Consider the following 72,089-nt stretch of genomic DNA (forward strand, 5'->3'; position numbering starts at 1 on the left):
GGGCTTACCACTGAATGTGCCTTGTGCTGAGGGCTTATCAAGAAATGTGCATGATCAAAAAGTGTGGGCTAATCCATGCTAACATGTGGTACATCTGCATCTGATCTCTCAAGACCAACGAGGCTCAAGTCATCATCATAAACCAGCACATACCCTATGGCAATGAATGGTCAAAGTAGGTTCTCTTTCCACTAATGGATGTCATCTAGAATCATGATTGGTGCATCATCAACTGTATGGTGTGGATAACTCTATGCTGGAGGTGGTCTAGTGCTCTATACTAGAGGCTTATCCACATACCAACAAGAGTGTTTACCCATGAGAACACTACAAAAGATACTAAGTGGCTTATGCTAAACGGTCAAAACCAAGTCATGTGAGAATATTTGTATGCCAAAGATCAATCCTGTAATGAAATGATGACAACTGGGTGTCCGGAGTAGCCAAGAGTCTATACAAGGCTAATGGATATGTGTGCAGGAACCAATGCCAAAAAATAGTCAACAATGTGTGATTTTACATGGGTGGAATATGTGTGCAACAACCTTGGATCCACATAGGAGAACTCTGCCAAGTGTCACACTTAAGTCTAAACTATTGAATGCCAAGAGATTGAACTAGTGTTAGATGTGTGAATGTGTAAAGGATGATAGATTCAAATGGATTGACACCGCTAGGAATTAATCAAGTGATATGGAAATGGCTTACTTAGCTTGGTTCCATTTAATATCCTCTATGTCTATGCTATGTCTACAACTAGACTACACATCAAAGTGTAAAATGCAGCAAAATAATTTTATCTTGATTCATTTTATGTACTCAAGTGAACTGCAATGGATCAAGAGGTGGTTTTGCTAATGAAGAGGGATTGAATAATTCTTACATGTGGAAGCATCAAAAAGAAAATCTAAGGTGCTCATCATGTAAATCATGATCTATGCTAATCATTTTGCCTTTTTGTATCACCTCAAAATTCCATCTAGATCAAAAGTTATGGCTCTCGAAGAATGGACAAACTTTGATCCCTAAAGGGCCCAAAAATGATGATGTGGATGGAGGATAATGAGGTAGTGTGACATGGCATTGACGTTCACATGCCATGTGGATGGAGGATGATGTGGTAGTGTGACATGGCATTGATGTTCACATGCTGCTTACAATAGTGTGCATGTGTGGCATTGTGTGCTTAGGTGGGACATGGTGACATGGCATGCTAATATGGCATTGCCATGTGTCATGATGACATGTAGGATGCTAGCTAGTTGATTGCTGACATGGCACTACCACGTGTTAGCTAACATGGCAATATGTGGGCATGTTGACATGGAGGATAAGATTAGGTGGTAGATGGGATGCCACATGTCAAGACCTTGACCAAGCCCAAGGGGTGAAGATAATGTGATTAGGCTGACGTAGCAAAGGTGGATATGATGGATAGGGTGCCATGTGGTAAATCTTGAACCACAACCTGGACTAACCAAAGCTAATTGAGCCTAACCATTGTTGGGTTCAATGTGCACCACATGGCAATTGAGGAAATTGCCAAGGGAATATTGGGCTATCCTGATGGTATATTTGTCAATGATGATGGAATATTTGGTCCATGGTTCCTCAAAGTCATCGCTTAGTGATGCTGCAATCGAGCCATTGATGGGAGTCATCGGCGCGACTGAGGCTCTTCGCTAGCGGTGTGTTGCTAGTCTATTGGAGAGCTTGTTTCCTCATTGGGGCTGGTGGCATTTGATATTGTGTAGCTTTTCTGTGTGATGTTGGCCAGGTCATCTTTGAGACTACTCATTGCATTATGGATAGCTCGTAGCTCATGTAGCTCTTTTCACATTGGAGAGCTTCGTGCCTCTTATGGCAGTGTGCTTGTTGGTCGAGGAGGCACTGCCTTAAAGTTGCATGTGGGTGTTGCCTTATAGTCATTGGGTGGGCAGCCTCACCCTTTGTCATTGGAATGGCTGCTTAGAGGTAGATTGCGGTGTTAATGTTGTTGCAAGAGTCATTGAAGCTTGGACTTTCCTGGGCTTAGGCATATGGTGGTCAAGTTGAATGCCATTGATGCTATGTTGTTGCTAGACGATTAGCCATAAGAGTTTCTTTGGACTGTTGGTCATAGCTTATTATAGAGAGTCGATGGCATTGGCATTGCTGTTGTGGGTCATTTGGCTGCCTTTTCTTTGGTTCTTGGCTCATTGTAGCAGCTTTTTGAAGTTGCTAGTGCTTGTTGCATGCCCTGATTTGCACATATTGTTGTTAGTATGCCACAACTATATGTGCTTATTGGTCACCTAGTTGTCTCTTGCTTAGAGTTTGCAGTTCATCTATATTAGCTGCTGCTATTGTAGAAGGTGCTACTGATGAGTAGAATCGGGTCATCATTTATAGTGGAGCATTTAGTCTGTGGGAAGTACCTTTGCTTTGGATTGCCACCTTGTAGAGGCTACAAGAGTTGTGTAGCTATGATGTCTTGCTGAGACAAAGTGGTCCAGGTCTTTGTACAAGGACCGCCGACTACTTCAACGATGGAGGAGAAGATGAGAGGCTATTTGCATGATCCTTAGCTTGCTGAAGAGTCAACAGCAAGAGCTTTAAGTCTTAAAGGCTCTGTCAAATGAGAGCTAGAGAAGAAATCCTAGACCGCTTTCTCTTTCTCTTGGAATCAACTCTCCAGTATACTTAGGTCTCAAAATAAATAAGCTCTCTCAAACATAATAAACATAATAACTTGAGCTCCATGAAGTGGAATGGAGAGCTTCATGAACCAAAATAGAGGTGACCAGTAGCTCTACAAGAAGAGCTAGAAGAGATGAAGATGCCTCACAAAGGAGGGCTTGTTGCCTTGATGCAACAAGAGCTTGCACTCTCTCTAACGGAAAACTCTCTTACAAAGATCGGAGAATTCCTCGCACAAGTAGGGCTTTTTGACTTAACATAAAGCAAGGGCTTGAGAGCACCTAGTGCTCTAATACCATGATGAAGTGGGGAGTGAGAAAGAGAGAGAGAGAAATCTCCCCAACTCTAAACTCATGAAATCTCTCAAAGAAACATACAAAACTTGAGAACACCATAACTTGAGCTCCATGAAGTGGAATGGAGAGCTTCATGAACCCAATTGGAGGTGAGAAGTAGCTCTACAAGAAGAGCTAGAAGAGATGAAGATGCCTCACAAAGGAGGGCTTGTTGCCTTGATAGAGAAAGGGCTTGAGTGCCTTGATGCAACAAGAGCTTGCACTCTCTCTAACGGAAAACTCTCTCACAAAGATTGAAGAATTCCTTGCACAAGTAGGGCTTGTTGCCTTAACATAAATCAAGGTGTTGAGAGCACCTAGTGCTATGATACCATGATGAAGTGGGGAGTGAGAAAGAGAGAGAGAGAGAGAGAGAGAGAGAGAGAGAGAGAGAGAGAGAGAGAGAGAGAAAGAGAGAGAGAGAGAGAGAGAGAGAGAGAGAGAGAGAGGAGTGCACATGATATAGCTACCTATACATTATTGTGTATTGAACATGAATATATACATAAGAACTTCTTAGGTTAGAGTTAGGGTTTGCCCCTAATGCCCTATCTATGGGTCTAATTTACACCATCCTCAATAGGGGTGTGTGTGTGTGTGTGTGTGTGTGTCGTAAAGTAGTGAGTTGACTACTATGAGATATGAGGTTTCCCTTTGCTATAAGTCGCTAGGACGGTTATCCCATTCATATTCATACCTGAGTAGTCTCCATTAAATCTTCCTTCATGTATACTAAATGGCTACTTGCCATTGTATCCCGCTGGAGTTATGCCACCTTCTATGAGAATTACGCTTGGAAATTGTGTTCCTGATCTCTCATGCCTTGCCTTTAGTATTTTGAATTCAGGAGCTAATGTCTACGATGATGGGACGGGAGGGTAAGGCATTGGATCCTTCTTTCTTGTGGTAGGAGGTAGGAGGTGTATACTGAATGGCTACTTGCCTTTATATCGCTGGAGTTATGCCATCTTCAATGAGAACTACGCTTGGGAGTTGTGTTTCTAATTTCTCACACATTGCCTTCAATGTTTTTAATTCAATAGCTACTGTCTACGATGATGGGATGGGAGGGTAAGGCATTGGATCCTCCTTCCTTGTGGTACGAGGTAGGAGGAAGCTTCCCTCGAGCATTGGGAGAAGGTACTGTATGTCTCCATTAATTTTCATGGCGTCCCCTCTATTCAAATCTACAGCAAATCTCCTCTTTTACAACTCAATCTCTGAAATCCCATTCAATTGATTACGTATCCAATTTAGTTCACGTGTCCCAAATCATAGAATGTGTGATAAGGTATACTGCGATTGTCTAATCATTAGTTAAACCTCTCTACTAATAGTGTATAATAGAGATGATCACATGTTACTCAAGATTAAGGTTTCCATCCTTCTCTTATATAAAACGAGTAGCCTGACCCATCAGCAACGGGTTAGAGACCCACTCCACTAGGTCTCAAAGGTGGGATCTTAAAATGTTAATAATTTGAAGAACATAAAATTTTAAGTTTCAAGAGCCCTCCATCTCTAAACTTCAATTTGCAAATTGCGAGTGTTGAGATTGTGCCATAAATTTAGTACCAATCTCATTATGGTGCTACTTAGGAAATAGAGGAATCAAAATTTTGTAGTAGTTATTGCGACCTTTATTCCTCTTAAATGCTTGGAAGATTAATGTGTTATGCATCATGGTTTAGTAGACTTTTGAATGCCTCAAATAGTAACCATGGGTTTCAAGCTTACTTTTCTATGCTATTGGTTGGAAGAAATTTATCATGCAAGACTAGAGCCATGATGTGCTACTTCTTACCTCTATCCTCTCACAATCATGCCATCTCTACTCAGTGCACTGCCCTTGAGGTGCCACGTGGTGCTCTGTGCTCCAGTATATAATATAATATATATACATATTCATATTTACATACTTATATATTGATATATAAGTAAACACACACACACACACATTTATTGATTTATAAATATATAAATATATATTCCATATATATCTATAAATACTGTCTCTCTCTCTCTCTCTCTCTCTCTCTCTCTCTCTCTCTCTCTCTACTCGCACACCGCACGCACACACACACACACATACATATAAATGTATTAATGTGAATATATGATATAATATCTTATACAATAGATTATATTATATTATATAAAATATATAATAAAATGTATATATTTAAATGTATGTATGTATAAAATATCCTCTCTGGACTGCAACCTAGCAGCTTACATGATGTGGGAATAGCCTTCTCATGAGCAGACGAGGGGTGGCATGAGTAGACTGGAGCCTTGATGTGGCACCCCTTACCTCTGTTCTTTTGTAGCCATGCCATCTCTGCTCTATGCACTGCCCTTGAGGTGCCATGTGGTGCTTTGTGCTCATGTATATAATATAATATAAATAACATATATTTATATTTATATTTACATACTTATATATTGATATATATGTAAAGATACACACATTTATAGATTTATAAATATATATTTATATATCTATAAATAGTCTCTCTCTCTCTCTCTCTCTCTCTCTCTCTCTCTCTCTCTCTCTCTCTCTCATGTATGTATTTATGTAGTATATTTTTTTTCTCAAAATGTAATATATAATATTATATAACTAATATATTTATTTATTTATATTTTATTGATATATACATATATAAATAAAATATTATATATATATGTATGTATACACACAATATATAATAATTTATAAATAATATATATATTTATTTACTAATATATATGTATATATTTATTTATTTATTTATTTATCTATAAAAATATCAATATTAATATTTGTTTATAAAAACCTCCCCCTCTCTTTCTCTCTCTCTGTCTTCTCTCTCTACCTCTCTATCTCTTTCTCCACTAGCCCCTTGGCCCCTCTCTCTCTCCCTCGCTACCTCTCTCTCTCTCTCTCTCTCTCTCTCTCTCTCTCTCTGCTTTGCCCCTACGCCCGCAAACTCTTCTCATGCACTGCCCAATGTTGCGATGCCATGTGGCAGTGTGACATGCCCTCATTGCCTCTGCTCTGTACGTTGCCCTCTGCCACTCGTGCGTGCTAATTTTGTGATGCCACATGTTGGTCCGTGCCAACTCATGTGAGCTCAGTTGGACACATAGTCTGGAGGAGGCTGCAGGAAGCCCTAGAGGTCATTCGCGATACGATCAGTTGGGTACAGACTGCAAGCTCATGCGGCACATGGTGCATCTTGGAGCGTGTCAAGCTGACACATGGCATGAGTGTAAGCGGAAGCCTTGAACTATTTAGGCTAAGCATCTGCACAGATTGCACCTACCTCTATAGTCTGTTCTCTCCTATAACGTGGTACCTCCCAGACCTATTCTCTGTAGTCTGTTTTCTCCTGGGATGTGGCACCTCCCAGACCTCTATTCTCTCTCAGTCACTACTCTGTGTACTGCCCATGAGGTGCCGCGTGGTGCTCTATCCTCGAGAGTTGCTCCTCTCGCTCCGAACCTCCCTCCCCCTCTGTCAAACCTCTACAATTCTTCCCCAGACCTCCAGAAATAGTCCACATGGGAGTATGGTATTTCTCTCCTTATTAAGAAAGAGTATAGATATAGATGATAATAATCCCATCTCGGCCAATGTTAGGCAATTATATTTGGGATCCCTAGGGATCTCATTTCATCTTCATATATATATATATATGAGCTAAATTTTGAATTATTCCATTCCCCATAGTATATGTAACTTCATAAATCATACCAGGAGGTCCATGGGGAAATTTGCGTAATGAGTCATATATCAAAGGTTCCACCTAATAATGTTTTCTATGAAATTATATCTATCGGATAGGAAGTCGGTAAGGGTAGTCGCATTGTATAATGCTATCTATATACTGACTATGGTGGTCATTTTAGTTTTTACCCTCTCATTGCATGTATTATTTCTATACCATAATGGTTCCAATTCAAAAGAAACATTAATTTTCTCCTTTTTATGATCAATAATCTAATGTCTTTGATCAATAATGCATAGGGAACATTAGGTAATGTTTTCATTTATGAATAATCCATTAAGGAACATTAGGTAGTTCCTTTATATACAGGCTTTCTTATTTAAAATTATAATTTTAAACTCCATGGGATTATGACTAATATCTTCAATATAAGGTTGATTCCCATGAAGGCCTTATAAAAGGCTCCTTTAATATATATATATATGAATTCTATGAAGGCAATTACATAGTTACCCATGGTATATCTATCCCAAGTATCACATTGAAGGGTTCATAATAGATTAACTTTACATTTTCGTAATCAAAGCTCATCTCAACAATGTTCTCTATGGGACATGAGCACCTTAATTTTGGGTGCTAACTATACCCTTTTCGATGGAAGGGTGTGTGCATGTGCTTGTATGTGTGCATGTGCATGTGCATGCGTGCGTGCATGCATGTGTGTGTGTGTGTGTGCACGTGCACGCATGCGTGTGTGTGTGTGTGTGTGTGTGTGTGTGTGTGTGTGTGTGTGTGTGTGTTTTGCTTATCAAACAACTATCCCACTACACTACTAGACCAATTTCCAATGTCAAAATAAATCAATTGCAAACATCTGCTCTTGCCCTTTTCAAACATTTAATGAGAGTAATCCATTGTTAACCACTCTCTTAATACTACCTAAGTGAGAATAATTCATATCATATCGTTCCTTCTAACCAAGTTACAAAGTGAAGTCAATTTTTATACTCACATTCATTTCAGAACATTCCAAAAAGTACAACAATAATGATGGCTAGTCTCCAATAGAATGTTCAATCATATTTACTAGTACTTGGAGATAATCTGTTGTAGTGTACGGCCAACACCGTCTTTCTACCTTAGAAATTTAAATGCAAATCTGATGGAGAGGTATGCCGACTCACCTGCATCCATCCACAAACATAGCATGTTAGAACATGTACTCTATGAATTGTGGGACTGCATGCTTCAATGCCGGTGCACAGTTGTGTTATCCGTGTCACTCGATCTCAATTAGCACAATCAAATCCTGGCATTTTACTATTCAATAGTAATCAGAGGTGGGCAATTAAAGATATGAAGAAATGTATATAAAATGTTAGTGAAATCCAAGTAATAAGTGGGAATCTCAAATAATCCATAAATATGGGAGTTCCAACCAAGTCCGAGGGAATTCCCAAGGTCGAAAAATCCAAATACAACCTTAGTATACTTACCATACATTGGCTAAAAATTAAATATTTACACTTACATCTCAAAGTATAAAGGAAATAACCGAGACAAAGATTAGAAAATTCAATTTACATTGGCCAGAGTACTAACCCAAGAAGCAACTTCAAACCATAAAGGAGATTGCAAAATGAAGCAACCTTAAACCATAGAGGAGATTGCCCAAGAGTATGCCAAATGTAGCAGAGTGTAAAAATTCCCAAGTATGAAATTTCTCAATGGGGATCTTCCTCCATTTTCTTGCCAAGTGTTCCAATACAATTAAACCGCCATGGTATATTGAGGGTAGATTAGTAGAGGGGGGAAAATATTTCTAGTATAATCAATATCAAGAACTCATTAACATTCAAAGGATCCTCCACTTTTGACAAAATTTCCCCTAAGTAATTCGTTGTGTAGATGCAAGAAATTCCCATAGAAGGCCCCTGCTAGAATATACTTCAAAATATAGGGAGGTAATGGTTTTAAGCCGATTGTATAATGTCTATTAATAGAAACTATCACATTCTAAAACAATGGATCCTACAAAATAGTGTTAAGTACGATGAAATGACCAATATACATCTCTTCTTCGTCTATAGATAAAGCCATGTTGCCATATCTTTAACATAGTTGTTGGGCATATATATCCTAAGCTTCTCTTAATACCTGATCAAATCTACCGCTTCATAGCGTATCCTATATTGGTAGAACAAGGAAGCTATGGTTACACAATACAAGAGTCGCTTCTATTCCCAAGATCAATAGCATAAGAGCCAACTGGTAGTCCTGGCACAGATTCTGCCTCATCAAACCCTGTTAATTCTTGGGCCATACAAGTGTAAGAATAGCGAATCATCCATGATTTCCTTCCAGACAATCATATCTATCATAGGCAAAGCTAAAGTACGTCGAAAAACTAATTGTATAAACTACACTGTTCTAAGAGGCATAACAAAATTATCAGTGGGCAATCTGCAGACGGAATAGTTACCGGAGCTAGTACCCACAGAGATCGAAGTCCATGCTATGCGCTAGAAGTGTTGTCGCCAGGAGAGTCGCTATTCTTCCGTGAATCTGCGTACTGGATACCGCAGGCTACGTGAATCTGCGTACTAGATATCACTTGGCTTGGTTGTGCTCTTTGTGCCAAGACCACCACCAAAGTTCTTATGACAGTGAGAGAGGTAGTGCTACGGAAGCACCAGCTCGTAGACACGACCGACTGGCAAGATCCCACAACATGTTATCACAGTCGGGGAACAAAAGACACAGGAATCAGAGTTTTCTCAATGTCACTGAGCTTCCTTCTTGAGGTCTCGTATATCATTTGCATAATTACAGCAAAGCGAGGCCGCACACATACACAAAAACATATACACACACACAGACAGACGCGAGGTAGCGAGTAGAGTTTTTTCCACACGACCTCCCAGCGCTACATCATGTCACTCAGACTTAGGGGGAGCTAGTGGAGCGTTTCGTGAGACTCAGGAAAAAGAATATGATAGAACGAGCTGCTACGGAAGCCTTGTTTCTCGCCTCAGATTACATGAGTTCATCTATTCGACTGACGAAACATTGTGAACTCAAATCAGTCGTCGAACTCCCTTGTGTCTATCGTGTTGGTATATATAATCTGCCGTTGGCTCTTAGTGGCCCTCGGTCCTATTAAAGCAGTGACTACGAAAAATGTTCGGAATATCAAGTTTGCACAGGTAATTGCAAGCAGTCTCAAGAAGGCGTCAAATACGTCTGTTTGGTTGAATTACGAGACCATGAGCAACATCGTACGTTTGGTCGAATTTGTCGTGAGAAAGAGCCATACACAGACTTCCACGTAGAAATTGAATGGCAGCCATTCGACACTGTACCGGTAGTTATACCTGGGGGCTCCATTGCTTCTCCAAAATCCCTTGTGGCCTTCTCTGATCAAACGCATCGCTCCTCCCCAAACGCAATCGTGAGCTTCTCATACGGGTTCCTGAGTAAGTTCTGGTTTTGCAACTATGCCACCGGCTCTCAAATAACAGACACATCTCCATTGCAGGAGACGAGTTGCAGAAGTAGAGGGCTTGTGAAGAGACAGAGAGAGAGGTTTGGTATTTGCATGGGAGTACTATGGCTCTCATGAACATAATCATCGAAGCCTGTGTTTAAGTACATCATGTCAATTAATGGGCAATCCTTGGATTCTCCCTCCACTCTAGATATTTCTCCAACATAGATCTCGAAAGATCTCATATCATTAAATCTCTCGAGTACGTAGGTGGGTCAACTCCACAGTGCCATCCTGTAACTAGTTACTGTAGAAAATCTTCTCTATCCATTCCCAACCTTTACCCGCCCCTAGCTTCAGCATTCAATTACCCATTTTCAATCATTTTCTCTTTTGCCAGGAGTCCTTGTCACACAATCCACAATATCTCATGCTCTATGTACTAATATAAAGTACATTTCACCGGGTGACAGTTATTGCTAGTCTGCTTCTAGCACTTGCTTGCCTTCAAGGAATAGTATAAGGTCTAAATAAATATAAGAAAGAAAATAGTTACTAAAAGTCACTAAATCCAACCATAGTGCAAGTTTTTAATCATAAATTCATGATGATTCCTGTGGTGTGGGGTTCGAGGCCTGTCAGAGTCAAATCTCCTCCAATCACATATGAATGTACATATATCCATACACCCCTATATATTTAGAGTACAAGTCCCCTTCCTTCGGCTTGTATAGGGAAAAGGTGTTAGTAATTCTTTATATCTTTACATATAACTACTAATATATACAGTGCCTATATTCCAATGTTGTCTAGCAATAGTAATTGCAAAAGTTTGCAACTATTACTCCGTCTAATGTTTTTAGGAGTTCCTCCCTTATGCTCTCCTAAAGGTTGCAAGGACCCCAAGGGATATATCAAGTTCCCATACTAATAAATGCGAAGGGGTAATAAAATTACATTACAAATAACATATCTGGGCTAGTCTACAATAAAAGTCTAATAAATGCAAAATTCTCTCATTGCGTATAAATGCCTCTAGTGTTCAAGCATACACATCATCACCCAACCATCAGCTGGAGGACAACATGATCTCCAAGGGCACGTGTGTGTGTGTGTGTGTGTGTGTTCAACCTACATCTCTACTTATATGTATTTCATCTTATTCCAATAACATTGAAACATATAGAGTCCATTATCTCATTCATTCAAGGAATTCTAATTAACCAATTCAGAAATAAACATTTTTATCAAATCAAATCATTGCACCCCTCCATATCTATAATCTTCCAACAACTTGTACCTTAAATCTCATTGATTCCATCATATGAAATTCCAAACTTTCTGAAAATATGTATAACGAAACTGTTATTGCAACTTATAGGTTTCTAGAATTCTAAATAACTCCACAATCTTTGTAAAGTAAACATCAGTTTTTCCAAACTTTACATCTTTTTTCCCTCCTGTCTATTGGAAGGTGGAGAACTTAGCAGTCAAGAGACCCGTATTACTCCAAAATACTACATCATGGGTATATTGTAGTTTATCCTAAAAGACCCCCATAGTAGTGGTGAAATCATATGAAATTTGATTCTTAATCAAAAATCCTGATGAAATTGGGAGGTAGTACTCGAAGCACAATCAGTAGCTTAGGATATCTCAAAATGACTCTTCAGTTTGCTAATAATAAGTACTGCATCATTGTAATATTCAAAAACAATCGATTGCAAATCTAGTTGAGAAGCATGCCAACTCATCTGCATCCATCCACACAAAGGACAAGTTAGAACCAAAACCTTTAAATGTGGTACTGTAGGCCTCTATGCTGGCACACAGTTGTTATCCATGTCACCCATCCCGACTTTGCAGAATTTACCACTTAGGTAATTAAATCTTCAAAAATTAGAAAATATTAATAGATGTATATTTCTCCGTCTTATTTAGATCCTTCTTCCGCCTTAAATTATAGAGATAAAACATCTATGAGATCTTCCAAAATAGATATGGAATATGGTCCTCGAAGAGGCTTCTTGAAAACAATACCCAAGGTGCCCATCAATGATGGTCCCTGCTTTATCTCGCTGATAAAAGTTAGTGATTTCCTATCATATGAACTTTGGAACTTCATAAACTTGTTCCCCTTAGAACATTAATGAAACTATATAAAAGTTCAAATAGTAATAACACAGCATAAAAACTTGAGGAGAAAAACAGTATTAAAGTTGTTTGCCTTATTCTTCCCCTTGGGAGAGTAATGAAATAATAGAAAAATTCCAGGAGAGCAGTAATAACTTTGTTCACCATAATGAGAACTCAAAGTGAACATCTCGTAAGAGAAAAACTTGTTCAATTAATCAGTCGAATAGTGAACATTATGATGTCATCACCACCGTTATTTCTACCTCAAACACTACTCCTTATTAGATAATTGGTCTTCCACTTGCATGGGTGGTCAAAACTGAGGCGCACGTCACGTTCACGACCAAAACAAGCCCTCATATATACGTAAAAGGGACGTGCAGGGGGGTAAAGGGCACTGTCAGGGCTGATGCTAGCCAACTTCATATCAAAGTCATTCTTTTATAACAAGGAGAAGGAGTCTGATAGGCCTCCCAGAATACATCGTGTGGGTCTCATTCGTAGATACATCCCTCCACGACCTTGCTTACTTATCCGAAAGAGCATGTCTAGTAAAATCTCATCGTATCGTGTCTGTGGCTTATGATCATAAGGGATCCCTGAGAAAACTAATGGTCACCATCACCTTTCTAGCTTCACAGATAGAGCCCAGTATCAAATCGTAGCTTGATGTCAAACCATGTACAATATCTATCAATCTTCCTAGTACTTCCACGGTGAGCTTGCAAACAGCATGTATAAAGTATCACGTGAAAACTATCAAATATCATCGCTACTATGTCGACATTGATCAACGTAGATCATTTAAGCTTGCTGGATAGTGCAGTCAAGCATGCGGTATACACAGACGGTAGTCAGGATATAACGTATTCGGACAAGTAGAGGAAATTAACGATCTCTGACGTATTTAAATGACTGGTAATAGACATCAACTAGTATTGCTTTTCTTGTGCTCCATGTGCTCGTATGCAACACCATAGTCTAACATAGAGAGAATGCTAGTCTATACGGAGGAGCTCACTGTGTTGTAACAACATTTCCTTGCTCCTCCCTCAGTAATACGCATGTGAATGAGGGGCTCACCTTCTTGTAATCCATAACTCATCCGCGTATCTGCATACTGGGCACTAGACTTCGCGTAAGAAATGAAAACACCATTTTAACAAGGATCTGCTTCTCTATGCGTCCTTCCCTCATCTATTCGGTATATCTAGTGGGACTCCACACGCTATTGAGTGTTAGTCCAATGGGCATCAACGTTTCATAAAAGGTGGCAGCCCCGTAAATGACTGAGGACTCATATTTCCATATACCCATACACTGGACTCAAGCGCACAGTTCAGAGACGGCACTTTTGCTGTGTTACAGTGCTCAAAAAAATCATTGCACTTGAGCAGCACTCCCTTTTAAATACGTAAAACACTCGCTCTCTAGTCTACCAGCCTCCGAAAATCTGAGCGACACGAAAGAAAGGCATGCAAGTCTCTATATTCATGATGCCAAGACTAAAATGGGCTATACCTCATTTTAGAGATGAAACTTCCACTGTTAGGGGGCTCGGAAGAGTCATCGTCCAGTTTACATATGAAACTCCTACTGCTAAGGAGCGCGAAAGAATCATCGCACATGTGTAGTACACCCTTCCAGGCAAGTAAAATCCATACATTCTCTGGTTTAACAATTTCAGAAGAACTGAGCGAAGTGATTGAACATCATGCAACAAGATTAACAGTAGCTAATCTGCAGTTCACGACGAATATAAAGAAAAAACCATCAACGTGAGCATGAGCAAAGGCTCTTCATCGTGCAATCTACTAGCCTAGGGACTCTAACAACGTAGACTTCCAGACTTCCAGCATTATATTCCCAGTGAACCTCACAAGGTTGCATGCTTACCTGTGAGGAGTCCATCAAATCTCACGCTTGAGGATTGAATGGAGTGCAGGTACTCTGATTTCTGAGTCGAAATTCTCCCGTTCTCTCTTTGTTCCTTAGCTACTAGGATAGCCCGCTTCTATGATTCGTCCCACTTCACATGCAATACAATTAGTGTCTCTTGCCTCATTTCCCACCATATACCTTGGATACCCCCCTTACCAAGCATGCGTACTCTGCAGTGCTGCCTCTCAGTACTGCACAAAATTAATTCGTGGCTACTCCATCTCCAGTCCCATTGCCAGTGCCAGTCCTTGGCAAAACCTCATGTTTTCGGCTCAAGCGTTGTGTATCATAATGCCCATTAATACATTTGAGGTTCGCTTCTGTGGCTTCCTTGATGGTTCGAATCGGAGGGCTTCATCAACCATTCCATTACTTTACCTCCATGGTTACCATCAACTAGTCTATATCTTCCCAATGGTTAAGCCTTGCTACTCCATATAGCATAGTTCCTTTGTGGACTATCATTTGTTAATCCTTAGCAATATTAGTACAGTCGATGATACCTAGTTCAATCGTAGGATACATCTCCATATTGGTATATCATGGAAGACCCGTAGCGACATAAAATAATTTTATATCTCTACGATGAAAATCACTTTATTGCCCATATATATCTAATTCTATCTGTTTAGCTATAATTGTGAATATAGATATATCCCTAATATTATATGCATGGATGTATTAATCTATAACCACACAACTCCCCTTATTCATATGTCTAGACTTTCGATTGGTACATCTCTGTCTAGACTTTCGATTGGTACATCTCTGATTAATCAATCTTCTAACCATCTACACTTTTGGTTCCATCATTACTCCTGATTCCGGGATTTAATATGAAGGATATTTTAACTCATATCGCTCTATGCTGGTAAAATACCTATACAATAGGTATTTCCTAATTCCATCCTCGATGGAAGGGTGTATAATTGTGTGTGTGTGTGTGTGTGTGTGTGTGTGTGTGTGTGTGTGTGTGTAGATCTAAATGTTACGGACCTAGTGTTAGGGAAAAGAGAGGATCAACTTCAACATTTATCCACCACTATGGTTATGACAATTGGCTCTGAAGTGATTGTGCAATGAGGAGCATCTAATTTTCACCCTTTAGACTTCGACAAGGGATAAATTTTCCCATGGCCAAATAATGATGTCTTTGACTAGTTTTGATAGTGGAGGCTAGAGGCTATGTCCACTAGCATTGTGATGGCCACTAGCTCTAAAATGATTATGCAATGAGATGACCTATTTTGCATGCTCTAAGCTCTAGCTTTTTAGAAATCTTTCCATGGCCAAAAAATAGGTATATGACCAGCTCTGATAGTCAAAGATAGGCTACCAATGAGGTGGGAATTGGTTATTAAAGTAGGACTATGCATGCACCACCCTCAACTTCAAGCCTCTCTACCCATATCTTCAACCCTAGTTCTTTACCCTCCTTGTCAAGCTCCACCTATGCTAGTAATTTCTCATCCTAATCTCCAACCTTGTCATCAAACTCTGCTCAGGTTATTCCCTTCTTGACCTTAGCACACCTCAAAGCGGTGGCCATATTTTTCCATCTCAAGTTATGACTGATGTCATTCAAGACCTGTGTTGGCATGGCACAATTAGCATTATGACATGGAGATCAAAGCATTATATAATTGATCTCAGAGGGCATTTTAATGCACATTCCTTATGGGCAGTTTGATCTTGTAGACTAGGCGGTTAATAAGAAGATAAAAAAGTTTTTTTGGGTTTCCCACTTGATGCAGATGCCCATTTATAGGGCCTAAGGATGATTTAAAAAATTGAATTCGATAAGGTTCAATGGAAAAAGCAAAAGCAGGCTGAGGGTCAGCATGACCCCCTACATGATTCTGTTGAAGCACAAATAGTTTATGATGTCATGCACGAAGGATTTGCAAACACAAGGGAAGAGTGGAAAGACTTTGTTCCATCGGTTGGTCTTATGGTTGAAGTGGATGAAATCGTGGATCCAATTAGAGAATATGCCAAAAATGCAGTTATTTTATTTTTCCCAAGTCGGATGCCACATGCTACAAAAGTAGGCGACTGGTTGACCTACACACTGGCTGGCTCGTTTGTTCGTAAGGTACATTATGCAGCCAGAGGCTTTTTTGAGGTCATTATGGTAGATGAGATTCACAAGCAAATGCTTTTGGAACATTTGCCACTCTTTTTTGGGCAGCAAATGGTGCACGTTTTGCCATGGTCCCCCACAAGGGATTATCAGGCTCTAATTCGACACCGATGTCCGGTCTAGGTTGACGTTGTAGACTTCCCGCAATGCATGGCTTCACTCTTGCCTAAATTGCAGCAACTTTAGGCAAAGTGGTTTGCCCACCACGGCCTCATGGCAACTTTGATCGATTTTACATTCTTTGGGATATTAATAATCCCAGACTGGAGTCTTATTCAGTCACGGTGAACAATATCGACATGGAAAGTGCATTTTATAAATTGAAATGGGGACCATTTGCAGGGGCTTGCTTTGAATGTAAAAAATTTGGGCACATGGCTTCGCAGTGTCTAATGAGTCAGCATAAAATGCCTCCTGCTACTTTGCCTACTCAGATGCCCAATAAGGATGCTCTTGCCTCTATTGGGAATAAAAATAAAGGTAATAGACAGTTTCTTGTGAATCAGGATAAAGGCAAAGCCCCGGTGGTTTCGAATGGGACTGCTTCTTCCCCTTTGCTTCTTGCTATTCAACCCTCAGTAAAAGGACCAAAAACTCCAATTGATGGATGGCAAAGTCCAAGAAAAGTTATTTCTGTTCGACGACCTCCACCCCCTCGCACTTGGAATGGTGCATCTTCTAGTGGAAACTCTCCAGAGGTCAACTCAGGAATTGGAATCACATGGGCTGCACTGACAGCTAGCAGAACCCTCTTCCCTGAAGAAGAGGTTACTGCATTGCAATCCACTCCTCAGGCGGATGTTTCTTCCCAAGGAAGAGGCCCTAACCCTGAGGTAGAAATGCAGGGTTGACATCTTGAAGGCTGCTGCTGTACATAACTGTTTTCTTTCCTATAAATATCTGTAAATATGCTTGCTCATATCAAATGCCTTACCTTAAATGTTCACAGGATGTGCGACAGTAGAAAATGGAAATCTGTGTGGCTATATATCAATCAATTTCAGCCTGATATAGTGGCATTACAAGAACACAATCAACATGTCTATGCAAGAAAGATAGGTCATTACTGCGGCTATAATATCTTTTATGCTGGGAGCACTCTTTCTCAGGTGTAGTCATTCTGATTAAGCATGAGCTTAAGCCAATGAGCTTCAGCTAGTTATTGCTTTAAATGACATTCAAAGCACATGGATTATTCTTCAATGCATCATTCAAGGCGAGGTGTTTGAATTTGCTTCTGTATATGCACCTCAATCTTCTCAGGATAGAAGTGCAATCTGGGATGCCATGCAACAATATCCATGGAGATATCGTGCATTTATATGTGGGGATTTCAATAATGCTCCGCAACAGGGTAACAATACATCAGGAACTACTCATATGTTAACCTCTAAAAGGCATGCATGGTCTCAATTATTGATTCATCTTGATTTGGTTGATCTTTGGAAGGAATTGCAGCCTTTGTCACCTGGATACACCTTTCAACATAATGCCCTTTCTTCTTAGCAGGCACGTCTGGATCGCCGGTATAATGTAGCTCCACAACAAAATGATGATTTTACATGCAAAATGTGGGTTGACTATGCCTTTGTGCATTCAAATCATGCACCGTTATGGTTGAGGCTATCTTTTCATGATATGTCGGATGATAGACTGCCTCAAATGCGACATCTGATTGTGAACAATAGTTATTTGCAGCATGTTGATTTCAAGGCAATGGCTATTGAAGCCTATCAATCTCTGTCTTCTCAAAGCCACTTAGATATTGCTAATGCATGGGATTCTTTTGTTTCCAAAATGCAAGTTGTAATTAAAGGTTATGGCAAGTCTTACATGAAGACTCTGGCAAGTCTTACATGAAGACTCTAAGGGAAACTATTGCTCAGGCTACATTGACTTGCCAAGACCTCACTGAACTCAGTCACTTTCGTCCTTTGTCCTTGCATGAGCAAACAATACTATGCCAGGCTAAACATTGTCTCCAATCCAAATCAATGATCACAGGAAACTTGCTAAATGGGAGACCAGAGCAAGACAAAGAGCTTTCACAGATAAAGGCTGTTCTTCAAAACAATTTTTTAAAAGCTTGCATCAGAAGAGATTAAAAACAAACATTTGTAGGGTGCTTATGCCTGACGGTTCATGGACTACATCACAGTCACAGCTTGCTTATGTCTCTGTAGATCATTTCTCTCAGCAGTTTGGTCATGCAGATCCTCCCTCCCAGCAGGTTTTGTCTACAAGAAATATACTTTTACAGCATGTTTCTCCTGTTATCTCCATTACTCAAGCTTTGGAATTGGAGGAACCTTTTACTAAAAGGAAATTGTCAAATGCAATCAAATCCTGCTGTAGATGGAAATCTTTAGGATGGGATGGTCTTACAGTTGAATTTTTTTTAGAATATTGGCTTCTTTTGAAGCGTACTTTGCTGCAAATGGTGAATTCTGCTTGGCAAAATCAGAAATGCCAAACACATGGAAGAGAGGTCTTGTTAAACTCCTTCCAAAAAAGCAAATCTGTGAATCTTTGGCTGATTGGAGACCTATCACGCTGATGCCAGTCATTTATAAATTTACTACCAAAATGATTGTTGATCGAATAAAAGGTAATTTGCATGATGGGTTACATCCTGCGCAATATGGTTTTGTTCCTCGTAGGCATATCACAGACAACATTGCTAATGCCTATGTTGAAATAGAATATGCTAAATATATGCAGCAGGATGTTTTGCTATTGCAAGTTGATATTACCAAAGCTTTTGATACTGTTCAGTGGGACTTTATTTCACAAACGATGCAAGCCTTGGGATTTGGCACAAAAATGCAGGAAGTTATCAATTGGCTATATCAAGATAGTAAAGCTGCCTACATACTTTCAGGGGATATTTCTACAACCTGGACTCTTGGTTGTTCTGTTCGGCAAGGATGTCCTCTCAGTGCTTTACTATTTGCCATAGCCACTCATCCAATGCTTCAATATGTGGACCACCTTTTGGACACTGGCATGTTGCATGGATTGGAAATTCCTGGCACCCGTAGCATGATCGCTCAAGCATATGCTGATGATTCTTTCTTTATTCCGAAAAATACTCAAAGCGATCTCTTTTTGATTATGCAGGCCCTTTCCACATATGGCTTAGCTACTAGTTTTCATGTGAATTTTCAGAAATCCAAGCTATTTCCGTTGCATGCTAAAGACTGGCATAGTCTTTTATGGCCTGGGGAAATTGTTCCACCTTCTCAATTGATTCGACATCTTGGCTATCCTCTACGTTGGGGACTCACTCGTTCTCAACAAACTGATTGGGTACTCACAAAGCTGAGGAAAAAACTTGAATATTGGAAGCTTGCAACTTGGCCATTACATGTTCGTTTGCGAATACCGCAATCCATTTTGATAGCATACATACAATTATATCTGCCCCTCATCATGTTTACTAAGGCAGATCTCGTTTCCTTTATGTCTGCTATCATGGAGATTTCCTGGCGTTCAAAAAATGACAAGAAAAGTCTCAGATTACTCTCTATGCATCGTCTCTGTTCTCCAAAGATGCACGGGGGTTTGAACATATTCAATATTCAAATGCATATAATTGCTCACAGGGGAAAAATGATGTTGCAGTTTATGCAAGGAGATCAACCTTGAGCTTACATGATCCGCTCTCTTTTGTTGCATATTGATACTTCTGCTTTTGGGCATTGGCAACCCACACAGTGGGATTTTCTATTTGGCTCTATTCAAGGCAAGATCAGAGGCTGCCCTTTTGGAGGGTATTTAGAAAGGCACTGTCCACATACTTGTGATTTCCTCTCATTCGTCAAGGGCTTCGAGCGAGATTTCCTACTGTTACTTTTGACAGGTTCTTCTGGTTATTTGGTTTTCATCTCGCTAGATAGGGTTTTGATTTATTTTTTGTTTGGGTGCGCTACTGGGCACTTTGGACTCTATGGATGGACAGAATTCATAGAGTCTTTGGTAATCCTACTTTTTCATCTTTAGTTTTTTTCAAACGATCTCTATGGCAATCATTTTATGATTGCTTTCAGACTCATTTGATTGATCATGATGTATATATGGCTTATACTGAGATTTTCGGTTGAGTAGTAGTTACTCTGCTTTTGGAGTAACTATGAATGTGATTATTTCACAGCAATAAAATATTTCTTCTCACCAAAAAAAAAAGTGTGTATGCATGCACACTTGCAGATGCATTGCATAGATCATGATGTATATCTAGCATACACAGATTTTCAGCTAGTGTAATTTCGACTGCCTCATTTTGAGGTCGCTACCCTTGTAATATAATCAATCAAAATTCACTTTTAAAAAAATGTGTGTGTGTGTGAGTGTGTGAGAGAGAGAGGGGTGTGTGTCATCTTTCCTCTGATCCCTCCCTGTACCTGTCCATACAGCCTCCTCTTCAATCCGTACACATTTCGCCCGTCGTACAGCCCTCGTTTTCTCCCGTACAGCCTCTGTTAGCCTCCGCACATGTCCTACCATCTCCTGTACAGCATCCGCTGCTTTCTGTTCCCTTCCCACAGCATCCAATGCTGCTCCAACCCTCCTCTGCTCCCGGCCTTCTGCTGTCTGTACCATCTCTGCAGTCGACTCTTCCATTTCAGATGCCCTATGTGCAGCCCCTACAGCCCGTACATCCTTTTGTCTCTGCTTCAGCTATTTGCTCCTCTGCTCAGCCCCTTCTTGCCTCCATTCCCTCTACCCCTATCCCCTCTCCGTTCTCTCTACCTCTTTCCTTTTCTTCTCCTTCCTTTTCCAGCCCTTCATCTCCTGCTTTTCATTATGCTCGTAAGAAGAAAAGGGATTCCCTTTCCCCGTTACTTTTGGAAGGAGTGAAGGCTGCCAAATTAGATTCTTCCGCCTTCCCCTCTTCTTCACTTCAACATGATTTGCTTCGTCAACTATGTGCTGATTCGGTGACCTCACCTTCTGCTACTGGATTTTCCTTACGATGAATTCTTTCCCTGAACCTTTCCTTCAGAGTATTCGCCAGGAACAGCAACTTGGTGTTTGCCTTTATTTTATGGGAAGAGTTATAACAGTGGCTTCTTTGCAAGCTTAGTCCTCCATTGCAGTGGGTGTTGGAAAGATTACTTCTTTTGTGTTCATGGGCAAGGGGTTCTATTTTGCTCATTGTGCCTCTATGGACACTGTCTTCCACTTGCTTACTTTGGGTGGAGTTCATGGAGCAGGTCACTTTGCAGTTGTTATGCCTTGGGATCCTCTTTCTGATCCAACCCGCTCCCTCCACTTTTGTCCTGTTTGGGTTACCCTAAAAGATTTGCCGATCCCGCTTCTTTAACATGTTCCTTCTCTTGCAACCCTACTAGGCCGTGTTCTTTTCATTCCAAAGCAGGACTTCTTGGTCACAAGTAGAGATATTCGGATGTGTATTCTTTGGGATATGGAGCAACTTATACCTTCATGTCTGGACGTGGACTTTGGATTGCCTCATCCTCTCCAGATTCCTCTTCGCTTTGCCTCCTTTCCTAATGCTTGCTATAAATGTCGCCAGTTAGGCCATTTTACTAGAGCATGCCCATCGTCTTCTTCTCCACCTCCTGCTCTGCATACTTCTACTCCTTCTGTACTGGTTCCTGCGGTTCCTCTTTCTTCCTCTAGCACACAGGAAATCCGACATTTTTTCAAGCGTTCTAAAGTTTGGAGGAAAGTTCAAGATGCTACGTTGGTTAAGGATTCTAATCCTTTTGATGTTTTGTCAGTTCCGGATTCACTCACTACAGTGTCATATTGTCAAGTTTCTTGTGATCCGGTCTCTGTTGCTACTTCAACGCCTGAAGTTGTTCTATTAGATTCATCTTCACTGATGCAAAATGCTGCTATTATGCAAGATGTGGAAGAAAATCTACAGTCTCCTTCAGCTCCAGATACTAGTATTCCGGATGCAAATATTTCTCTGAAGTTTCATGTTCCTTCCCCTGAGAAGCTTGTAGATATGCCTGCCCCTTTACAAAGCCTCTCAGTCTCGGATACTGTTATTCCTTTTTCCCTAGAATCTTTTTATCCTTGGTTGCAACAGGTTTTTGATCCCGTGGTCCAGAAGTTTCGGCTTCCAGCTTACATTAAGAAGAATCACAAGGGGAAAAAACAACTTTGTTTTATTGATGGGGATGTCACTCCGTTCCATCACTTTTTACAAGTCAATAATTTGAAAGTGGATGATGTTCTGTTGGATTCTCCTCCAACTGATATGTAAATTTTTACTTGGTTGCCTCATGAGTTTTTTTCTCTGAGGTCTTACTTGTAAATTTTATCTTTGTACTTATTGGTGAGTTTTCACCTCTTTTTTAGGTTTCCCACGCAGAAATAAAAAATTTCACTAATAAAAAAAAAGTGTGTGTGTGTGTGTGTGTGTGTGTGTGTGTGTGTGTAAGAGAGAGAGAGAGAGAGAGCATTGTTTAAGACATTCTAACTAAGAGAGCATTTCAAGAAAGATTTCCCTCACTAAACTACTCAAGATCAAGTAATACAATTAGAACAAGATAGTCAACCACAATGTCAGGGTATTTTGCATTTTGACTTCGGTGATAATACATGAGAAAAGGTAGCAGTGCCATATATAGAAACATGTCTAGGAGAAAAGGAGAAAGGGGCAGAGAGAGGGGAGGGTTCTTTATTCTTTTTTCCCTTTTGTTGGGAGAGTGGCTTTGGGGAGAGGGGGGGGGATGATGCAGGAGTGGGGCGGCTGGTGAGGGAGAGCTGGTGACTAACAGAAGCAATAGACTACCAAAGAGCGACAAGGAGAGACAAAGGAACTGTTGACTCAGAACAAGGCACCTTCGCATGTTTGTCGAAGCTCAAACTTAAGGGATCATAGGAGAGGATATCCCACGTAAGCTTATGCAAATAAGGTTGGGCATTCTGTCATCATCAGGAAAGTGAACTAATGACACTGCAAGCACATACATTTGAAAGGAAATTTGTTAGGCCCTGCGAATTGCCTGACAACAGTAAGAATCCATTGCAAGTTAATGAGGCAACCTCACCTTGGCTTGGTCATAGCTTCCAATGTTTTGGCTCAACGATCTGAGCAAATTGAATCGTTGTGGAGACAAATAAGGACACAGCCAGGATCACTCACATGATCAGGATTTAATGCTGTCAATCACCTTGGATCTGGTAATCCCATGGTCTCCAAAAACACTGGTGATGGGTCAAATTCATAAAACAGAGGCATCTGAGGTGGCAATTTGGTATCACTCAGAGAGAGACGGAACGAACCTAGGCTGGATATGGACGCCATAAACTGCGAAGCATTGTTCTCTAGTATCAATGCATCTTCCAGCTCTCTGATTATGTCTTCCATTGTGGGTCGATGTACTCCATGAGGCTCCACGCTTGTGAGAGCAATCTCTACCACTCTCCACATCGCCTCAGGACTGTAGCTCATGCTGATGGCTGGATCTACGATGGCCTGGATATTGGACTCCTGAATAAGTGATTTCACCTGCAGAAATCAAGACTACAATCTGTCAGTCGACCTATTGATGCACTTTCGTCCGAAAAATGAAGTGGAAGGCTGTGCAACCCTACCCATTCTACCAGACTCCATTCCGGTCGAGGCCTATGAATGTTCAAAGGCTCTCGCCCGCAGATGATTTCCAACAGAACAACCCCAAAACTGAAAACATCGCTCTTCACTGTAAGTTGCTGTGTCGAATAGTATCTGCAAAGAAAGGCATCAAATGAAATGAAATTTTGAGGCGCCTAGTTCTGTGTCTTAAGATCATTTCATAAATTTCCCTGACAACTTACTCGGGATCCAAATACCCAGCCGTGCCTCGAACTTCCAAAGACACCATACTATCTCCTTCTTGAGGAGCATACTTTGAGAAGCCAAAATCAGCAACTTTGGCAACCATACTGTTGTCTAACAGAATATTGCTCGACTTCACATCCCTATGTATAATACATCTCGGACCAGCAGCACTGTGAAGAAAATGCAAACCTGAAAGATAACCAAGTAGAGAATTTAATTAACAACAACCAAGTAGAGAATTTAATTAACAACTGATTCACAGATGCTTCTTCAATCTTGAGTGGGATAGAACTATGAGATTACCACGAGCTGACCCTAACGCTATGTTGAGCCTCGTTACCCAGTCTAAAGGCTTCCTGCATCCAGCTTCTCCTGCATTTAATAGGTATGTAAAGCTCCATAAGTTTCTGCAACCTCAGTTTGACCTGCTGTGGCAATTCGCCATTCTACAATTTCTATAAACTTATCTTACCATAAAGGCGATCTTGCAATGACCCGTTGGACATGTATGGATACACAAGGATTTGTTGCTCTGGGCAAAATCCAATCAGTGGAACCAAATTCTCATGTTGTATACCTGTGAGAAGGTTGAGCTGTAAAACAAAACAAAACAAAGGAAAAGTCAGATATGAACTTCAAATGCGGACACAATTCACAATTCCTAACACCATTCTCCCTCATGTATACCACAAACAAGATATCAGTAGATTTCTGAATAGCTGAGACTTCACTCTTCTTGTTTTGGTAACCAATCGCAGGAAACATCCATTAGCATGGGAAGACATATTTGCAAATTTAAAAAAGTCACCTGCAGGAAGGAAATCACCTCACCAAAAAGCAACAATGTATTTTAAGGACCTAAGTCCTCACAAAACGGACAAGTGACATCAATGGCATCAACTCATACAACGGCAGAAATATCCATGCTTGGAAGGAGCAGCAGGATAGGCTTGGTGAGACAGAGGTTGAGGCATGGGATTTTAGAGAGCATTCACCTCTGAGTTCCAAATTAGTAGAGAGGCTAGCAAGAGAGACACGGAGAGTTAAGAGGACTTCCCTGGGGGAAAATCCGTGCCATCTGCTTGCCCCATGTGCCCCTGCATGCCAGCGTCATGGGAAGAGCACTGCATCGTGAAACTTGCTGGTGCTAGCCATTGTTACAGGCAGCCTACCTTTTAGTGGAAGTTTTGCAATAGCTTTATCGAACTCCAAGGGAAGCACAGCAAATCTGATATCCAGGTCTGGCAGCGTTTGCAAGAGCACTGGGGAACCTTTTTCCATACCTAGCCTTGCCCCCTGCCGGCTCAAGATTGCAGAGTCGCAACAGGGAATGTGCTCTAATAAACAGAAAACAGGTGCCAAGGCAGGCTCCTTGATGTGTTTTGTGGCCAAGTCTACTGCCTCTTATAAAAGCGCATTCCCACACTGGCCTTTGTGGCATTCCATGCTGCAAGTTGCACCATTTTTCTGCACCCACTCTCTTTGCCAATAGAAACATGTAAGCAATTAACCTGAAGGGTGGCATTGGGAATTTAGGTGATGACACCTTTGACTGGGGGCCATAAGGCTCCTTGATGTGTTTTGTGGCCAAGTCTACTGCCTCTTATAAAAGCGCATTCCCACACTGGCCTTTGTGGCATTCCATGCTGCAAGTTGCACCATTTTTCTGCACCCACTCTCTTTGCCAATAGAAACATGTAAGCAATTAACCTGAAGGGTGGCATTGGGAATTTAGGTGATGACACCTTTGACTGGGGGCCATAGCACATTAGAGCACAATTCCACCCTAGAGAGACGTGCTCCCTGGTGGATATATGCCTGATTGGAATGATGACGAACATATATTATGAAGTAGCATTGCCAAGAGGGGTGGCCTCATGACACCTCAAGCAAAATATCTTTGACCGGATCCTTTGTGCCATCAGAATGCAGCGTCATCTACCATCACAGTATCGAAGGGGGTTATATATTTCAGATAAAGTGTGGTAAGATTTCACGAATTTAAGAGCAAAGTGAGGCAACATGAGGACCAAACTTTTCTCATGACAACATTACAAATTCAAAGGCCGACTCTAACATGAGATGGTGATTGGTCAACAACAGACTACCATGAAAATTTAGTCCACATGTTGCAACCTGTCATGGCTAAGTAGTGTCTAAATAGATGCTTCACATTGTGCACTCATGTAAAAATATGACGTGCTGCCTACCCCATGTGTTTCACCAATTTCAGCTGAAAACACAGGGGATGCATCCCACAATGCTTCTTGGAGCTCTGGCATAAGTGACATAATAAATTTGGTGTTGTGAGATCCCCGGCACCATGTCAACAAGACCAAGAATGTGGTTTAGGCAACCCGCTGGGCCCACCTCATTCACATTTGCCAACCTTGATCATTCATTTACTCTAGGCCCATCTCATTCATACTTGCCAACCTTGATCATTCATTTATTCATTAGTAGCGTAAAACATGACCCATGGAAGGGCGCCCACTCTCCATTACGCACACACCCCAAAACCCTCAAGTAAATGCTACAATCCTGCCCTAAGATGACAAAAAGCATCAATGCCAAGGGAAAATGGGAGCTATGTGTGCCACCTAAGAATGTGGGCAGAATGTTAGCACCTAGCAAGTTCATAGCTAGGCAGTCAATGAGCAGCAGTCACGTAGCCTAGCTTTAAGTAAAGTTTCAAGAAACTCTTGCGTCGCTAGGTTTGCAATGCAATCTATAACTCTCTTCTTTGACATGGTATCAGAGCCGGGTTGTAAGCAGAATACCCGTGGTCTGCAAGTCACGCTCGTAATCACAGACCAAAAGATCCTTCTCTAAACTAACATGGTATCCTTGCTAAGGAGGAAGGAGCTTCCACACTCAAGCGCGTTTTGTTTGGCTTGCAGTTGGTGTAGGAAAAGTTAAAAAGACTTCCAGCTATCCACACCCTATGGCATCTAGTTTGATCATTCGTGAGGATTTCCAATTGGACGGAACCAGCTATCCAATCTAGAAATTGAAGGTTTGGATCCATCTAATGAACAAGGGAGCTGGGAGGTGATGGAAGGAACGGAGCTGAAACCCATCAATGCAGTGGATGCCACAAGGAAGGTCACGATTCCGGGAGATCCAGATAGCAGCAGGAGTGGAGACTAAAGGATAATATCACACTCTCCATGATAATCAAGACAACTACAAATTTGGTGCTTCTGATATCCAATTGGGAGAGAGAGCATAGGAGGGGAGGCATGGGAGATCTTGAAGGAAATCTATGAAATGAAGACACCAAGGAGAGCCTTGACACTCCAGAATCAATTTTTCACCATGGTGATGGGGGCCCATGACTTCCTCATGGAGGTGAAGATTCTCAGAGATCAGATGGCGGCAATTGGTCACAATGTGGACAGTAACCAATTGGCAATGTTGCTGGTCAGTAAGCTTTGAAGAGCTTCTAGGGTTGGTGATGACTCTCACTGCTGGAAAACGGTTGAAGCCCCATCATATTTTAGGAACTTGACCCATAGTAGACACAGATGAAGTTCTACGATGGGAATGATATCAACGAGAAGGCTTATATTCTCAAGGGTAAGTCTAGCAAAGGTAAGCCCCAAAAAAGGAAGTATGCCAATGATTCAAAAAATGATGGGCACTTTTTTGACGGGAAAGCAAAAAGACGAACAAGAAATGCTTCTGCACAAGCCTAGACATTTTGCTAAGAACCGCAAGAAAAAGAAGGTTGACCAAGCACAAGAGGAGGACAAAATCTGGCACAGCATCGACCAATCTGGCAAAAGAGAGTCATGACTTCAAGTCTCACTAAGATACAAGTTTGTAGACCCAGGGTCGAGGAGTGATGCACAAATCTGAAATTTGTGGCGCAAGATGGTAGGTGTTGCTCAGTCTGGTGACCTGAGGTCCGAGGACATGCCCTGTACCACCAGTAGAGATGGAGCCTGATGAGCTAGAGTTCACCAGGGGGAGTATGCTTACAGTATCACACGAGGACACTGAAGATGCGAGTTTATCGATTAAATTTGAGTTTATAAAAGGCTGCTGCACACCCCTACTGGAGTTCTGGGCCTGACCCCTGCTGGATGGCTGCCGTGCTGCCCCATTATGTATGGCAGAGCTCTTGTTTGCTGCTCCCTGCTGCTCCTGAGGCTCCTGTGCTGACATGGCAGCCTGTAAAGCTGCTCATGTAGCAGATCTGGCTCACCGGGCTGCTTGTGTGGCTGTCTTGGGCCAGCCATGGCATGCATGGGCTGTGAATGCCCATGACTTTCCCTTTTGCTGAAATTAGAACAGAGGACAGGTCTGTAGACCCCTCCTCACATACACATTGTACCTAGGGCTGGCAGTCAGTGTATCAGCAGGTACAGGTGCAGTAACAGCAGGTACAGAAACAGCAGTGGAGCAACAGGGTGGGACTGGCCTCCCCAGCCAGCTCAGCCAGTCTGACTAGTTTGTAAATCTACAGGCAGTCTGTAGGAGTTCGACCTGAAGGCCTGCCTCTCTTCCTTCTTTTTCTTCCTGTCTGATAGATAATGGGCTAGAGAGAGTAAATTAACTTCCTTGTCTGTTACACAAATGGCATAGTGGTCGACTGATTCCATAATCCTCTATGTCTGCCTGAAGAACTGAGCGTGAAGACATCCATTACTGTGGTGGCAAAGATCAATCTCAGAGGTCCTTGATGAACTCCTCCCAAGCCATATCTAGCTCTACATTGCAGTTCTCTATGCGCCAAGTGACGGCTTCTCTTGTCAAGTGCATGGAATCGAGGATGCACTTTCCATTGAGCTCTTTGAGGCTTTGTATCTTCAGTCGTTTGGCAATATTTAGACTCTCGTTGAGGAGGGGGCCCTGCATGTAGTAGTTGTCTAGATTAAACTTCCCTACACTTAGTATTAAATCTTGAAAGTTCCTAACCTTTGTCAGGCTTATTTTCTCCAGCTACAGAACCCCTTCTCGCATATGTGCTACATCCAAAGATTCAGCATGCTTCTTGATGCTATTCACCATATACAATAGCAAAGCTACTGCAACATATGTTTCTTTGGATCAGCACCACAATGACTCACTTTTGGGCTTTAGAGACCCTCAGCACTATTGCACGCCCTGTCTCAACCTAGGTCCTAGGCAGACCTCAGCACATATGGAAGCAAATAGTTCATGGCGCATCTGGGATGAATGGACACCTTAGTTGAGGGGTTGATTATTTGCAATAGCAAATTTTAGGGTTTTACAGTGCACGATGACAGGAATACCAGTTGTGAGTGGCACCTCACTTTGAGGGAGGGAGTGGTGGTAGAATTGAGGTGCTCATAGTACTTGATCACCATAGATACAAGATATTATTTTTTCTACTCCTAGCTAATTTGAGACCTGCCGGCTTGGTACCATTGTCCTATTGGATAAACACTTTGTGGAGGTCAGGGATAAAGCTACTGGCTAGGTAGTTCAGACTGCTACAGTGACCTTGTCCGCACTTTCCTCGATCACATCCTCCCCTGCAAGGTGACCCGTGGCATTTCCATTTTGGTCACCTGAACATCAGATCACTACGTCGAGCTGCCCGAGAATACAAGGTCCTTGGTCTACCTCATGTGGACAGTAAGCATGGTCAGTGTCGTCCCTGTATTCAAGGGAAAAAACACCGGGACACATTTCTAAAGCAAGCCTTACGACGGGTTTCTATTCCTCTGGAGTTGGTCCACATAGACCTTTGTGGACCTATGACTGTTCCCAGCCTTTGGTGGTGCGCTTTATTTCATGCTGCTAGTTGATGATTTTAGCGGGTTCATGTCTCCCCCACTGTGAGCAGGCCCTAGGGTCTGTGAGAAAACCAACTCATTTGTTCTAGTTGATTTTCGCACCGGCTGCCGAACAGAAGACCTCTAAGGCCAGCCTCACCCACTCCAACATCATCTCATCATCATGAACATACAGCACCGTGTCATCTGCATACTCCGAGTCCAGGAGCTCAGTGTCCTCCCTGATGGGAAGGCGAACACCCCGAATCCCTGTTGACCTCGCACAAAGATAGTGCGTCATCGCCTCGGCGAAGAAGAGAACCAGGTAAGGAGCAAGTGGGCAGCCCTGACGCACTGATCTCTCCAAACGAAATCGCTCTCCCATCCTACCGCCGATGATGACCATGCTGGAAGCTGTCCTGTATAACGCTGAGATACCCTGAATCCAGCCCACTGGGAATCCAAATCTCTCCAAAGTACCCTTCAGGAAGGACCAGTCCACTCGATCGTAAGCCTTCTCAAAGTCGAGGAGTAGGATGGCTAAGTGAAACCTGCTATGCTAAGCCCACTCCGTCGACTCTGAGAAGGTGAAGACATATCCAGGATACTGCGATCCTGGACAAAGCCTGTCTGAGTGTCATGAATGAGATCAGGAAGTAGTGGCCGAACTCTGGCGCTAATCATTTTGGCAAGGATTTTATAGGCAGTGGTGAGGAGAGTGATCGGGCGCCACTGACGGATCTCCTGCCGATCTCCCCCCTTCGGGATGAGGCAAATCAGTCCCGAAGAGAGGCTCTCTGGCATATGTTCGCTGCTGAAAATCTTTTGGAGGGCTGCAAGGAGGGGCTGATGGATCTGATCCCAGAATGAAGTGAAGAAAGCTCTAGATAGCCCATCCTCACCAGGGCATTTCTGCCCATCAATGGCCATCAAGGCCTCCTGCATCTCGACGGTGGTAAACGGTGCCATCAGCGTCGTCTGCATGCTAGGTTGAACAAGGGCCGGAATGTGCCTCCACACCTCCTCGCGAGAACATCTGGTACGAGGGGCAAGCTACTCCTGCTGGAAAAGAGTCCTGTAGAAGTCGGTAGCCAACCTCATGACCTCCTCTTGGTCAGTAATGATGTGGCCCTCCGCTGTCCTAAGACTCCGGATCTAGTCACCTGCCGCCCTCTGGCCATGCATCCTGAAGAACTCTCTACTCATCCGGTCACCCTTCCTAGCCCAGTAGGAGAGGGAGGCATGATAAGAAAACTCCGAGCTACGCTGGAGAGTCTCCTCAAGAAGGGCTCTGGCTCGAAGGGCCTGGATTCAAAGCTCCTCCGAACCCGGAGCTGCCTGCTGGAGCCGCTGAATGGAGGCGAGGTCCCTACGAAGAGCTCTCTCTCTGCTCCACCACTCGTGACGAACCTGACGGGCTGCTAACTGGCAAATCTGGCTGGACTCCTGCAGAGCCTGTGCCACCGACTCTGCCAAATCCACGCACTCGCCCTAATCTCTGTCCCAAAGGCTACTGATACTACTGCGCACCTCCTCCCTAGAGAAGATGGAATCAGGAATCCTGCACGAACGGGGGGAAAGGGACTGAGCTGCCGAGTCTAGTGTCAAGAGCACTGGCGCGTGGTCGGAGAGCGTTGTCCCTGGCACTACACCCACCTGACCACCTCTGCTCATGGCCCAATCACTAACATAAAATCTGTCTAATCTCTCCAAGAGTCTGTCCCTTTCCCTGCGGAAACCCCACGAGAAGTCCAAGCTCCCTTGCCATCGGCGGAAGGACGAGTCTCTCCAGCTGTCCCTCCCTCCTGTCGCAAAGAGAAATGAGTCCCAAGCGGACTGCTCTGCCTGAGCTATACCTCTAAACTCTGGTCCTCTGCCCTGCTGGTCCTCCAAGGTCTCAAGATTGTTGAAGTCACCTCCAACAATCCACGAATCCATGTGTGGGAGAAGCTCTGTAAGTGTCCTCCAGAAGGTGGCTCTACGTCGGAGGTCTGTGGGTGCATAAATGTTGAGGACTCCTATTTTGGAGCCCTCCAACTCTAGGCCAACCCACAGCGCACGGCCTGGGATCAATGTACCATGGTCAAAAACTCCCTGGGCAATCGACTCGCAGACGGACGTGCAGACACCGCCACTCCTCCCCTGTTCACCGATCGAGGGCTCCCAAAAAGTGTGAGAGCGCCCAGGGAGGATCTTCCCGCAACTACGGGTATGAGCCACTGAAAGCTTATGCTCCTGAAGCAGGAGCATATCCAAGCGACCAATCACTACTGGTTGAAGTTCCTGTCTCAAGATAAGCTTCCTAGGACCACGTGTGCCAGAAGAATGAAACCCGTTCACATTCCAGGAAACAAAGTGTAAGCTCATGGTGAGGACTGGTAGGCTGCGAACAACTGCCTGCTCATGGCCGAGGTCGATGAAGAGGCTAGTAGTTCGGAATGAAGGCGCAAACGCTTCTGTGAGGATTTTGAGGGGGAGGCGGGGTCATCCTGCCCGCTCTTCAAAACTTTTAGCAAAGGCGTGAGGCCTTTGGTGCCATGGACAAACGCTTTCTCGAGCCAGCTCGAGATCTCTGAGGTTGTCATCCCGTAGAAGGCGCGAAGTTTCTGTGCTATCCGGACTCTGACATACTGAGGGAGGGGCCAAGGCAGAGGGAGCCTAAGGATCACGATCAATCTGAAACGCTTGGCGGCGCATCGCCACCGCAGGCGCACGTCACCCTCGGACCACTGGGTCTCGAGGAGCTGTCCACCCGTCGGGCCTATCCAGGAGCAAATCTGAGCGTGTGTCTGCTCTCTGAGAGCCTCCTAGACCGAGTCGTCTGTCCAATTCTCGGTGCCGTTGCTGAGAAAAGTGAAGGCAAAGCTGGGTCCATCCCTCGGGGCCAAGGCTGTGATCTTCCCATCCGCCCCTTTGCGGAGCAGAAAGATACTGATGTCGAGGCAAGCTGGAAAGGTCCCGAGGTCGGCCACATCCAAGTAATCCCAGTGACCGGACCTGTAGAAGTCGCGAGGTAGCTCTCTCTCCTGGAGCTGAGGCCCACCAGAATCTGCAACTGAGGGGGCCGGGCTAGCAGACAAGGAAGATTGCTCCTGGGGTGGAGCAGTCTCGGGGTGCCCTGCTCGGGGTGAGGAAGGGGAAGGAGGCTGCGGAGTAGGAGACACTGACTCCACTGAAGCGACTAGCAGGGGGGCTGAAGGTGGGAGAGTAGGGACTGCACGCGGCTGAGATACCACCGGTGAAGCAGACACTGCGGGAGAGCTGAGAGGGACGGGGGGGGGGGGGGCTGGGGCTGGGGCTGGGGTTGGGGCTGAAGAGGAGGAGGCGGGGGTTGAGGCTGAGGGACGGAGGAAGGGGACTACGGCTGGGGTAGGGGCTAGGGCTGGGTGGGGGGAGCTGGGGACCGGGAGAGAGGGGGACCTGAAGCTACGGGGGGCGGGTAACAGACGAAGAAGAAGCTTTCCCAAGACCTTGGGGCGGCTGCCTGTCAGGTCTCTGAGGCACTGCTGCAAGCTGGGTAACCTCTGCCTCCTTGCCTTTGTCAGAAATCTTCTTATTCTTTCCTCTTTTCCTTCTGACCTCGGTCCAGCCACCAACCACCTCTGGACCGGACTCTGGCTGCCACTGCTCTGCCTGGCGTGGCTGCCTAGAGGGAGGGGGAGGGGGCTGCGGGGGGGGCGGGGGAGGCCGAGAGGAGCTGGAGAAGTGCGGGCAAGCAGCAGCCAGGTGCCCAAAGCCATGACAACGTAGGCACTGGCCTAGCTGTCCAGTGACCACCATGCTCTGAGTTATGCTGGTAGCATCTGTCACAACCTCGATCTCTGCAGGGAGGGACGCAGGATCTGCCACAGCCACACGGACTCTGGGAGCTCCTGCCGCAGCAACCGCGTCGACAAAAGTGTCATGCATCACCCAACCAAAGTGGGAACCCAGGTCCCTCACTATCGGCTGCAACTCGGCAGCAAGGCCAGGAAATACTAGCGTCACTGGGTGGCGAGGTATGCGAAAACGAGCATCAAAGTCCGCTGCGCTAAATCCTCGGTACAAAGGGACTATCATGATGATCTTTCCATCCACAGATGTGGGGGAACCAGCAATCAGGTTGCTCGCAGCTTTCGCAGTGGAGAGTTTAAGCCATAAGATGCCCCTTCCCATAAGGGCCACCTCCTCGATGTGGCTATCCTCTAGCATGAGGGTAGATTGTAGCCAATCCTTGATGGCTGGCCTGGAAGGAGAGTGTCCAATGACTCTACCATAAACTGAAGTGTGGGCAAAGTCATTGGCAACCTGTTTTACCAGGGAAGACTGTTGCTCTGTCAGAATCACGCGGTAGGCTTCTGGAGAGGGGGGGTCCGGCTGGGCCTCCAGTTCCGAGCAGGGAGCCGCCATACTGCCAAGACAAACTGCGAGAACTCCAATGAGGAAGAGGCTGCCACCAAAAAGGAGAGCTAGACGAGGGGTAGAGCCTAGGGGTGGATGAGGGAATGAGGCGCACAAGGAAAGACGCACGCGAGGGACGGGGGTTGGCTAGGCGAGGCGAGGCGACGGCGAGGCGATGGCGAGGCGAAGCGACGGGCAGTGGCGAGGCAAGGCGAGGCGGAAGAGGCTATGGCGAGGCGGGGCGGAAGAGGGAGATGGCGAGGCGAGGCGAGGGGTGGAGTAGAGGCGATGGCGAGGCGAGGCGACGGGCGGAGGCGATGGCAACGACGAGGCGAGGCGACGTGCGAGGCGAGGCAGAGGTGAAGGCGAAGGCGATGGCGATAGCGATGTCGAAGGCGATGGCGATGGCGGAGGCGATGGCGATAGCGATGGCGGAGGCTAGGCGATGGCGAAGGCTAGGCGATGGCGATGGCGATGGCGATGGCGATGGTGAAGGCGATGGCGATGGCGATGGCCAAGGCTAGGCGAGGCGACGGGCGTAGGAGGGAGAAAGGGAGGTAGATGCAATGGCGAGGGGAGGAGGGCTCGCAGGAGCAGGAAGGCAACTTTGTGTGTGTGTGTGTGTGTTGTAGAGGCACATCTAGTGCTATGATGTGTCTAGTGTGTGACCTAAGTGATGATGTAAGCCAAAGGCCCCCACATGGGAGGTTCCTTTGATTTAGGCCAATCCCACTGATGTAGGGGTTGATTGCCACTGATATAGGGGAGGTGCCTACAGCATCCTCTCTTTCTATAAAATGGAGGTCATTCCTTCATTCTAATACATGGATTTTGCCTCACTTGTGTTGTCACTCTTTGTGCCATGATGCATCTCTGATATCCCACACTCTTCTACATTTGGTATCAGAGCAAGGTCGATCCTACCTAAATCCTAGAGTCACCTAGAGCCCAAGATTTCATCTTCTTCATCACCTTCATTTTGTTTGAGCTCTCTTATGGCCTAACCATTGGAGGTGCCATCTCAACATCCGACCGTTAATTTTTAGAACGCTTCATGCTGTAGCTTTATCTAGTTAAGGTGCATGTCTTCACCGTTGGGATCTGCACAATTAGGCTTCTACTGCCCATGCTGACACTCAGACTGCTCGTGGAAATTTCGTGCAATTCAGCCTGCTAGAGCCATATCTTGTCAATTTCTCTAAGGGCGTGCTGGGCGACACTCTTGGGAAGGTGCTGATGAATTTTGGTGGACAATGGTCCACGGAACCCTGAAAATAGAGCAAAAGACCGGTCAAAAAAGGCGGGATTCCCACAGAGAATGCAGCCTGTTTTTTCGCCTATCCTCGCCTGAGGATCTTCTCTGATGTTAGGCCTTTCATTTGTCTCTAAAAGCCCCTTGAATGCCCTTATCTACAACCTCAATTGCACCCTCCAACTTCAGATTGTTCGATTTGGGGGAAACAATCAAAATATGGTCAAACTTTGACCATCTCAAAGGTTTGACCAATCAAAAATTTTATTCTATATCTGTTTTAGCTGGCTGCACTAATAGATCTCTGTTTCACTAAGTATTGACTCCGAAATGGACTCCACAAGTGTCATGGTACTTTTCATTTATGGTGATGATGTTTACATTGTCTATGTTTGAGTGCCATTTGCAAAGGGATAGTTATCATTTTAAAGATAGGTGACTTGCATTGAGAGATACTGGTTGTAAGAGACTAGACACTGCCTGACAAAGGTAAGACCCTCTCATGGCTACTTATAAAATTGACAAGTTCAATGGCCAAGGATTCCGTACTTGGCAAATGAAGATAAAGTTTATGCTTACGAAGGGAAATCTATGGGACTTAGTCAAGGAAGGAACTCAAACCTCTCAAGAAGGTGAATCAACTACAACAATAGGTAAAGGAAAAGCCACTGACTCTACTTTCTACACTTGCAGATGCAAAGAGAATTGAGAAAGCCTATGCCATCATTGCATTAGGTTTGGGTGATGACTATGTACACCACATTTCAGATTTAGAATCCCCTTTTGAAGCATGGCACAAGTTAGACATATTGTTTGGTGCTAGCTCTCATACTTCCAAATTAAATCTGAAAATTAAGTTCTTTGAACTTAAAATGAAGGGGGATAATGTTGCTGTCCATGTCAACACTATGAGAAAGTATTATGACACAACTAGCTTCAATTAATTCCCCTGTCACTGAGGATGATGCTATGGTAGTGTTTTTAAAGAGCATGCCTCAGGATTTTGACTATGTGGTTACTACTTTGAAGAATCTTCCTCAACCCTCATTAGAAGGCATCATAGCGCCTTACAAGAAGAGGAAAGAAGAACACTTCAAGAATGGGCAAAATGCATATAGAGGCACTTGTAGTGAGGTTTTCAAAGAGCAAGTACAAGGCCTATAAACACTGTGGGAAAAGCAATCACCTTGAGAAGGATTGTTATAGAATCAACCCTTGCTCATGTTGTGGAAAGAATAATCACTCTGAAAAGTTTTGCAATGAGAAGAAGAGGACTATTGTCAAATTTGGTTGAAGAGAGAACTCCATCAACAAAAGAAGCATCCAACTTTGTAGAAGACAAGGACTTTGCCTTTTGAGCAACTTGTCTTTGAATTTTTGTTTATCATCACTTGGTCAAATTTTGAGATTCTTTGCCTGGAGTAGTACTCCAAAAAGAGTGTCATATGTTCTGTCTTTTGTAAATCACCTCTAGTCACCATATGATGTAGGCCATGTGATATGTGTTTGGTCTATCCCCTTGGGCACCTTTGCTAGCATGAGATCCTAGACATAGATTTATCATTGACCACCATGAGATGGCCATGTGTGACCACCATGAGATGGCATGAGAAACTACGAGACTAGATGTATCCTTGACATTGCAAGAGGCATACCCTTGAGGAGGGGTATGTTGGGATAACTATGGTCAAGGGCTTGCTCTATGATGCATGTGTGCATCTAGGGGAGTCACATATGTGTGTGTGTGTGTGCGTGCGTGTGTGTGTTGTAGAGAAGTGTGTGTGTGTTACAGAGTGCGAACGTTGTGCGTGCGATGGAGCTATCCGCCTCTGCACAGACAGCCCCGTCTTCATCCCTGATTCTGCCCGTACAGTCCTCGTTCGTACAGTCCCCCGATACACCCCTACTGTCTATCCCGGCTTCTGTACAGCTGCCGTCAGCTGTACGAATATCCGTACAATCTTCGCTCGATTTGCCTTCCATACCATCGCCCGTACAGTCTCCCGTTGAGTCTCCCGTACGTTTTGCGTGTTTTGCAGACCCTCCCGTGCAGTCCGTTGTCCCTGCTGTACGGCCTTCCGTACAGAGTGTACAGTCGACCGTACAGTCTTCTGCGCAGCCACCTCCCCCTTTTGTCTTTTTCGCTTTGACCTCCTTCTGCCCCTGCTCCTACTCGTGTGTTTCTTCGCCGAAAGCATGGTGGTCTGTCTGCCTCTCCTCTTATCAAATCGGCAAAGCTAGATGGTTCTGACGGCCCTTCTTCTTCACTCCAGCTGGATCTTCTTCACCAATTGTGCTCTGCCTCTGTCACAGAAGTTCCTTCATCGAGTTTCCCGCTTGTTTGCTCCATGGATTCTGCCCTTTTGGTCTCTGGTCTTCGACAGGTTCAACAATTTGGAGTCTGCCTCTACTTCATGGGCAGGGTTTTATCTTCAGCTCAGCTCCGTCATTGGGCTGATGTTGCAGTGGGTCTAGATTCTATTTCTTCCTGTGTCTTTCTAGGCAAAGGATTTTACTATGCCCAGTGCTCTTCGACTGAGGTGGTAGATCGCCTTGTTAATGATGCTGATGTCCTTGGAGGGGGTTTCTTTGCTTATGTTATGCCCTGGGATCCACTTTTTGATCCTTCTGCAACACTTCTAACTCACTGTCCGGTTTGGATCACTCTCAAAGCGCTGCATGTGCCTCTTCTTCAGCATCTTCCAACTCTTGCAGCTTTTTTGGGAAGGCCTCTCCATATTCCGAGACAGGAGTTCTTGCAAGCCTCTCGTGATGTTCGTCTTTGCATTCTGTGGAATATGACGCAGCCCGTGCCATCCACTCTAGATCTTGATTTGGGATTTGCTCATCCGCTGCGCATCGGGCCCCATTTTGCATCTTTCCCCACTACATCTTATCGGTACCGACAGGTTCGCCATTTTGCACACACTTGCCCTTCCATATCCAGGCCCATACCACCTACTCCTCCTTCAGCTGTCAAGGTTACTCTCCCTTCTCCTCCGGTTTCTGCTATGACTTCTTTGGTGAAGTCCTCTACTGCTCCGAAGCACTACCGGAGGAAGGTTCATAAATCACAGGCAAATCTTCCTCTTGCTGAAGAAGCTCAGGATTGCACTCTGTTTGAGCACCATCAGTTTTCTTCTACTCAGGATATGGATGTAACCATTGCAGAGGGCAAGTTACAGGATGATATGCATGTTATTTCTCTGGATACTGCCCCTGCTCCTATTCAGATTGATCCTCCGAATGAAGCTCAAATGCAAAATCTTATTTCATCAGATGTAGCTTATTTATCGGAAGACACAGATGTTGAGTTAGCTTCTATGCCTTTGATGCCTGCGCCAGAGTTTTCTTCTGTCAGGGATGCAGAAGTACCTTTTTTATTGGAATCTTTCCATCCTATGCTACAATAGGTTTTTGACCCTTTGATTCAAAAATTTTGGGTACCAACCTATATCAAGAAGAATCATAAGGGCAAAAAACAACTTGTTTTTATTGATGGTGTAGTTTCATCACTGCATCAGTTTTTACATAGCAACAATTTGAAGCTGGAGGATGCTGTGTTTAATTCTCCTCCAGCTTGATATGTAACTTTTTACTTGGTTACCTCATGACTTTTGCTCTGAGGTTTTACTTGTAAAAACTTTTTCCTTGTACTTATTGGTGGGTTTTTACCTCTTTTTGAGGTTTCCCACACAGAAATATAAAGATTTCACTTTTTTTTTTTTTAAGTGTGTTGTAGAGGACTGGATATTACCAAAAAAAAGTGTGTTGTACACGCACATCTAGTGCTATGATATGTCTAGTGTATGACCTAAGTGATGATGTAAGCCAAAGGCCCCCACATGGGAGGTTCCTTTGATTTAGGCCAAGTCTCACTGATGTAGGGGCTGATTGCCACTAATATAGAGGAGGTGCCTACACCATCCTCTCTTTCTATAAAATGGAGGTCATTCCTTCATTCTAATACATGGATTTTGCCTCACTTGTGCTCTCACTCTTTGTGCCATGATGCATCTCTTCTATCCCACACTCTTCTACACATTGTGCCTAGGTGGTGCCTTGGTTGGGGTGGTCAGCCAAGCCCCCAACCTTGGTTTTCTCCACCAGCCAACAGGTCGGGTAGACCCGCTATGTCGACCCTTTTGGTTCGCCAGATCTCCTCTCTCCAGTCGGTTATCTAAGGCAAGGGAGACCCTATATATAAGGTCCCTCTCTCTCATTCTTCTCATCTCAGTGTACAACAACCGGTTCACTTTGGAATAAAGCTTTTCCCCCAACAATCGAGGGTTTTCTCCTGAGATCCTTGTAAAAGTCTCTCTTGTTTCTTTGCTTTCCAGTTCAATCTTGTATGTAGTTTGCTCTCTCTCTCTCTCTCTCTCTCTCTCTCTCTCTCTCTCTCTCCCCCTCCTGGTCTCTGTCCTCTGGTATAGCGTGTGCCTGAGCTCTATCAGGCTGGGCTCTATCACGCTCCGGTCTGTGCTGATGGTCTCTGAGGTAGTCTCGTCGAAGCATAGTGGCCTCCCTGACATAAAGAGCTAGGCAAGGCTGATCCTCGTAGTCCATCACTCGTGAGAGAGGTCCAAAGCCATCCGTGAAGAGACAGTGGAATCTACCTCTGAGCTCATAATATAGTGGGCATCTGCAATGAAGTGCTCCTCTGACTCCACCTCTCCCATGGTGCAACAAGTGCAAATCCTGGTCTCTCGTCCTGGTCGCCGTCCATCCTCCATGCGTCGCATCCTACCAGCCTCTATCTCGAGCTGATGCGAAGAGACTCTAAGCTGGCCAAGGGCAATCCTCAGTGAGTGGGACATGTGGATACTTGTATAGCCTGGTGGAATGACAAACCCATCCTTTGAGATCCGAAGGAAGTGGTCACGATATGTGGCCATCTTCGTCGGAGGCTGCGTGGGATAAATCCAAGTGCGATACGTATGAAGCTGCAGCAAGTCTGCTCTCGTGACCTGGCTAAGCTCGTGGCGAGTCAACTCGAGATGAGGGGCATCCATGCTGTATCGGAAGGGAGGCAGTCTATCCATGTCTAGTCCAAGAGATGTGAGCCACCTAGTGAGTCTGAAGTAGCAACAGTATCGGGCCCCAGATCGTGCCAACTCCATAGAAGATGCAAGTGCTAACCATGGCAACCGAGCTCTGCCTGCTGTTGAGTCTCCAAACTCCCTACTAGAGCTCCTCACCTCGCACGGTATGGTCATTTACAACGGCTTGTCCAGGTGGCCACAGTCTTCCATGCCTACATTCTCTTCTGCTTCTGGGCGTGATACTAGCGTGATCGACTACATCATAGGTCCCCCGACTCTAGTCCCTTCCATCCATAGCCTTACTGTTAGCCCCTTCATGCCCTCTGCCGACCATGCACTCATCCACTTTACTTTGACTCATGTCTCCCATGACCCACCCCCCCCTCGTTACCACGACCGCCAACCCTATTATGAGGTTCATTTCGACCACCAGTTCGATGATGTATATAGCCAGAACCTCAGCCACCTACTCCATCCTCATCTATTAGATGCTCTACCATCCACGCAGGACAGGTGGGAACTTGTACATACTTCACTCGTTTCTGCAGCTCACATGTCGTTTCCTGCCACATGTCATTCGTCTAGTCCCCCACTGGTGGGTCTTGTTCCTTGCAACGGTTGGTATGACGAGGAGTGTAAGGAACTCCGCAGGATACTTCACCTTGAGACCAAGGAGAAGTCTCCCCTCCTTGCCGAAACCAAGAGAGACTACAAGCGGTTGGTTAGGCGCAAGAAACGCCAATTTCTAGCCCGGAATGAGGAGGAGCTGAGAAGCTTGCTTTTCAGCTATGACTCCAAGGAATTCTGGAGAAAATTCCTCCGCTTGAAGTCTCAGAGCCCCCTCACAGATCCACGTGTCTGGTCTGCATATACTTCAGCTCTATACGATGTTCCAGATCAGCCAGCCATCGAGTTATCCCATACCCCTAGGCCAGCTTCATCTAGTCTCTTCACACCAGAGAGTGTCCGTGCAGAGTGTCCGTGCAGCAGTCCACCGATTGAAGAACGGGAGAGCTAAGGATCATGATGGATTACAAGCAGAGTATGTAATCCATGGGATTGATGCCTTAGATTTTGTTCTTTCCCGTCTCTTCAATGAGTCTGTTTGTACAGGCCTACCACAGTCCTGGTTAGGCAATACCATAGTACCTATCCACAAGTCGGGGGACCCTATGGAGCCGTCGAATTACAGGACCATCATGATTGGCCACGTTATGGCCAAGATCTATGCATCAGTTTTGGAAAGCCATATAAATGACCATGCCGAGACGATAGGACTCAGAGCCAGAGGGCAGGCTAGATTTCGCAGGGATCATTCGACACTTAATCACATCCTCACACTCAAGGCACTGGTAGAGGAGGCGAAGTCACGAAGGCAACGGCTTTATTGTTGCTTCGTGGACTTCAGAAAGGCATTTGACACAGTTCCGCGATTCAGATTGTTTCAGAGGATCCGTCAGATGGGCTTTAGTGGAGAGATACAGTGGGCTATCATGGCTTTGTATGAGAGGTCACTGGTCGGGTTCAAACACGTGAGGGGCTCTCAGAGGAGGTATGCAGCACGATTGGGGTGAAGCAGGGTTGCCCGCTCTCTCCTACTCTCTTTGGATTATATATTGATGAGCTAGAGATGTTTGTACAAATGACAGGCGGTGTGGGCTCTACTCTCTCAAGATCCTCCATTCCTATCCTCCTGTATGCGGACGATGTGGTTCTCATTTCCTCTACTGCTCAGGGCCTCCAGGCACATATTGAGGCACTCCACAGGTTTTGCCAGGACAGGGGGTTGACCGTAAACCTTGGCAAGACCAAGGTTATGGTTTTCAACACCTCTGATCGTATTTACAGCACGGATGAGTTTTGCTTCACTTATGACGGACAGCCCATTGAGCTTGTTAGAGAGTACACTTATTTGGGGGCAGTTTTCAGGGGACCGGTCTTCACCATGACATATGCAGCACGAGATAGGATTAGTAAAGGGTATGCTTCGTTGGCTCATCTTGAGCGTCAATGTTTCAGTCCCACTTTCAGCATCCCGATACGAAATCCTTGCTTTTTGATACATTGGTGAGACCAGCTGCGATGTATGCAGCTCCTTTCCGGGCAGGAGACCTCGGCGCTGCAGATTGGAGACGAGTAGAGAGGTTACAAATCATCATGTTCTCTCGGCTCATTAGGGCCAAGGCTACAGTTCTGCACGAGATCATGCTAGCAGAGTTTGGAGCTACTCCCCTTGCATTGGATGCAGCGTTTCAGTCGGTCATGTATTTGCACAGGGTTAGGGAGTTTGGAGACTCAGCAGCAGGCAGAGCTCGGTTGCCATGGTTAGCACTTGCATCTTCTATGGAGTTGGCACGATCTGCGGCCCGATACTGCTGGTACTTCACAGACTCACTAGGTGGCTCACATCTCTTGGACTAGACATGGATAGACTGCCTCCCTTCCGATACAGCATGGATGCCCCTCATCTCGAGTTGACTCGCCACGAGCTTAGCCAGGTCACGAGAGCAGACTTGCTGCAGCTTCATACGTATCGCACTTGGATTTATTCCACGCAGCTTCCACCGAAGATGGCCACATATCGTGACCACTTCCTTCGGATCTCAGAGGATGGGTTTGTCATTCCACCAGGCTATACAAGTATCACTCACTGAGGATTGCCCTTGGCCAGTTTAGAGTCTCTTCGCATCAGCTCGAGATAGAGGCTGGTAGGATGCGACGCATGGAGGATGGACGACGACCAGGCCGAGAGACCAGGATCTGCCCTTGTTGCACCATGGGAGAGGTGGAGTCAAAGGAGCACTTCATTTGCAAATGCCCACTATATTATGAGCTCACGGGTAGATTCCATTGTCTCTTCACGGATGGCTTTGGACCTCTCTCACGAGTGATGGACTACGAGGATCAGCATTGCCTAGCTCTTTATGTCAGGGAGGCCACTATGCTTCCACGAGACTACCTCAGAGACCATCAGCACAGACCGGAGCGTGATAGAGCCCAGCCTGATAGAGCTCAGGCACACGCTATACCAGAGGACAGAGACCAGGAGGGGCATGAGGAGGTCAGAGCTCACACAAGACACATGCCTCCACCCTGTGCATGTACATATGAGATGGTTTGTAGATGCCGCAGGATCTTGTTACATAGGGGACGTACTCGCCGCTTCATCTCCAGACGATCCAGGATGATGGCAACTTTTCGGAGGAGACTTACTCATGGAGATCTCGCCCCACCAGCCGCTCACCTCACCTTTGCTCAGATTTGTACTCTCATAGCAGGAGGCAGAGTCGATGGACAGGATTTCCAATATTATTTTGGTTCTCAGACTCCGTGACACCTGGACTTGTATCTTTGCATTGGCATATTGTACTCATCCCCCCATTTTGCACCCAGGGGCGGTTTTCTTGCATCTAGTTTACTTTGTATTTAGGCTCAGATTTGACATTATGTACTTTCACTTGCATTGTATTGCGTAGCACTTAGATGATATTCGACGATGCCTCTTCTTTGTGGCACGTTGATTTTGTGCTATCTTGTATGCAGAGTTCTTGATGTCCCATGGGCCCATTTTGGCCTTTAGTGGACAAAATACACTTTCTTTCTTTCTCTCTCTCTCTCTCTCTCTCTCTCTCACTATGTATGTATGTATGTATGTATGTACACTACACTTTTCACATATCGTTGTCCACATCTGCATAAAAATTTGACCATACAAGTAATGCCTCCATGCTTTCAAAGGATAAATAGCAGCGTACATCTCTTGTTCTTGAGATGACCAATTGCACTGAGAGCTTTCTTTCACACACTATTAGCCTTTCCTCTTGGAGAAGAAGCACTCCTAATGCAACGCCACTTCCATCGGTTTCTAGGAAAAGAAATTTCTGGGGAGCAACATTTTTTAACACCAGACCTGAGGCCATTGCCCTTTTTATAGTGTTAAAACTCTCTTGTTAATTATGTTACTGCACTAAAGGGCCTCATCTCAATCAATGGCAACACCATCTCAAAATATCCTTTGATATGCATTTGATAAAACTTGACAATCCTAATAACGATCACAAGGCGGTCACATTCTGAGGAATTGACCGCATAATATCCTAGCCATATTCTTTGAATCCATTTCAACTGCATCAGGAGAAATAATGAGCCATAGATACTCAAGTTTAACCATGCATACCACGGTTCCCTTTCTATTAACACATAGACTATCTTCCTTAAAGTATTAACACTTTCTTTAATTTTTCACTATGCACAATACACTTTTGCTATAAATAAGAACACAACAAACTTCCCAAATACGGGTGTAGTAAGTCATTCATAAGCATGACAAAGGTAGCTAGAGCATTGGCAAGTGTTGACGCTCCAGTTTTGCTCAAGATTGTTTGCAACAGTAAGGTATCTGATACCGGTTGCAAGGTGCCAGGGTTCCGAGTAAGAAGTGCTCAAGTGCTCGATGCTCGCTACCCGAGTGGATGGTGTTAACACAAAGTTGCCCTCCCTTGCAATCCTTAGGTGGTTGTGCAAGGTCCACAAACAAACTCGATGACAACATAGTAATTAAACACAGGGAATTGGGGTGATTGAAGTTGGGGTGACTGACTAGGTGGAAGAGCTTACATAAAAAACACTACTATTGCACACAAAGAGAAACCCACTTCCATTAATCATAAACCATTTACAAGAAGCCACCTAGACTTGGCTTGGACCCTCGGTTCAATCGACAGACTCAACTAAGGACATTCCATTCGTATGGACAAACTCGACTAAGAACGTACTCTCACCTTAGTGATGGCCTGACTTGGCTAGGAAGATCAACAGTTCATCTTCCTATCCTACTCTACTCTCGAGGGGTCTGCTTGCCTTCCTTCTAGCCCCTCTTTGTTAATTGCATGTCCCCAGTTAACAGCACTCTGTGGCTCTTTTTCAGCTCTCTCACTCTCCTTGCTATCTCAACCTCTGCACTATTTTACTTGCTACTCCTAAACTGCCTACGAACTTTCCAAGTGCGATGATTGCACAAGCCGCGGATTCCACCTCCATCGTATCCGACTCGACCTAATCAAAATGAGTCGGACTCGTTTGCACACCTTCTCAACCAGCTCAAAACCAACAAGATCGGCCAGGGACATTTGAATACCCAAACTGCAACATATGGGCTCAAGGTCCGAGTCTTCATCATGGCGTGTCTCCACCTATACCTATTCTAGATTGAGGATGAGGAGACTTTGCACCATATCCTCTGCTTTGGTTCCCCCAATCGTCGCAGTGGTCTTCGAACTTGTTCTGAACAGAAGGCCGACTTCTAGAGTGCGGAGCGGTAACCTAGGTGCCTTTCCTTGCTGCAAAGTCTCCATCACCAGGTTCCGATTGCTTTGAGGGATGCATGTCTAGGCCTTGTAGCCGACGAAGAAGTTGTTGGAGCTGGTCATACTCTTGTATGCGCTTTGCTAAATTTTCATTTTGAGTGGGGAGTTGAGCAAGTTCCTTGAGCTTGCCTCGGAGCTTGTCATTCTTGGCCCCGAGTGTTGTTTCAACCGTTGTCTTCTCCAATACCTACTCAGTAGATAGAGTTGAGCAATCTCCTTTGTTGCCATTGCCAACTATGATCTCAGGGCTTGCTCGGAGGTGATCAGTCGGGCGCTCGACCTATGTAACCACTCGACCTCTCGCCGCAGGCTCTGGTACTCGACTATGAGGTCTGCCTGTTCCTTTTGGAGAGTACTGACTTTGGTTACAAGCTGATCACGAATCGTTCTTTTGTCATCGAGCAGCGTCTAAAGGTCGTTTCTTTCAGCAACAATAGTGGAATGGTTAGCCTTCAAAGCGTCCAGCTGCTATCGGAAAAAGGTGACAATTTGCTCCTAATACTTAGTTTGCACAAAAATATTATGCACCAGTACATGTGGAGGGAGCCAATTATTTACCAACCAGTTGAGGCCATGGACTGCTAGTCACATGTTCTCCCTGAGGGTCTACCGTTGCTCCTCAGTGGCCTCTCTTTCTTGAACCCTATTTTAAAGTAGGGAGTCGACTGGTAGGTATCCAACAGGAGGGGGTAGGGAAAGGAATAGATGTGGGGGATAAAGGAAGACCGTGGAGGTAGAGGCCTGATTCATTGCCAAGGAAGGGGGAAGGTGCTCTACTTTTGGCTCCTCTGCTTGAGGTCCTTCAGTTGCAACTGGGGGCACCAGGTCTACTTGTAATGTCCGCTCCAACTCGGCATCTTGCCCTTGCGACGGCGTCCCATGTTCATCTTTTGTCTCGTGCTAAGACCCCTTTTGTTGATCCTTGGTCTCCTGATGCTGAGACCCCTCGTACTTGGAACACTTATGCTCGATTTCTTCACTCTTGTCTACTCCCTGGGAAGATGAATATGCCCGAGAGCTTTCAGCCTATTCTTCTTGCTTGTGTTTTATGTGCGTGGATGGGCTTGTGGTGGTTTGCTCCTCAGTGCCAGAATCCTCAAACTCGAAACCAAGGTAAGGCACTTCATCAGAGATCAAGCGATGGTAAATGACACAGAGATGCCGACCAACCCGAGAATGACTTTGGCCACTAGCCACCGCTTTCAACTACTGTTCCATGGTCTTTGCAAAGGGAGTGAGCCAATCCACTGTTTGCTCAAACTCCATTGTAGCTACTGTGCGGGCCATGAACTTACAGGAAATGTATCCCGTCACCTTCTTCAATCCAATGAACTCAGAGACGAAGCGGAGATACTTGCGCAGGCCCTTATCACCTCCTTTACTAATCAAATAGCCTTGGGTGGTGGAGTAGGCATCGTCCATGAAGTAGGCATCGCACTGTTCGTTTAGTGGCGAGCGTCGACTTCTCGTCCAGCTTCTGAAGCTTGAACACCTGACCCAAAAAATCTGTTAAGGCATACCTGAACACCTTGTACTATGATGCTATTGCTTGCAGCATCATAGGAAGTGAAGTTCTTCTGCCAAATCTGCCTTTAATGCCTCCGCCCACTTGAGTTTTGTGAACTTGTATAACCCATGACATTGCAAGGTAGCGATCAACTTAGCAGAGCTGAAGTCACTAATTAGATGAAGCACAGCCACGTGTGTGCGTCGTCATCCCTGTTCTGCAATTACGTTGAAGCAGCAGGATCCGGAGGAGAGAACTAAGAGGGAGACAGAACAAGTAAGGAGCACAGAGATACTGGCCCTCTATAGAGGCGAAGAGCTTACAAGTGGCAAGAAGCATAGCAATAGAAGACCAAAAGGAGCCGATAAGGAACTGAAACAACAACGCGAGCAATATCTTGAAATGAAGAACTGTGCAAGTGGTAGACGATAGGAATTTAGAGTTGGCCGTCTATACTGCAATGATTTTGCATTACGCTCCCAACACCCCTGTTCATCCTTGTAATTAGCTTCCATTAATGACCTCGAACTCTGACTCGTGCCACATGGTTGCCTATGTTCACCTGCTTCTGTCTCTACATCCACTCCCCTCTTCATGCACACTGCAATGTCAAATGTCACCAACCGACTGCATGGTGTTACGTGTACATGACAACTTGGAAGATTCTCCTTCTAAGTGTTGATCTATCTTTGTTAGATTCTAATGTGTATCACTGGCTATGTAAGAAGGCTTCACTTTGCTGCCATTGTAAAGTTCAAGAAAAACTCGGCCTTCCAAATCCTCAATCTGACAGTGCCATTTGAGAAAACTTCAATCAATCTATAGGGTCCATTCCATCCAAGCTTGAAATTGGTTTTGATAGGCCCTATTTTTGCAGTGTACAACAACACAAGCATCCCTTTCTTCAAATGCTTCGGTTTAATATGACGATCATGCCATGCTTTCTTGCACCATTGAATGACCTGCAGTGACCAGGCTGCTCGGAGACATAGTTCATCCAGGTGGGCTAGCTGATGCAATCGCCCCTTGATTGCTTCTGGTTCACCAAGATGATGTTCGGCTGCAATACGAAGACTTGATACAACAAACTCGAGAGAAACAACTGCTTCTAGCCCAAAAGCCATTTGAAATGGTGTTAAATTAGTAGTGACCTTGTATGCAGTGCAATAAGCCCATAATGAGAATGAGTTTGACAGCTTTATTAGTCAATTCAGCACCACCATTGCCTCGAGCATAGTATGTGGTTGATACAATGTGCATGATTTTAAACTCAACATTGAGTAACAACATGACTTCATTCATAAAATGAGATCCCTGATCATTGACAATCTGAATTGAGCATCCATGAGAGTTGGTAACAGAGGAGGAACGATCGTGAACCCGTAAGCTTCTGCGAGCTTGCCCCTCCCCCTCCGTACCTCTACCTCCCCCTCCCTCGCCATCCCCGCTCACCTCCGTCTCACCCCCCCTCGCACCTCCGCTCACCCTCGCCACGCTCACCCCCCCCGCTCCGTCTCTCCCCCTTGCCCCTCCGCTCCACCCCTCTCCGCTCCACCCCTCCCCGCTTCCGCTCCACTCACACCCCCTCACCCCGCCTCACCCTCCCCGCCTCGCTCCGCCCCCCCTCGCCACGCACACCCCCCCCCGCTCCGTCTCTCCCCCTTGCCCCTCCGCTCCATCCCTCCCCGCTTCCGCTGCACTCACACCCCCCCGCCTCCCGCTCCGCCCACCCACCCCTCGCCCCCCGCCCTCGCCCCCTTTCGCCTCACCGCCCCCCCCCTCCATTTACTCCCGTCCCCCTTCCCGCTCTCCGCCCGTCCCTTCGCTCGCTTTTTTGTTTTTTTTTGCGCCTCCCCCGTCCCTTCGCTCCTTTTTTTTTTTCACCCGCCCCCCGTCCGCCTCTCGCCCCACTCCGCCTCTCCCCCACCCCCACTTCCGTCCCCGCCTCCTCTCCACCGCCCCCGATCCCCGCCCCCACTCCTCCACCCCGCGCCATCTCTGCTTCCTGCCCCCCCATCCCGCTTCCTCCGCCCCCCGCCCTCCATCCTTCCCGCCACACCCAGGCTCCACCCTCCCGCATCTACCCCCCTCCCTTTTTTGGGTGGCAGCCTTTTCCTCATCGGAAGCCTCGCAGTTTGTCTTGGCGGTATGGCGGCCCCTTGCCCGGAACCGGAGGCCCAGACGGACCCTCCCTCTCCAGATGCCTACCGCGTCATCCTGACAGAGCAACAATCATCTCGGGTTCAGGAGGTTGCCAATGACTTTGCCCTTACCTCTGTTTATGGCAGAGTCATTGGACATTCCCCCTCCAGATCAGCCATCAGGGACTGGCTCCAGTCCACCCTCATGCTAGAGGACGGCCATATTGAGGAGGTGGCCCTTATGGGAAGGGGCATCTTCTGGCTCAAACTCTCCAATGCGAAAGCGGCGAGCAACCTGATTGTTGGCTCCCCCACGACTGTGGATGGAAAGATTGTCATGATAGTCCCGTGGTACTGCCGATTTAGCGCGGCGGATTTGATGCTCGGTTCCGTATACCTCGTCATCCAGTGACGCTAGTTTTTCCAGGTCTTGCTGCTGAGCTACGGCCGATTGTCAGGGACCTGGGCTCCCACTTTGGCTATTATGCACGATACTTTCGCCGATGCGGTGACTACGGCAGGAGCCCCCCGAGTCCGTGTGGCTGTGGCGGATCCTGCGACTCTCCCGACAGTGATCGAGATCGTGACAGATGCCGGCAGCATCACCCAGAGCATGGTAGTCACCGGACAGTCAGGGCAGTGTTTGAGGTGTCACGGCTTCAGGCACCTGGCGGCTATTTGTCCACGCTTCGCCAGCTCTTCTCGACCCCCCCCGCCCCCCCTCCCCGCCCCCTCCCCCCCCCCTCCGGGCAGCCACGCCAGGAGGAGCAGAGGCAGCCGGAGCCCGGACCAGAGTTAGCTGGCGGCTGGACTGAGGTTAGAAGGAAAAGAGGAAAGAACAAGAAGATTTCTGATAAAGGCAAAGAGGCTGAGGTTACCCAACCTGCAGTTGCACCTCAGAGACCTGACAGGCAGCCGCCCCAGGGACCTGGGAGAGCATCTTCTTTGACGGTAGCCCGCCCTCCACAGACTCAGGTCCCCCTCTCCTCCTCTCCCAAGCCTCTTCCTATTCAGCCCCAGGCCATCCCCCATCTGCACCCCACTTCTCCAGACCCGTAGCTTCAGCCCCCCCCTCGTCCTCCTCAGTCTTCTCCCCCTCCTTCTCAGCCCCAGTTCCAGATGCATCCCCATCCCTCCCCCCCCCCGCCTCTTTCAGCTCTCCCGCAGATCTAGTTGCACCGACGATTCCTCAGCCGAGGGCAGCCCCCGATCCCCCTCCTCCTCCTCCTCCACTAGTCGCCCCTGAGGAGTCTGTGTTGCCTATTCCCCAGCCTCCTCCCCCTCCCCCTCCGCTGGCAGGACACCCTGAGTCTACACCTTCACCGAGGCAGGCTTCTCTGTCCGCTAGCCCCTCAGTAGCAGACTCCGACGGGCCTCAGCTTCAGGAGAGAGAGCTCCCCCGCGACTTTTACAGATCTGGCCCCTGGGACTACTTGGATGTGGCCGACCTCGGGACTTTCCCTGCTTGCCTCGACATCAGTATCTTCCTGCTCCGCAAAGGGGCGGATGGGAAGATAGCCGCCTTGGCCCCCAGGGATGGCCCTAGCTTTGCTTTCACGTTCCTTAGCGACGGCACCGAGACCTGGACAGACGACTCGGTATGGGAGGCTCTCAGGGAGCAGACACATGCTCAGGTTTGCTCCTGGATAGGCCCGTCCGGTGGGCAGCTTCTCGAGACTCAGTGGTCCGAGGGTGACGTGCGCCTGCGGTGGCGTTGCGCCGCCAAACGCTTCAGACTGATTGTGATTCTCAGGCCCCCCTGTCTTGGCCCCTCCCCCAAGATGTCAGAGCCTGGACCCCTCAGAAACTCCGCGCTTTCTACAGTATGACCACCTCAGAGATCTCGAGCTGGCTCGAGAAAGCTTTCGTTCATGGTACCAAAGGCCTCTCGCCTTTGCTGAAGGTGTTGAAGGACGGGTAGGATGACCCCGCCTCCCCCTCCAAACCTTCCCATAAGCGTCAGCGTCTCCACTCCGAGATGTCAGCTTCTTCTTCGACTTCGACCGCGAGCAGACAGCTGTTCGCAGCCTCCCAACGGGTTTCACTCTTCTGGAACCCGTGGTCCTAGGAAGCTCATTTTGAGACAGGAACTTCAGCCAGCAGTGATAGGTCGTTTGGATGTACTTCTGCTCCAGGAGCACAAGCTTTCTGCGGCTCACTCCCGCAGATGCGGGAAGATTCTCCCTGGACGTTCTCACACTTATTGGGAGCCCTCGATCGGCGCACTGGGGCGGAGTGGTGGTGTTTGTACCTCCGTGGGCGAGCAGCTAGCCCAGGGAGTTTTCGGTCATGGCACGCTGATTCCAGGCCGTGCCCTTTGGGTAGGCCTAGAACTGGAGGGATCCAGAGTTGGAGTCCTCAACATTTATGCTCCCACAGATCTCCGTTGTAGAGCCACCTTCTGGAGGACACTTACAGGGATTCTCCCAGACATGGATTCCTGGATTGTTGGAGGTGACTTCAACAATCTGGAGACCTTGGAGGACCAGCAGGGCAGAGGACCGGAGTTTACAGGTATGTCTCAAGCAGAGCAGTCAGCTTGGGACTCTTTTATCTTTGTGAATTGAGCATCCATATCTATCTACAAATGATATGTTCAAAGAGAAACTGCGCTGTACTTCGAGCTGAATTGTCCCGAAGAGTTTTAGCTTCAACCCACTTAGTAGCATAATCAGTGGCAACAACAACATATTTGTTACCTGTAGGTCGAGTTGACTAATTACGAATCTGAACACAATTGAGAGCCAATATATCACATATACCAAGACTCATAACTCATCACACAAAGTGAGCACGTGCATGTGGATGAGCATGAGATGCTGAAATTGGATAATTGTCAAAGCATAAGACAACAGCCTTGAGTGATTAGGAGGCCTTAGAGTGGTGGAGATGCCATGGAGAGAGGAGGGAGAGGCTAGAGAGGCTATGAGCTGATAAGCACATCAATGTACAGGCAGGGTGCATGTTTAGAGGGTCCAACACACTTCAACCTACGTTCTTGAACTTGTGAATACAACTTACCAATAGCAATACACTACCTCCCCTCCCAATCCCCTCCATGCCCCTGGCCTCCCAAAGGGGAAAAAAACCCAAACAGGGAAAAAAAAATGAAATGTATATCTAGAAGAATCCAGGAACATACCCAAACTCATCCTCAAAAAACACAACACAGTGTGCAGTTTCAATCTCATGAGAGTCACTCATAAGATTGAAAACCATAAACTCCATCACATAGCAGGGACTAGCTACTATGAAATTCCCACTGATGTCCTCAGCACCCAACAGTGGGTGTAGACCGTAGTATAAACATATGTTCTCACATACACACACACTTTTTTTTTTTTGGTAAATCCATGATTATATTATCAGCAAAATTTACATGAGGGTCTCATAAAAGCAGATCAGCAAATTTTTCTTTGCTTTTGATTTTCTCACACACACACACACACACACATATACAGATCCACACACACAACACATACTTGAGCATCCATTTATACATATGTTCTCACATATACAAATCCACACACATGCTTGCACATCCATTTATACAAAGGTCCTTGTACTGAGTTTCTGTCGGCACTCCGGAGGTGAAGGGCAGACTCAGCCATGACAAAGTCCAGCACTAAAGGAGAAGACTAATTAAAAAGTAGTCCACATTCTACAACAGCTTTTGAAGACTATACTATTTCATTTTAGTCTCTCCTAAACGAGCATCCAAGAAAAAGAATGCTTAGACCATCTAGCTGATAGGGCAAGGCAACGCACCACTTAAGATAGAAAGAATTTATCGCAATATCAACAGGCTGCAACAATGGACGAAAACTTCACAAGGTGAAATTTGCATGTCCGCTAATACAGCAGAAGCATATATCTAGACAAAATCAGGAACATGCCCAAACTCATCCCCTTATGGGTAAGAGTCATCACAAAACACCCCTTAAGATAAGAGGTGCACCTGGATCCTACTATGGATGAAGGTTGTTGATTCAAAGCCATGTCAATGAGGCACAGGCTAATAGCCGTGTTTAACCATATTTTCTGTACAGCTGGCATTGCAACTGTTCGAGAAGCTCCCTGGTCATGCAGAGGTGGTAGCCAAAGCTAGCTTATTCCAATTAGGATCTTAAAGAAGATTCTAGTTAGCTGAAGTCTAAAATGTTTAACTGCGAAACTAGAAGTTCTTCTCTCCGGGGAAAAAAACTGCAGAACTTGCTCGAAAATGTGTAGGGAAACACTGGTCTGGGAGGCATTTTAGCGGATGAAAAAAGCCTTAGCGCTGCCTTACCATTAGTGGTGTTGCCTAGGTGAGGACAAGCTGAAAGAAGGGCTGCTGACTGTATTGCATCATACAAACAGCTTTGGGTTTCAAGTTTGAAGGTAGCTGAAGTCTAAGAACTTGACTGCAGAACCTGCTCAGAAATGTGAAGGGAAACACTGGCCTGGGAGGCATTTGAGCAGGGAAAGCCTTAGCCTTGCCTACCATCAGTGGTGTTACCGAGGTGAGGACCAGCTGAGAGAAGGGAAGCCGACTGTATTGCATCATACAAACAGCTTGGAGTTTCAAGTTTGAACACAGGAACATGTCAAACTAATAATGCCATCCATAGATATTGAAAGGGAACCAAAGAAAAAGCTGTAATTATCATTGCTCACCAAGAACATCTCAGAATATGGACACCTTCCTGATTGAAATAGGTTACAATAATCCTGTACCTTCGTTAGAATCTCTAAAATTACGAGTTGGAATCTACTATCATTTGCATCAACTTGAACTCCAGTTTGGGATAAATTAGACCTGAAGCTTCATTTTTGCCATTGATTTCAATCTTGACTGGCGTTTTTACCACACAGCATTTACAGCACAAACAATGGCCTCCTAATTTACAAATAGCTAATCAGAAAATAGGACCGTTGCCTTAAGGCAGGAGCGTCCGTCGAGCACCAAGATTCCGTTATGACAAAGGTTTGAGACGATTGGAGAGCATGCTCTAGACCAGTGTCAGAAAGCAGACATCAGCAACTAATTCCATTTGGAGTGCCTTACCTACAATGACAAAGAAAGAAAGAAAATTATAAGAGAGTGGCTGTTGGTAAATCAGTATAATCTTAGCAAAGCCAAAAAACCACGAAGCCAAAACAGGTTTATGAGCTCCCAGAAAACCGGATCGATAATCCACTAGCCCAAGGACTTCATATTCAAGGAGGATATGACAGACAAGGCTAGAATTCTTGCTAGTAAAAATTCATCTCTTAGCACCCAAGCATACTCCCTATTATATCTTATAATGAAGACAGCATTAATCCCCTGTCATAACTCTTTTATGAATAGCTAGTGTTCAAAGATTCGCTTGTACCATCTATATAGTCATCGTATAAGTGGAGCAATGCTCACCTCAGTTGAAAATTCACGCAACCCTTGGATTGAAGTCGTTGATCGCACCTTCACAGCCACTGCTTGGCCATCTGGAAGAATTCCATGATAGACGACACCAAATCCACCCTCCCCAATCCTGTTGTTGAAGCCATTCGTGGCTAAATTGAGCTCAAACAAAGAGAATTGCTGTGATTTTGTAGCTTTCGACTCTAACACATCAGGTTCCAAAACAGTTTTGGCAAGATCTGGAAACCAATACATAGATGTGACCCTTTGAAAATGGAAAGGTCTTAATGGTCATAAACTCTCTTAAATTAGCCACAAGATAGGTGAGCTTACATTTGGGAAATGGCTTCAAAGATCCTTTGGCCTCAAAAGTACTAATCCTTTTTTTGCGCTTGTATAGGCACAATACAGCGACAAACACCAGCAGCAAAAATAGAAACAACGAACCCCCCACAAAGCATCCAACTATAATCTTTAACCGAGGAGCATCAGTCATCATCGCTGCGTCACCAGTCACCCTGAAAACAAAGCGGCAATCATATTGAGAAATACGTAGCTTGCTCTTCTTCAGCAGTTAATATATATATTGCAGTCAGTTCTGAACAGAAGTTCTTTAGGACTGCTGCCACCTTCCTTGAGAAGGCAGCACCTTACAAGAGTTTATATCAGCAGACAGAACATTGGCAGCCCAGTTTCCAAGGATTGTAACAAAGCCGTGCCAATGTGGATAAGATAGCGACCTAGCACTTCATCATGCACTAGTACTAAGCAGAAAGAGCTGAACAAACACTAAGGAACACGAATCTCTGTACCCGCTCTCTTGCATCAGCTTTCGGAGCGTTGCAGACTGCTTTGACCCATCCAAGGACATGGTGTGCATGGGTTGAAACTCTATGGCCGAGATCATCGGAATGCCACCATTCGGGATACGTATGAGGCAGTATGTTACGTTATCGTCTCTGGCGGTCGTGATTGCCTCGTCTGTTTTGGACACTTTCTCAAGACTGGAAACCTGAAAAATGAAGCTGGAAGATCCCGACTTTCCGTCATAGTTCACATCAGTGAGTCTTCCGCGTGTCAAATATCGCTTCTTCACAGTTGAACTCCAAGTGTGGCAATTGTGAGCTCCAGCAGGGTGAACTTTGACTCGATAATTGTTGCCCACGAGGCGGTTGTCAGACATCCACATATTCGCAGTTGTTGCATCTGCAGGATTGAAGAAGCAAGCTATGCGAATTCGGAAACATTCCCCTGCAAATCCATAACCGGCTCAGCTCATCACGAGACGACCGAGATAGCAGGCAAAAAGTACAGCGAAGAGAGTCCAACAAGAACAATTGACCAGTCCTGTGCGATCTCAGAAGTTCACGTGAATGACGCCGGTGTGATTGGTGGATTTGACACTACTACGCTTGAAAAAAATTGAAAGAAAGTCGGAAATTGGAATAGACCTGAACCTTCTTGTGCAATGGATGTCTGTACACCTGTATAGAAAGCTATCAAAAGGGCAAGGGTCCAAACAGACCGTATTCGCATCTCCCACTTTCAAATTGAGGATGTGACTCCCTTTGTTGACTCTGCTGTCCTCTCTTATTCTCGTGCCAATCCGAGGAAGAAAGATCGTGTTCTTGTCTCCCCGGTTTGAGGATGTTCTCTGCGTTCGAGGTATCTCTATGCATGCATGCGCGAGGCTTTCGAGTGCTGATTCCTGAAGCCAGTTCAGGAATAACGCAAAGATTCAAATGGCATAAGGATGTGCTATCATGTTCAACGCTCTCATTCCCTTCTAACTGATTTCCTGCCCTTGGCTAGGAATGGTGTATCCGTTGGAACTTGAAACAACCGGCAGCTATCAGATGTAAGATCCAATTGGACCGGAGAAGCTCATGCTGTGCTGCCTGAGCCCAGTAGTTTCATAAACAGCTGACGTACGTTGCCGGAGCACTTTACGTCCAACGTTTTATTATTCCCCGACAGTTGAGATCATGCCTTCATCTGAATCCTGATCCGCTGCCGGATCCAGGAAGATGGAACGAGGAGAGTACGTAGAAATGGGAGGATTGAAAAACCAGAAACGTTGCCCGAGCACCGTATCGGTCTTCTGCAAGGGAAGAGGCGGAAAAAGAGTGAAGAGAGGAAGGGAGGTTGGCTATGGCGATGGCGGAAGTGCAACAGACGAAGCGTTTAGCCTATGGCGGGAGAGACGATGATGATGAGGATGCTGAGCTGGCAATCCCGTCAAAAATATCGGACCCCTCCAAAATGGCGGCTGCTGCTGTGAGTTTTAGAGGCAGTATCTACGTACGCGTATAATTGGCCCTTATTTAATTCGCCCCTGACGGAGCGGCCGAGGAGCACGCGTCTTTCAGCTTTGACCGGTTTTTGCCGGTTTCGCCGGGCCGCACGGAAAACACACTTTTTTTTTTTTAAAGTTGGCCTAATACTTATAATAAGCGAGAAAGGGTTTTATTTCAATTTATGCAATCATGATTGGACCATGGTCGCATGGACACACGTGTCGCTCAACATGGTGCATGGCTCCTATTTTTCGCTCGGCTGTGCATGCAATATTTTTGTCGAGCCGTCTGATTTTGTGATGATCGCTATGGTGCCAGTGGCGAGCCCTATGGCGGCATCCTTGTTTGTGTGACGTTGATTGTGGAGTTCGATTGGTTGCAGATTGAGGCGAAGATGGTCGACGATTCTATTGGCAATGTGCGTTTCCTTTGGATCACGTCTTGTTATATAATAGTGGATGGTGTGTGTGTTCAATGTGCTTGTCATCGGCTCTTCCGTTCATATCGTTGTTGTACGCCTCCACCAACAGGACAGATGGCTCATATTGAAAGATGTTGTGATTCCATGGATACTAGAAGCAATAATTTCGTAAAAGTCTTGCTCTTTCACAGATTGCCACTGAAAACCTTGACAAGAACAACTTCCAAGCATGGAAGTTTAGAACGATGAATTTCCTTAAGGGAAAAGACTATTGGGAGTTCATTACTGGAGCTGAACAAGAACCGGTTATTCCTAATGTTCCCAATCAATAGAAGTTGCACGCATTTAAAGGCTGGCATGAGAGAGCCATAAAAGTTATGTACTCGCTGTCTATCAGTATTTCAAATTCTATGATTGTGCATATTCAAGATGCAAGCACACCGAAGAAGGCGTGGGATACTTTGACAAAAATGTATAGCACAAATACGCAAGCCAGGAAAATGTAGCTCAAGCAGGAGTTGCATAATGTGCAGAGAGAAAATATAAGCATCAATGACTACCACATGAAGGTGAAGAAGATTGCCGATGCACTTGCTTCTATTGGGTCGCCAATGGAAGATGATGATTTAGTTTCTGTGACCTTGAATGGTCTAGGAAAGGATTATGCACAATTCTTGACATCCATTGCCGTCCGTGAGAATTTTCTTAATTTTGAGGAGCTGATTGCTCTTCTAATTTCTGAAGAGCAGAGAAATGGTGGTGCATCTTCTTTAGGAGGAACTTCAAAAGAAGCTGTCTTCTACTCAAATGCTGGAAAAGATAGAGGCAGAGGTAGAGCAGGCCAATTTGGAGGCCATGGTAGAAGTTAGAATATGCAGCAAATTCAAGAAAACCAGTCCTATGGAGGAGGACGTGGTAACTTTAGAGGCAGGGGGAGCCAAAGAGGTCGTGGTGGATGGCAAAGAGGCCAAAATGCAAACAGTAATGTTGAATGCTAGCACTGTGGTAAAATGGGTCATATGGTTAAAGACTGTTATAAAAAGCAAAATGACATCATGACGGGAAAATTGCAGCAAGGCAATTATGCATCCTCTAGTAGACAGGGTGATGATAGAAATGAGCATCTGTTTATGGTGCAGCACATGACCAATTCTATGAAAAGTGCAGAAGAAAGCAATGATGTGTGGTATGTTGACTCAAGTGCATCAAACCACATGACAGGTCATGCAGAATGGATGCAGGATGCAAGGAAAATGGAAAGACCAGGATTTGTGGAGACTAGTGATGATACCTATCTGATGTATTTCATGTCCCAAATATCACTAAGAACCTGGTTTCTGTTGGTCAAATGTTGAGCAGGGCTTGCAGGTTAGGCATGCAAGCGCCAGAGGAGAGGTATACTGGTAGGAAACCAGATATTTCTCATTTGAAAGTTTTTGGTTGCATTTCCTATGTTCATGTGCAAGATGAGTTGAGATCCAAGTTGGATCCAAAATCTGAGAAGTGCATCTTTATTGGTTATTCTCTACACAGCAGAAAGTGTATAGATGCTATAACTCTTCTACTTGTAAGTTTACAGTGAGCAAAGATTTTTTTTTAATGAGATGAGCAGCTGGTATAAACCAGTAAATGTGATTGATGATGTAGATGCACAAAATGATAATGCTACACAGAATTCACAGCAACAATCACAAAATATTAGTGGACCTGTAGCGTCCTCTAGCAGTGGTTCACATACTTTGCCATGGACAGGCAGATTAAGATCAGGAAGATCTCATCACAGCAATGCAGATAGTGGTATGCAAGTATCACGAAAAGGAAAAGAGAAAGTAGATCATCCCATGGTTGATGTAAATGTAGGTCACTCTTATGTGGATGGTGAATCCAGTGGCTCAGAACAGAGCCTTGATGATGAATTGGGTATTCCTTCTATTGTTACACCTAGAGTAAGGAAGACAAGGGATGTTTTGAGAGAACCTGGTAGTGAGCCAATTTTGTGCAGGTCTACCAGAGCTAGGTATCCTATGGATAGGCTGAAATATGATCGATTTACAGCCATTCACTATGCCTATATGGTCAAAGTGATACATGAACTAGAAGCCACTTCTTTTGAGCAAGCCATGGGAAAAGAAAAATGGGAGAAAGCCATGCATGAAGAAATGGATGCCCTAGAACAAAATGCTACATGGGAATTGGTGCCTTTGCCTAAAGACAAGAATGCAATTAGTTGCAAGTGGGTTTATAAGGTGAAGCACAATGCAGATGGTTCTGTGAATAGATACAAGGCAAGATTAGTTGTCAAGGGGTATGCACAGATGTATGGCATTGATTATGAAGAAACATTTAGTCTGGTTGCAAGGACGGCAACCGTAAGAGCAGTCATTGCTATGGCTGCATCAAAGGGATGGTCTTTACATCAGATGGATGTAAAGAATGCTTTCTTGCATGGTGATTTGCAAGAAGAGGTCTATATGGAGTAGCCACCAGGTTATGTTCATGTTGTTCATCTTGAGTTTGTTTGCAAGTTGAAGAAAGCCTTGTATGGCTTGAAGCAAGCACCTAGAGCATGGTCTGACAAGATAGGACAGTATCTTGTCACTATTGGCTTTTAGATTCCCAAGGCAGATTTCTCACTTTATGTGAGAAAAACAGAGAAAGGCATTATGCTGCTTGTCATTTATGTTGATGATTTGTTCATCACAGGTGATAGTGATGAAGATATCCTTCATGTGAAAATGCTATTGAAGGAGAAGTTTGAGATGCAGGATTTAGGAGAGCTGTGTTACTTCTTGGGCATCTAAGGTGATTAGATCCATAATTGGGATATGGCTCTTGCAAAGGCAGTATGGATTGGACATGTTGTCCAAATATGGGATGACAAGCTGCAAGCCTATTTCAGTTCCTTTGGAGCAGAATGTGAAGCTGAGCACAGACGCAAGTGAGCTTCTGGAAGACCCTACTATGTATAGACACATAGTAGGAAGTTTGATTCATATGACTATTACTAGGCCAGATTTGAGCTATGTTGTTGGTTTGGTAAGTTAGTTTATGAAGGCTCCAAGGAAACTGCATTTGGATGCGGCTAGATGCATACAGGTATGTGAAGTCCACATTGCAGAGTTGACTATTTTATGAGACTAGGGTTCAGATAGAATTGCATGGATACACTGATGCTGATTGGGCTGGTAGTATTTTTGATAGACGATCTACCAGTGGATATGTGTTCTCTTTTGGGAGTGCTATAGTCACTTGGAGCAGTAAGAAACAGTCACAGTTGCCTTGTTGAGCACAGAGGCTGAGTACAGGGGTGCAGCAATGGCTACATGTGAGGCAGCTTGGTTGCATAAGCTACTTTATGATATGCTTCAGTCTACAGATGGGCCAATTATCATTTATTGTGACAACATGAGCAGTATACACTTGGCAAATAGCCCAGTCTATCATGCTAGAACAAAGCACATTGAGGTGCATTATCACTATGTGTGGGAGAAGGTTCTAGTAGGTTTTATTGATCTAGTTTATGTCACCACAGAGGATCAGGTAGCTGAATATTCACGAAGGCATTAGGTGTAGAGAAGCTGCGCAAGTTCAGAGACCTACTTGGTGTGCAGGAATTGGCATTGAGCTTGAGGGGGAGTGTTGAGATATCGAGCTCCACTCATGATATGCCAGGGTGACCGTTGTGCATTTATGTCACTGACTTGTGTTGAGATATCAAGCTCTATCCCCGACATATCTCCTGGATGACTATCATTTATGTCACCGCCTATGTTAGTTGTACTCGTGGTGTAGTTAGACTACCACGTATGTTTTTGGTTTGGGTTCACATATGAACCAGGTATTCTAGGTTTTGACATATAGGGTATTTCCCTCTTCTATTGTATCGTTGTTGTGTGCAAAAGTGAAGAAAGGCTTCACCCTCCAACCTTGTGTCCTCTCTCTTTTGTGTGTTGTGAAGAAAGCTGAACTTGAGTCTCCTATCTCTCTCCCTTATTCTTTACATGGTATCAGAGCCTTGTTCGTGGTAAGGAGCTCAAGAAAGCTAGCCAAGTTTGTGGTGTCCTGGTAAGAGGACCAGTGTAGCTTTCCTATTTCGAGTTTGGGAGCAAATCTCTGCAGGTAGCACAGCCAGAAGTGCAGGAGTGCACTGCTTCAGATTGAGAGGCCCTTCGCGGTGCAGCAAGAGCGCAGTATATGCTGCGGGAAAGGGCGAAGCCCATGGTGACTTTATTTTTCTGATTTGAGGCCGTTTCGGGGCCCGTTTTGAAGGCGGAAGTTCTTCGCAGGCACTCGAAAAAAGGCCCTGTTTTTGCTGTGCGACCACTGCGCGGCTAGTCGGTGGAAAGGTGCCATAGAAATTGCATCGTATGACTATGTGCAGAGATATTGGGAGTTGCAGATTCATGCCTGTTGCCTGTTGATGCAAAATCGTCACGAGGAAGTGACTGTGTGGTGAAATACCACTTTCGTCAGTGTTGCAGATCTGCCCCTGTGAGGCTCTTTGCAGAAGTTTTGCTATTTGCCCTTCTGAGGCATTTGCTGTGTTTACAGGTTGCTGTTGCAATTCGTGATTTGTAAAATGTCTGAGAATCTGTCTACCATTGTCAGTGAGAAGCTTGACAAGAACAACTTCCAAGCATGGAAGTTCAGGATGACAAACTTCTTTATGGGAAAGGGAGTTTGGGATTACATCAGTGGTGAAACTGCAGAACCAGTTTTGGGTGCTGCTCCCACTCCTGCTGAATTGAAGGCCTTTAAAGAATGGCATGAAAAAGCCAGAAAATGCCTGTATTGGCTGTCCGTTAGCATTTCAGATTCTATGATTGTGCATATACAGGATCTAGAGACGCCTAAGGAGGCATGGGATACATTGGTGAAGCTGTATAGCACAAATACCAAAGCACGAAAGATGCAGCTAAAGCAGGAGTTGCACAATGTGCAAAGGAAAAATATGAATATAAATGAGTATTCCTTGAAGGTGAAAGGCCTTGCAGATTCTCTTGCCTCCATTGGAGCACCTGTTGATGATGAGGACTTAGTGTCCGTGACCTTGAATGGTCTTGGGAAAGATTATGCACAATTTCGGACATCCATTGGAGTCCGTGAAACATTTCCTGATTTTCAGGAACTTATTGCTCTGTTGCTGAGTGAAGAGCAAAGGAATGGTGGTTCAGCCACCTCAACTTCTCAAGAGACTGCTTTCTACTCGAATACAGGTAGAGGCAGGGGTAGAGGAAGAGGCCGTTCTGGTGGCCGTGCAGGAAATCAGAACCAACAGCAACAACAGGAAAACCAGTCCTATGGAGGAGGACGTGGTAGTTCTAGAGGCAGGGGGAGCCAAAGAGGCCGTGGTTCATGGCAAAGGAACCAGCAAGTAAATAGCAGCACAGAATGCTATTATTGTGGAAAGCCTGGACACAAGGAGAATACATGCTATAAAAAGCAGAATGACATCAAAAGTGGGAAGTTGCAGCAAAGCAACTATGCATCATCAAGTGGGCATGGTGACGACAGAAATGAGCACCTTTTTGTGATGCAGCATATGGTTAACTCCATGTCAGGAGATGCTGCAGCTTGCAATGATGTTTGGTATGTTGATTCAGGTGCCTCTAACCACATGACCAGTCATGGTGAGTGGTTTCATGATGTCAGAAATTTGGATAAGCCAGGTTATGTTGAAACAGGTGATGATACTGCGCACCCAATTACGCAGGTTGGTAAAGTGCCATTGGCTATGCAGGATGGCAAAACAAAGTACTTGGCAGATGTACTTCATGTTCCAAAAATCACTAAGAACCTGGTTTCAGTTGGCCAGATGGTTGAGCAAGGTCTGCAGGTTAGATTTAATCCTGATGGATGCTTCGTTGAGGACTTGAAAAATAAGTGCCGCTTGGTTGCGAAAGGCAACAAAAATGGAAGAATGTTCACCTTGGATGTTGATATGCCTGAGGTGAAAGCTGCTATGTTTGCGCATGGGAGAGGTGTCATTGCAGATATTGAGATATGGCACAAGCGCATTGGGCACGTGAATATACAAAGGCTGAAATCTATGCAAACGAAAAACATTGTTGCAGGTTTGCCTAAATTCAGAGTTGAGGGAATGCAAAAGGTATGTGAAGCATGCCAAATGGGTAAGCAGGCCAGACATGCATTTCCTAAAAATGCTAAGGTGAGCAGAAGACCTTTGGAAGTGATCCATTCAGATGTTTGGACAACCAAAGCTGCTTCTATTGGTGGATGCCATTATTATGTGACGTTTATTGATGACTACACTAGGAAGGTGTGGATTTATTTTATGAAGCACAAAAGTGAAGTGTTCAGCCATTTCAAGGCTTTTAAGGCCATGGTTGAAAAAGAGAAAGGTGTGCATATTAAAGTGCTAAGATCTGATGGAGGGGGAGAGTACTTTTCAGAAGAATTTTGTGAATATCTGAAAGAACAGGGAATTCAAAGGAAGTACTCATGCAGGTCTACCCCTCAACAGAATGGGGTTGCAGAAAGGAAGAACAGGCATATTGCAGAAGTAGGACGGGCGATCCTAAATGAGAAAAACATGCCTGATTATTTTTGGGCTGAAGCAGTAGCAACTGCTGTTTATATTATGAACAGAACCCCCACTGCAGCTGTCCATGGCATGACGCCTGAAGAAATGTATACAGGCCAAAAACCAGATATTTCTCACTTGAAGGTATTTGGTTGCATAGCTTATGTTCATGTTCCTGATGAGAAGAGAACAAAGCTGGATCCAAAGGCAGAAAAATGCATCTTTATTGGATATGCTCAGCACCAGAAAGGGTATCGCTGTTATAACCCTTCCACCCGCAAAATGCAAGTGAGCAGAGATGTTGTTTTTGATGAAATGAGCAGCTGGTATGCACCAACTGTTATGGTAGGAGATGCAGATGCAGGAAATGGGAATGCTGCAATAAATGCAGAGCAGCAATCTCAAGCCTTGAGTGGACCCAGAGAGTCCTCTACTAGTGGATCTAATGCATGGACAGGGAGATTGAGATCTAGTGAATCGTCACATGGCAGTCCTGATAGTGTTGTGCAGGTATCACATAAGGGAAAAGAAAAAGTGGACCATGCTCCAGTATTTGATGTGTCTGCTGGTAGCTCTCATGTTGATGGAGAGTCAAGCGGCTCTGAAATGAGCCTTGATGAGGAACTTGGGATTCCTTCTGTTGTTACACCTGGTGCAAGAAAAAGCAGGCATGATTTAAAGACGCCTGCAACTGATCCAGTTGTACGGAGGTCCACTCGTATTAAGTATCCAGTTGACAGGCTGAGATATGATGGGTATACAGCACATCACTATGCTTATATGGTCAAGGTTCTAGAGGAGCCAGAGCCCACATGTTTTGAGGATGCAGCAGGGCATAAAAATTGGGAAGCAGCTATGGATGAAGAGATGGCTGCCTTGGATGCAAACCACACTTGGGATTTGATGCCTTTGCCTCATGATAAGAAGGCTATTGGTTGCAAGTGGGTTTACAAAGTAAAGCATAATGCTGATGGGTCTGTTAGCAGGTACAAGGCAAGATTGGTTGCCAAAGGTTTTGCACAGACATATGGAATTGACTATGAGGAAACTTTCAGCCCAGTTGCAAGGATGGCAACCGTGAGAGCAGTAATTGCTATGGCTGCTGCAAAGGGATGGTCTTTGCATCAGATGGATGTGAAAAATGCCTTCTTGCATGGTGATTTGCAGGAAGAGGTTTATATGATGCAGCCAGAAGGTTATGAGGATAAGTCACACCCCAATTTTGTATGCAGGTTGCGCAAAGCCTTGTATGGCTTAAAACAGGCGCCGAGGGCATGGTCAGACAAGATAGGGCAATATCTTGTCACTATTGGATTTCAGATTTCCAATTCAGATTTTTCACTTTATGTGAAAAGGACAAACAGAGGGATTGTGCTTATAGTCATCTATGTTGATGACTTGATTATTACAGGTGATAGTGATGCAGACATTAATGAAGTGAAGCTGCTGTTGAAGCAGAAATTTGAGATGAAGGATTTGGGAGAGCTGCGTTACTTCTTGGGCATTGAGGTTATTAGATCCCCGAGTGGGATATGGCTGTTGCAAAGGCAATACGGTTTGGACATGCTGTCCAAATATGGGATGATAGGCTGTAAGCCTATTTCTGTTCCATTGGAGCAGAATGTGAAGCTCAATGCAGAGACAGGTGAGCTTCTTGAAGATATTACTATGTACCGGCGCATAGTAGGTAGCTTGATTTACATGACTATAACCAGACCAGATTTGAGCTATGCTGTGGGGCTGGTGAGTCAGTTTATGCAGGCACCAAGGAAGCCACATTTGGATGCGGCTAGGCGCATACTGCGGTATGTGAAGTCCACATTGCATTATGGACTGTTTTATGAAGCTGGGTGTGCATTACAGGTACATGGATACACAGATGCTGACTGGGCTGGTAGTGTCTCAGACAGGAGATCTACTAGTGGTTTTATGTTTTCCCTTGGGAGTGGTGCCATCAGTTGGAGCAGCAAGAAGCAGCCAACAGTTGCCTTGTCGAGCACAGAGGCTGAGTACAGGGGTGCAGCAATGGCTGCATGTGAGGTAGCTTGGTTACGGAAGCTACTTGCAGATATGGGACAGTCAGTTCATGCAGCAGTTGTCATTCATTGTGACAACATTAGCAGCATCATGCTTGCTAATAACCCAGTTTATCATGCTAGAACGAAGCACATTGAGGTGCATTATCACTTTGTGAGAGAGAAGGTTCTAGCTGGTGAGATTGATCTTGTCTATGTCAGCACTGAGGAGCAGGTGGCTGATATCTTTACGAAGGCATTGGGTACCGAGAAGCTTCGCAGATTTAGGAGCTTGCTTGGTGTACGTGAGATGGATTTGAGCTTGAGGGGGAGTGTTGAGATATCAAGCTCTATCCCCGACATATCTCCTGGATGACTATCATTTATGTCACCGCCTATGTTAGTTGTACTCGTGGTGTAGTTAGACTACCACGTATGTTTTTGGTTTGGGTTCACATATGAACCAGGTATTCTAGGTTTTGACATATAGGGTATTTCCCTCTTCTATTGTATCGTTGTTGTGTGCAAAAGTGAAGAAAGGCTTCACCCTCCAACCTTGTGTCCTCTCTCTTTTGTGTGTTGTGAAGAAAGTTGAACTTGAGTCTCCTATCTCTCTCCCTTATTCTTTACAACTTGTTAGCTGCAGATGCAGTTGGTACACTGCCCATGAATAATAGCTGGATGACAGCTATCTTTATGTACTCTAGTTAGTGGCTCAATTAGTATGCCACCTTAGTTAGCTAAGTTTGGTTTGAGACCCACATATAGGGTTCACCTATTCTTTTGTACTAAGAGAGTTCTTTTGGCTTTCACAACTAAGAAGAGGAAAATTGTTTTCAGCCTCCACCTTTGTGTGTATTCCCCCATTGTGTATGTGAGAAAGCTGCAAGTGAGATTCCTTCCTTCTCTCCCACTCTCTTCACACCTTGTCCCCCCATACCCAAGATTTTTTACGAGGGTGGAAACATATTACATATTGAGTTGGTGCCCCAGGGGATGATGTTGATGCTCTTGGTGTGGCTTCGTCAACCTCTGCTCCTGACATTGTCAGATACTGCCCTTTGCTTTCTTCTTCCGTCTCCCTATCCGAGTCTTGCTCTTCTTCTCACCTCTCTGGCTTCCTTACTGGAAGCTTCTCACATCGGGATTTTTGTCATGAGGGGGATGGGCGGCGGGGTGACTCACTGAAGGAGCTCTCCTCTTCTAGCATCATTAGTGTTCCTCACCTTCTACCTTTTCCTAGCCATGGGGGATGGAGAGAGAGGGAAAGAGGGTGCGAGAGGATTAGGAGAAACTGGGAGGGGGTGCTGGAGTGTGGGATCTCTTAAAACAATGAAATGAAAATCAGTGCCAATTCCTTTCTATCGGGCCCAAAACCCTAATTTTTAAGAATACTTGTTTTTGACATAAACTCCTAGAATATAAACTTAGTACAACCTTGGGCTGAAAACTTATAATTAACATCCAACAACTCAATTTTTTCTTTCTTTATTGTAATTTCTTTGCTTTATATAGGGCCCAAAACCCTAATTTTTAAAAATACTTGTTTTCAACATAAACTCCAAAAGCATAAAATTGGTGTAACCTATAGCTACAAACATAAAATTAACATCGAACAACTCAAATTTTTCTTTTCATAGCCTGATACACTAACTTTACTACATATCACAGAATTAAGATTACAAATAAATTCTAAATTTTTTGAATGGGTATCCACATTGGAAGAGTCTACACCATCAATTTCATTTGATTCCACCCATATTTTCTCATCTTTTGTAATCTTGACTTGCCCAAAATGGAGTCCCATATTTGAAAGCACCTTCTCCATTCTTGCAATAATCCTCTCACTTTCTTGTTCGGGCTTTAAGTTATATGCATCTATGATAAACATGTGCACCAACTTTTCAATTATTCTAACAACAGCATGAAGGAAACAAACGTGTACTCTCTCAAGAGGAATTTCAAGAATTGGGCTCCATGATTGGTCTTTCCTATGATCGATCTCTACAAGCTCACAAGCCCATTGCTTTTGGTTCTTTTTACATGACTGCAATGGTACTCACTTTCATGCACAATGGACAAGGATGACTTTTATTTGCCCCATGTGCCACATTAAACATACATTTAATAGTCTTGAGGTCAATAGAGCTAGATGCCATTATACACTGTAGGATCCATAGCCCTCAACTTCAAACAGCTCACCATTGTCATGACATTCGATCACACTTGGGATATCAGGTTGGTTAAAAAACCACTTCAAAATTGAATATGATCCTTTGGCACTTGCAAAACCAACTCACATTCTATTTCAAAGTAATTTAAGCATTTTTCATTACAAAATCAAAATTCAAATTTCCATGGTACCTCAAATGTAGCCAACCCCACCAAATCTCCTATTTTGCATGTTGAACTGTCGTTCATCATCAAGCTGAACTTGAAGGTCTAGTATTCTATTCATCAATTTCAAATGACTCTTTTGCATTTTTGACCTTTGACAACCTCACTTTCATCAAGCTTTAGTATGAGCTTTAGTTGACCGTTGCATTATTCCATAGGCATATCATAAAATGTCACCATCGCTTGCAAAACTCTTCTAACATCCATCACAAAGTTCTTGATTGTGAGTTGGAGTCTCCAGTCTTTCCTTTCATAGTTAGCATGCTACATACATGCCAAGGCTCACCAACTAAATCAAATACACCCAAATTGAGAGCATGCCTTGCCTTCTCTACCTCGGTTGGTTTTGGAAGCAGGGCTTTACCTTTTGTTCCTACAGAAAGGCACACTTTCTTTGAGCTCTTGAATATGAGATGATGTGGCCTTGTACTTATCCATGCAGTCTCATGGACTCCCTATAAATTGGTTGCATTGAATTGATCCACAACTCTACTCATTAACTCAGATGTTATCTCTGATTTTAGACTTTTGAATTTGGGATACTGCAATCTTGCAATTTGCCGTATGAAACTTCTTCAGGAGACTATCAACATACTTGAGTTGAGTTATGAATGTGCTATCTGAATCTCTCCAGAACTCAATTCCAAGACAATAGTGCATAAGTCCAAGATCTTGCATGTCGAACTCTGCAGTAGATAAGTCTTGTTTTAGTTTTCTGATGAAGCTATCCTTGCTTCCTGTCACAATCAGGTCATCTATGTACAAAAGTGCAATAGTAATGTCTTCCCCTTGAATTTTGTAGTAGAGAGTATGATCTGCATTGGATTTCATGTATCCCAAATGAGCAAAATACTTGTCAATTCTACTGTACCAACTTTTGGGTGCTTGATTTAAACCGTAGAGACTTTTCTTGAGATGGCAAACCTTATTCTCCTTTCCTGGTTCAACATAACCTGCTGGTTGTTGCATGTAGACTTCCTCATCTAGATAACCATTGAGAAAGCATTCTTGACATCAAGCTGATACACATTCCATTTGTTGAGTGTCACTAGTGATATCAAGAACCATATGGAATCCATCTTTGCTACTACAGCATAAGTCTCATCATAGTCCTAACCATATTGCTGTGCAAATCCTTTTGCAACTAGTCTGGCTTTGTATCTTTGAATACTACCATCTAGATTATACTTCACTTTTTATACCCATTTGTTTGCTATGGCCTTCTTTCCTGGTGGAAGGTCGCATAATTACCAAGTATTATTCTTACACAAAGCATCCATTTCTTCATTCATAGCAATTTGCCATTTTGGCTTGTCTACTACATCTTTGAAGTACACTAGCTCTTCTGTAGCCATGATGGTTGTCATAAGAGCATAATTGGTGGTTTCAACCTGAATTGCTTTACATTTCTGAGCATATGTCAATCTAGCTGGAGGTCTGCTTTCTCTAGTAGACCATCTGAGCTGCTGTGGCTCTGCTTGGGGTGTTGTTGGCAATTTTTGCTCTTCTTCACATCAACCTGTTTTATAGATGATTGTGAAGTCGATGCTTCTATCTCCTGTGTAGGTGAGGTTTTCATTCTGATTCCTCATCAAAGATTACATCTCTGGAGATAATGACCTTGCGGTTGATGGGATCATACAACTTGTATGCTTTGCTTTCTTCATTGTAGCCAAGCATGATTCATTTGCGTGACTTTGCATCCAATTTCCAATGATGATCATCATGTATGTGGGCATATGCTATGCAACCAAATATGCGGAGATGCCCAATGTGTGGCTTATGTCCAATGAATGCTTCATAAGGAGTGATACCCTGTATCGGCTCGGTAGGAAGCCAATTAAGCAAATAGTTTGTAGTGGGCTATTGCTTTTGCCCAATACTGATTCGAAAGATGCTTCTCACTAAGCATTGCTCTAGCACTGTCCGCTAAAGTCCCATTCTTCCATTTAGCTCTTGCATTTTGCTGAGGAGTATCTGCACATGTGAATTGTCTTGGAATGCTGTGATTTTTGCAAAAGTTCATGAATGCTGAAGACATGTATTCACCTCCTCTATCTGATGTCATGACCTTGATCTTTTTGCCTGTCTAGTTTTCTACCATGGCTTTGAATTCTTGAAATTTGGAAAACACTTTAGATTTCTCTTTCAGAAAGTAGACCCAACAATATTTGCTGTAGTCATTGATGAAAGTCAAGTAGTAAAGTGAACCATTGATACTGTGGGTCTAGGCGTAACCCCATACATCTGTATGCATTAAATCAAGAATACCTCATGCACGAGAGGTATTTATGCTAAAGTTGGTTTGCTTTTGTTTGCCGAAGTAGCATGCTTCGCAAACTTTTTCAAAAATTGTAGCTTCTGAATCCCAATTGCCATATTCTAATTCCTGAGATCTAACAGGTACTTGAAGTTAACATGACCATATCTCTTGTGCCATTTTGCAGATAGTGGCATGTGTTGCGGTTGAGCTGACATCGCATGCTTATCTAGTACTATAGCTAGCATTCTATATAAGTGTCCTTCCTTGACACCTTTTGCTACTAGCTGACATCTTTTGGATTTGTCTCTGATAGTGCATTCATCACCGTTAAGGATCACTTGATAATTATGTTCCATCATTTGACCTACTGACAAGAGGTTCTTGCTGAGCTTCGGAACACCGAGCACATCTTTCACCAATCCTTTCGTACCACTGAAATTGTTCATAGGGATAACACTTGTCCCTTGAATTGGATTCGCTGTATTGTCTGCTGTGAAGATGACATTCTTCTGTCCTTCTAATGGCTTCATTTCTGTGAACCATTCCTGATGAGATGCACTCCAAAACAAAGTATCATGTGCTAAAGATGTTTTAAATGATACAAATATTGAAGCTATTCTAAAATACAAAATTGGTTATAGAGACTTTGAAAACCTTTGTACCTCTTTAAATCATAAAGAAAAACTCAGAAAAGATGCATTCGCAATGATGAGACAATTAGGTTCTCCATCTTTAACGGCATGTGATGCACCCATGACCAGAGGGTTCATTGGTAGACTTGCAAGTGTTCATCATCTAGAGATGACAACAACTCAGCATTGTGCTCGAGGATCTAATTGCGATGAATACCTAGCCCCAGCATGCTCGTTTCAGAGATTGCTATTTCACGAGCAAATTGGTTCATCAAGTTTGGATGCTCCATGTTGTCATTGATCGTCTCACTCATCATATTGCAGTATTAACCCATGGCATGAATGCAAATGAGGTCGCAAGGACTCCAGATCCACTAGTACCAAAACGAGGCTACCTTGTCGGCCTAGAAGATCTCTCTCCGTAGACAGAGACCTCCATGTGGATAGAGATGTTCAACGTACTC

The 72,089-nt window shown here is 44.7% G+C and overlaps 1 protein-coding gene across 4 annotated transcripts; it reads right to left on the reverse strand.

The window, feature by feature from the left end:
- Positions 1-23,146: 23,146 nt before the first annotated feature.
- Positions 23,147-57,201, reverse strand: LOC147901573 (nodulation receptor kinase-like). Of its 4 annotated transcripts, none has more exons than XM_087374896.1 (10): positions 56,582-57,201; positions 55,869-56,307; positions 55,390-55,574; positions 55,069-55,295; positions 24,711-24,831; positions 24,542-24,610; positions 24,235-24,427; positions 24,013-24,100; positions 23,466-23,926; positions 23,147-23,371 (listed from the first exon to the last, which is right to left on the reverse strand). In XM_087374896.1, exons 1-9 carry the CDS (start codon positions 56,733-56,735, stop codon positions 23,585-23,587), a joined length of 1,818 nt encoding a protein of 605 aa, XP_087231022.1. In that variant the 5' UTR covers positions 56,736-57,201; the 3' UTR covers positions 23,147-23,371; positions 23,466-23,584. The 4 variants fall into 4 exon arrangements, with proteins under 4 accessions (XP_087231022.1, XP_087231021.1, XP_087231024.1 ...); XM_087374895.1 differs by having other exon boundaries at positions 24,013-24,145; XM_087374898.1 differs by having other exon boundaries at positions 24,013-24,145; positions 56,514-56,715.
- Between the last annotated feature and the right edge of the window lie 14,888 nt (positions 57,202-72,089).

Source organism: Dipteris shenzhenensis, chromosome 5 (assembly GCF_047967505.1).
Source record: "Dipteris shenzhenensis isolate YYH24624 ecotype China chromosome 5, Dip_SZ_1.0, whole genome shotgun sequence".
NCBI classification, from domain to species: domain Eukaryota; kingdom Viridiplantae; phylum Streptophyta; class Polypodiopsida; order Gleicheniales; family Dipteridaceae; genus Dipteris; species Dipteris shenzhenensis.

Excerpts from the sequence above, each read along its gene's own strand:
- LOC147901573 (XM_087374895.1), bottom strand. The coding sequence starts at position 56,735 with ATGCATAGAGATACCTCGAACGCAGAGAACATCCTCAAACCGGGGAGA. Across the intron at positions 55,296-55,389 it reads TTTGAAGCCATTTCCCAAAT|ATCTTGCCAAAACTGTTTTG; the intron begins GTAAGCTCACCT and ends ATTGGTTTCCAG. Across the intron at positions 24,611-24,710 it reads ATTGCAAGATCGCCTTTATG|GAGAAGCTGGATGCAGGAAG; the intron begins GTAAGATAAGTT and ends TATTAAATGCAG.